At 38.3% G+C, this 72089-nt stretch overlaps 4 protein-coding genes across 4 annotated transcripts in view; 1 reads left to right on the forward strand and 3 right to left on the reverse strand.

Annotated features, from left to right (window-relative positions):
• Window positions 1–3585, reverse strand: part of LOC134302097 (major histocompatibility complex class I-related gene protein-like) — a gene marked incomplete at its 5' end in the record, with an annotated part of 7099 nt that extends 3514 nt beyond the window's left edge. Inside the window, 5 exon segments of the mRNA XM_062987131.1 lie at window positions 66–167; window positions 372–650; window positions 855–1127; window positions 1267–1528; window positions 3562–3585. Of these exon segments, the coding sequence (XP_062843201.1) occupies window positions 66–167; window positions 372–650; window positions 855–1127; window positions 1267–1528; window positions 3562–3585 (940 nt within the window).
• An 11069-nt stretch (window positions 3586–14654) lies between these two features.
• LOC134302154 (BOLA class I histocompatibility antigen, alpha chain BL3-6-like) lies at window positions 14655–25520 on the reverse strand. The gene is made up of 6 exons (XM_062987200.1): window positions 25508–25520; window positions 23276–23509; window positions 21198–21542; window positions 17385–17663; window positions 16026–16145; window positions 14655–14736 (listed from the first exon to the last, which is right to left on the reverse strand). Exons 1-6 carry the CDS (start codon window positions 25518–25520, stop codon window positions 14672–14674), a joined length of 1056 nt encoding a protein of 351 aa, XP_062843270.1. The 3' UTR covers window positions 14655–14671.
• Window positions 25521–40300: 14780 nt separating this feature from the next.
• LOC134302155 (uncharacterized) lies at window positions 40301–45732 on the forward strand. The gene is made up of 6 exons (XM_062987201.1): window positions 40301–40304; window positions 40431–40796; window positions 40889–40957; window positions 41043–41156; window positions 41617–41645; window positions 44502–45732. The coding sequence occupies exons 1-6, from the start codon at window positions 40301–40303 to the stop codon at window positions 44634–44636; spliced, it is 717 nt and encodes a 238-aa protein (XP_062843271.1). The 3' UTR covers window positions 44637–45732.
• A 19396-nt stretch (window positions 45733–65128) lies between these two features.
• ptpdc1a (protein tyrosine phosphatase domain containing 1a) overlaps window positions 65129–72089 on the reverse strand; it is a 10668-nt gene continuing 3707 nt past the window's right edge. The window contains exons 4-8 of the mRNA XM_062986733.1: window positions 71735–71872; window positions 68821–69914; window positions 67122–67307; window positions 65502–65612; window positions 65129–65349 (exon numbers count right to left, since the gene is read on the reverse strand). Of these exons, the coding sequence (XP_062842803.1) occupies window positions 65239–65349; window positions 65502–65612; window positions 67122–67307; window positions 68821–69914; window positions 71735–71872 (1640 nt within the window). The 3' untranslated portion in view covers window positions 65129–65238. The remainder of the gene's footprint in view (window positions 65350–65501; window positions 65613–67121; window positions 67308–68820; window positions 69915–71734; window positions 71873–72089) is intronic.

Consider the following 72089-nt stretch of genomic DNA (forward strand, 5'->3'; position numbering starts at 1 on the left):
TTATTATAAGAACTGTAAACTGTAGATGATTTATTGCTAAGATTTATGATCTATTGCTATTGTACCAGACTTCTTCATCCAGATCAGAACTCCAACAGCAATGAGGGCAACAAGAGCAACAGAAGCCACGGCAGCAACAATGATTAGAAACAATCCTCCTTCTGGATCTAAAACAAAAAAGTAAAAATTGAAATGTAGTACAGAAACATTTAATTTTTTACTTAAATTATCATGCTGATTGTATGATTTGTAATAATAATAAAAAAAAAAAACATTGAATTGAATTTGAGCAAAAGTGAAATCGCTTTTTTACTAGTGGTTTTGGACTTTTGGCCCAGCATTAAGTTTCTATTGGAAAGTAATTATTTTACCTGACACTTTAAGCACCAAGTCCTTCTCCAGGCTGCAGTGCTGAATCACACAGTTGTAGTTGTGTTCCTTCAGCTCCTCAGGTGAGACTCTCAGAATGATTCTCTTTTGGAAGCTTCCATCCTGGTTGGGCAATGTCTCTGTGAGCTCCACGTCCTCATGCTGTTCCTCTCCATCCTTCTGCCAGGACATCATCACTTCTCTGGGAAAGAAACCTGTAGCATGACACACCAGCTCTGGAGAAGGAAAATGCTTGTGGAACACTGAGACCTCAGGACGAACTGCAAAGACAAACAGAGACAGAAATGACTTTTAATTTATAATAATTTAGACTTACATAAACAACACTGGATGGATGGATGGATGGATGGATGGATGGATGAGAGCGACAGACAGGAACAATGATGATGACAAAGTGAGGAAATGAGCAGCAGGTTTTCAGTGATGAATGTTGTTACAGTAACAGAGAAGATCAAACACTTTACCTTTCCTCCTCAGAGTTTCTCTGCCATACAATATAAACTTTTTTAACTCGTCGATACAGATGTTCTCCAGGCAATGCATCTCGTCCTGAGTATTGCGTTCAACAAACCAGGTGAGTTTACTAATAACAGGTTTAGCATTAGTAGTAGTCCAGATTTTAGTCCCCAGATCCAGACTGGTGTAATCTTCTCCATCATAACCGTACTGACTGTATCTTCTAGAGGTACCGTCCCCATCAAGTTCACAGCCAATCATCTTCTGCAGGGTGTGAACTCCTGCACAAACACACAGACACACACTTTTCAAATACTTATCCATATAGAAGTTTTCAATAATTCCTTCATCCTGGTCAGGATCTCTTTTTCTTTTTGTCATACTGAGCAAACACTTTTATTTACCAGTAAATTTCATTACCTTTATTGTGACCAAGATGCTCCATTACTGTAAGCAGATCATGTTTTATATCCTCATGTTTATTTTGTATACGCTGTGTTCTCCTCTTCCAGTAATCAGGATTATCATCTTTAAACTTTTTCATCCACTCTGTCTTTGGGAGCAGAGTCTTATTATTACTGTCATAGTACATAATCTGCTCTCCATCCACCAGACCAACCAAAGTAAACTCTGGTAAATTGATTCCTCTGGCTGCAATGTTGAGGTATTGTAGAGAGCTGGTCTCTGTAAAAAAAATCCGCAATTTAAAACATTTTATTAAAAAGGTTTTTAATAAATTATCAGACTGTGCAGCATGACAAACTTGATCAACTGCAATATATACAAACACCTATAAGGGACATGAAGTAAAGTCATATTATTTGTATGGCACTTTTTACAGTGGACATGGTCTTGAAGCAACTTTACAGAATCCAGGACCAAAGACAAGAAAAAAAAACCCTGTTGACCACCCAAGGCCAACATAGGCAAATAAAAATTCCTTAAATTACAAGGAAGGCACCTTGAGAGGATAATTCTGCAACTGTTTTTTCTGTTCTAAGACCCACCCTTAATTCACATTTCTTATGTATGCGTCAGGTATGTGTACAAACCCAGAGAGCATGTGCTACAGTTCTAAGACATCTGGGGCGGCACGGTGGCTAAGTGGGTAGCACTGTCGCCTCACAGCAAGAAGGTCCTGGATTCGATCCCCAGGTGGGGCGGTCCAAGTCCTTTCTGTGTGGAGTTTGCATGTTCTCCCCGTGTCCGCGTGGGTTTCCTCCGGGTGCTCCGGTTTCCTCCCACAGTCCAAAGATGTGCAAGTGAGGTGAATTGGAGACACTGAATTGTCCATGACTGTGTTTGATAAAACCTTGTGAACTGAAGAAACTTGTGTCCTGTCATGAATGTAACCAAAGTGTAAAACATGACGTTAAAATCCTAATAAACAAACAAACTAAGACATCTGCACTTAGACCTCTGCAGAAATGCACTATTTAGGTCAGGATCACAGTGGGTCTGGTTCCACTGAGAACACTTTTCTTATATGCAGCAATACCCTGGACAACCCTGGCTTCAGCCATTCCAAAGATTTAGCCAATCATGTCTGTATAGGCCGGCTGAGTAATAGACCACTGCGACAGTATGACAGAGCCATTAAACTCTGCACATGTGCAGTGAAATAAAACAGAATCACTATGTTTTGTCTAGCATATAGCTATTAATAAAGTGTTCGCTAGTGACTGTATAAAATCTACATTAGGAATGTTAGACTGGTTCTGCTCACTGTTTTTATCTGTTCTACATTTCTGCCATGTTCACTTTTGTTCACTGTTTTTTATTAAGCAAAGAACGTGTGACTTGTTGATATTAAACTTAGTGATGTTATATATTTGATGGGTTGCTAAATGCTTGTCAGTTATGAGTTGACCATCAACTAATGGCGGTCGGTTATCGGTTAAAAGAATGGCAATATTGTGGCATGGCCTCCTAATTACTTGTTAGTTATTGTAATTTACTACAGCAGGTGACTTCTCTATGTCTATATAAACAGGGGAACTTTAACTGCATTCTTAGAACTTGGCTGCATGTTTTCCAATCGGTAAGTCTAAGTTCACTCCAGATATCAAAAAGTCGATAATTGATCTGTACAAACAATTATTCACAACTTTTAAGTATAACGACATGAAACAGTGGTCTATTTGCCAAGGTTGAAACAAAAATCCAAACTGTCACCTGATGCCCATGGCTACGTAAAGATGTCTTGTGTGTTTTGGGTTCTGCTCATTACCGTAGCTATCCTATCCAACAGAACCAGTTTTATGAAATAATGTGCTTCGATTAGTCCAATGTCCATTGTTTCTCAACACAAAGGGATTAAGATTCTGTTTTTGTTAGGACACAAAGGTATATACAATTTGGAAATTTTTCACTGTTAAGCATTATGTAATTGGGCTGTTTTTTTTTTTCAGTCAAGAAATCATGTTCTGTGTATTGCGCCTTTTGAAAAACAAAATACTTCTGGGGGACAGCTTGTTTTTGATAGTTAAGTTTGGAAAGTAAAGGAAATAACACAAACACTGACCTTTACCTATAAAACCACCAGCTATGGGAAAACATGTTAGCTGACATGCTAGCACGCTGTGCCACACCATCCCATTGGTTTGAATGGCAAGATGCTAAATGCCAAATGCGAAACCCGATGGAATCGCTGACTGAGTAGCGCGTTCGAATAACCTGCCTTATAAGTCATTGACTTATTAGAATCCTCTCTACTGAGGCAGCTGCCTATGTAGACAGTAAGACAGCAAGGCAGCTCACTAGGTTTTCGAACACACCCTATAAATATATATATCCCATACGCAGCACATGTCTGTTTAGAACTGAAAGAATAGCCCATTCTTGGTAGCAGGCTGAAACATGATTGGACAAAGCTACCACAAATTGTTCGACTCACCGACAAAGCTAAAATGGTTTGAGGAGCACAACAACGAGTTTGAGGTGTTGACTTGGCCTCCAAATTCCCCAGATCTCAATCCAATCAAGCATCTGTTGGATGTGCTGGACAAACAACTCTGATCCATGAAGACCACACCTTACAACTTACAGGAGTTAAAGGATCTGCTGCTAACATCATGGTGAAGTCTATGCCTCGATGGGTCAGGGCTGTTTTGGCAGCAAGGGGGATCAACACAATATTAGGAAGGTGGTCATGTTATGCGGGTCATTCTTGGGATTGGGTGCCTTTTGGACCTTAAAACTTTTTGAAAATGAAACACTGTTTTATACTGTGATATACTTTTCCAAACTAATATTGGTCAAGCTATATTACACATGAACCTCATATACACTGTGCCTGTTACGTATTAGGTTGTAACAGGGTGGACCATAAGAGGGTAGACATGCTGACATAAAATTAGCCATTAGCTAGCAAGTGAGCAAAACCATGCTAGCATAAAAGTGAATTCAGACAAATAATTCTCAGCTTTTTAGAGTGATAATTTTAAAATGATCAAATCGTATTACTTCTTCTCATATATCCCATAACAAGGTGGACATGTTATGGTTGACCATATATGACTTTTAGGATAAAATGTGGAAAAACACAACATTAAAATGAGGAGTTAGCCACTCATCTTCCACAGTTGTTTTCCCTCCAAAAAGATCATGTGAGCTCCAGGAAATGATGTCAGTATGTAAAACAGCTCTTCATTTTAAGAGACAGTAGTAAGAAATAACAGGGTGGACGGCAACTTGAGGGACCTGTGAAAAACCCTTATAATCAGCAATCAAATGAAACTCATAAAGAAAAAAATCCAAGGTTAAGCAAACCTTTTAAACAGTATTAAAAGACTGAGATATTTTCATAATTAAATCTCATATATCCATCACTAAATCAGAATGTACAGCACTGGGGACATGGGAAAACCTCTGCTATCTAAGAAATAAAAACAGTATGCAGGGGCGGCTCATTCCTTAGGGCGATCGGGTGACGCAGCACCAAAGGGCGAAAGGGAGGAAATTTGACAGATGACTTAAGATGTTAATTATTTTAGCTTTAATTTACCCATTAAATGGGTCACCTTGGCCATCATCACAACAATTGCCCCCACTGAGAGATTTGGCAGGAGCTGCCACTGACAGTATGTATACAGTCATTTTATTTTGAGGGGTAGAAAACATTGTGTTTAGTATTTGAAACTGTTAATCATTTCAGTAAGATGTTTAGAAAATTGTATTGTTTAAAATGTACTTGATAAATACAATGATCAGTACTGGGGTGGGGACACAAAAGGTACCGAATTAGGAATGGCCCATGCCTCATCGGTGTATGTTGTACTGTTTTGGTGATAAAAGCTTTTTCCAAGCATATTATTTTCGCTCAAAGTTTATTAAAGTAAGCATTTGACGTCACGGTTGACAATCAGTGGTCTGTATGCAATGTTAGGACACACTAATTTACATTTTCGTTTTGTTTTTAACACGCTTTTTAGTGCTGCAGCCATTTTAGCCTCGCAAAATTCTGCAGCGTAATGCCCACAATGTCTAAAATGCAGTTATGTGAAAACTCCTAATCGAAATAGAGATTTATGTAATTAGAATGTAGTATGTAGAATGTGACTCTGCAAATTACGAATCTAGCGACGTTACTTTTTACACACGACGTCTAGGGCTGGGCGATATATCGAGATTTTATCAAATATCGATATATTTTCATACGCGATATAAGATAAGACAATATCGCTTATATCGATATAGATGTTGCGTTCCAATTAGATGCGACAGTTTATGGCAAGCTGTTTTAGCTTTTAATCCTCTTTTTCTTGATATCAGGAATTCAATTTTTGATATCAAGAATTGAATTCTTACTAGTAAAAATTTAATTCTTACTAGTAAGAATTGAATTATTACATGTTCTAATGGCGTGTAGATTTAAAGGCGGGGCTAACTTGGGTTGTGCTGTTAAAGAGACAACATCAGGAACCACATGTACTGCAAGCACTTGTAAACAAAATAGTAAAGGTTGTACATTACAGATTTTGCAGCATACTCGAGCATTTACATTAAAAAATAAACATGTTTAAAAACTGCAGTCTGAAAATACATCTAAGCCTTAAATCTATGCTCTATCACGTAATCTACATATCAGTATTAAACCACATTTTTTTTGTAACGCAGACGTGTTAATAATGTATGGAATGACGTGTATGAAAGCTGTAAAATGTAACATCACTTCATTACTGCATCCCAACTCTCTCACATCTACACTTTACAAAGTCAACTACACTAATGAACAACTTTCTAATGGAGTTTCTCTGGTCCAACTTAAAATGTGCAACAGTCTAGGTCCAGTAGATGGCACTTGGAAACCAAAGACTGAACGGTCTACTAAATAAATACACATTTGTTTGATTCATCTATTAATAAATAATAATAATATAAAAAACAGATCTTAGATTTTTTTTAAAGTCAATTATTGATAATTACATTTGATTTCCAATCACTTGCAATGCCTGTTTAAGTCAAAGCTCCTGATTCTCAGTGTTTTACATGACAGTGATTTATATACAGTGTAAGAGACGAAAATCACTGTCAGATGTGTGTAATGCCAGGTCTATGGTCAGTGTAATGGGAGTATGGTTGCCAGACACCTATGTAAGGTATCTCACAGATGGTAACAACAAATGCGCTTCAATAACCAAAACTAAAAAATATTAACTACTTTGGAATTAGCTAAACAACTTAAGCAAACATTAAGAAAACGTATTCAATTTAATACAATCCATTGTCATTTTATTTATCACTGTCATTTATCAAACTCACATTTTATTGCAGACTTGGCAACCCTGAATATTTGGATATTTAAACAGACTCATTTGAATAAAATTTTAACTAGTAAAAATTTAATTCTTACTATTAAAAAATGTATTTTCTGATATCAAAAATGTAATTCTTGATATCAAGAATTAAGTTTTTACTAGTAAGAATTCAATTCTTGATATCAAAAATTTAATTTTAACTAGTAAGAATTTAATTCTTGATATCAAAAATGTAATTCCTGATATCAAGAAAAGGAGGATTAAAAGCTAAAACGGCTTGCCATAACAGTTCGTCTTTCTCTTCTCCCAGTTTGTCTCTGTACATTAGTGATGGGTCGGTCGCGAACGATCCGGCTCTAAGAGCCGGCTCTTTAAAGTGAACGTGAACGACGGGATCCGGCTCCTGATTGGGAGCCGATTCGTTTGTTTCCGTTTTTTTTTCTTTTCTGTCAAAACCGCACGTGATTGGTCAAGATACGTGGTGGCGTTTGTGTGTTTACACTGAGCGGGGGTTTACAGACACACAGAGAGACAGCGTGCACACGAACAGGAGGGAGAGAGAGAGGGAGAGAACTCAGCGCTGTACACAAATCAAATCAAATCACTTTATTGTCACGTCACATTAACACAGGTGTGAAAGTTGAGTGAAATGCTTAGGTGCTCAGTCCCTCTATAACAAAAGAGAAACAGGATCTTTTCTGAATGCTAATCTTCACTAAATACAAATACTGTCACCTGGATGCTGATTTTTCTTTTTGTTTTGCACATTTTCATTAATATATTGTTGAGTGATGCTTCGTTGATGTTCTGTTGTTTCACTCTAGATGCTTGTTCATTTTGTTTTGTTTATTAGGATTTTAACGTCACGTTTTACACTTTGGTTACATTCATGACAGGAACATTCACCTCAGTTGCATGTCTTTGGACTGTGGGAGGAAACCGGAGCACCCGGAGGAAACTCATGTGGACACGGGAAAGACATGCAAACTCCACACAGAAAGGACCCGGGCTCTTCACCTGGGGATCGAACCCAGGACCTTCTTGCCGTGAGGCGACAGTGCCAACCACTTAGCCACCACTTAGTCCCACTCTAGATGCAAATTTACAAATAATATACACAATCAGACCTTTTGGTCTAATTGAGATGGGTCTTTGTTTTTGTATTTTATAATTTATTGTTGTAGCACTCTGTTTCATGTTGAGTATATAAATAAAGCAATTTAAATAATAAACATTTGATACAATGTTTTTTTACATTAGTAATTCATTTTACATGTAATTTGGTAATAAATTAATTTAAGCAACAAAAAAATCTAAGGAGCCACTGGGAGCCGAAAGAGCCGGCTCTTTTTAGTGAGCCGAGCCAAAAGAACCGGCTCTCTAAAAGGAGCCGAAATTCCCATCACTCTGCACATGTTCACCTGCCCCGCCTCTCTCCCTCACTGAACATAACTCGCCCCTCCCCACCGCCAATTCTTTCTGCCCTAAGAACACATTTCTGGACATCCCCTGAAAAAAAAATAACGCGTGGCCACGACTTAGTAACCCGTTCCCACGCCTTAATAACGCGTGGCCACGACTTAGTAACGCGTTCCCACGCCTTAATAACGCGTGGCCACGACTTAGTAACGCGTTCCCACGCCTTAATAACGCGTGGCCACGACTTACTTAACGCGTTCCCACGCCTTAATAACGCGTGGCCACGACTTAGTAACGCGTTCCCACGCCTTAATAACGCGTGGCCACGACTTAGTAAGGAGTGGGAATGAGATCGTGGCCACGACAGGTTGAAACAGTTGAATATTGTTTACTCTGTTTACTTTCTTGACTATCGTGTCAATAAACAGAATGGATGATTAAAGCATTGTACTTGCTTACTTTATATTTATTACATCTACAACAGTAGCGAACATTAACGTGTGTGTGTGTGTGTGTGTGTGTGTGTGTGTGTGTGTGTATATAAACATTACTATGACAACCCGCATACATCTGTGTGTGCGTAACAGTTCCGTACTGAAACATAAAACCATCACACGTTCCATACATTAACACATGTTGTTAGCCATAGATTGATTGTTTTGGAGCCTTGATGTAATATGCAGTCTCCCTCCTGGGTGTAACAGATGATCTCACCATATTCAACTGTTTCCCCTAACAACATGTGTTAATGTACGGAGCCCCTAAGGTGACATCCTCTGAAAAAAAAATAACGCGTGGCCACGACTTAGTAACGCGTTCCCACGCCTTATTAACGCGTGGCCACGACTTACTTAACGCGTTCCCACGCCTTACTAACGCGTGGCCACGACTTAGTAACGCGTGGCCACGACTTACTTAACGCGTTCCCACGCCTTAGTAACGCGTGGCCACGACTTACTTAACGCGTTCCCACGCCTTAATAACGCGTGGCCACGACTTACTTAACGCGTTCCCACGCCTTAATAACGCGTGGCCACGACTTAGTAAGGAGTGGGAATGAGATCGTGGCCACGACTTAAAAAGGTTGAAACAGTTGAATATTGTTTACTCTGTTTACTTTCTTGACTATCGTGTCAATAAACAGAATGGATGATTAAAGCATTGTACTTGCTTACTTTATATTTATTACATCTACAACAGTAGCGAACATTAACGTGTGTATAAACATTACTATGACAACTCGCATACGTCTGTGTGTGCGTAACAGTTCCGTACTGAAACATAAAACCATCACACGTTCCATACATTAACACATGTTGTTAGGGGAAACAGTTGAATATGGTGAGATCATCTGTTACACCCAGGAGGGAGACTGCATATTACATCAAGGCTCCAAAACAAACAATCTACGGCTAACAACATGTGTGAATGTATAGAACGTGTGATGGTTTTATGTTTCAGTACGGAACTGTTACGCACACACAGACGTATGCGAGTTGTCATAGTAATGTTTATACACACGTTAATGTTCGCTACTGTTGTAGATGTAATAAATATAAAGTAAGCAAGTACAATGCTTTAATCATCCATTCTGTTTATTGACACGATAGTCAAGAAAGTAAACAGAGTAAACAATATTCAACTGTTTCAACCTTTTTAAGTCGTGGCCACGATCTCATTCCCACTCCTTACTAAGTCGTGGCCACGCGTTATTAAGGCGTGGGAACGCGTTAAGTAAGTCGTGGCCACGCGTTACTAAGGCGTGGGAACGCGTTAAGTAAGTCGTGGCCACGCGTTACTAAGTCGTGGCCACGCGTTAGTAAGGCGTGGGAACGCGTTAAGTAAGTCGTGGCCACGCGTTAATAAGGCGTGGGAACGCGTTACTAAGTCGTGGCCACGCGTTATTTTTTTTTCAGAGGATGTCACCTTAGGGGCTCCGTATTAATGTATGGAACGTGTGATGGTTTATGTTTCAGTACGGAACTGTTACGTTATTAAGGCGTGGGAACGCGTTACTAAGTCGTGGCCACGCGTTATTAAGGCGTGGGAACGCGTTAAGTAAGTCGTGGCCACGCGTTATTAAGGCGTGGGAACGCGTTACTAAGTCGTGGCCACGCGTTATTAAGGCGTGGGAACGCGTTATTAAGTCGTGGCCACGCGTTAAGTAAGTCGTGGCCACGCGTTATTAAGGCGTGGGAACGCGTTACTAAGTCGTGGCCACGCGTTATTAAGGCGTGGGAACGCGTTACTAAGTCGTGGCCACGCGTTATTTTTTTTTTCAGGGGATGTCACCTTAGGGGCTCCGTATTTCTGTGAGTAAAACTCCCATGATAGCATGGAGACGGTGGAGGAGCTGGTTAGTAAAAAGAATAATAATGGCTCAATTATTTGGAGATGGTTCGGATTCAGTGGTGGAGAAGTGTCAGATGAGCAGCAGAATAACGTATTCTGTAGAGAATGCCGAAAACAAGTCCAGACAAAAGGTTCCAGCTCCGTGTACCTTTGGTCATTCGTTTTTCACTTCAAATCCGAAAGTTAAAAATCAAGAAAACGAGTCGTTATTTGTTTCGAACACCAATATTAGAAAAAGGAAATAAACAAACACAAGCGCATGCACGCGCTGACATGCACGTGTTTACTTCATATATATAAACAGTGTAAATCATGCACAAGTTTTATAAACAGTAATAATAACGTCTCCTGTCGTTAATAATAATCTCCTGTTGTTCTGACTCTTGTGTTTGTATATGTGATGTGCATATATTTGCTCTGTCTGTAAAAAACAAACATTATGGGGAGTGATTTCTGTACTAGATGTTGTACGTGGTCGTGTTAGTTTACACTGGATGATCGCCCGACGTCGGACACGTCATTTATTTATTTATCTTTTATTATAATATTTCTTGTTCTTGGCCAATAAACAACCAAACATTAATAAAATTGCATGAACTGACTCTGCAGTAAACAAGGAGCAAACAGCAATTAAACAACAAATAAAGCTGTTAAATAATAATAAAGTGCATGAAGCAGAACAATGATTAAAATGCATTAAATGTTGTAATAGTTAGACAGTAACATGAACGATTAGTTCACATTACACGACAGGTGAGACGTTAGAAAACAAACTTTTTCTTAGAATAGTTTTTTTTTTTTTTTAAGGAAAAATAGTTCTTGTGTAAAACTTCCCCAGCATGAATGTTAATAAAAGTGCCTGTAAAAAATTTGGAACATGTAGCTTTGTCTTTTTGTTATTACCTTATGGGATACTTTTGATCCATATCGCCCAGCCCTAACGACGTCACATATTCTACATTCAGTCAAAATTTTAATGTAGATGCTCCTGTTCCTGTTCTTACTAGTATCGTAAATTTGTATATATACATACATTATATATATATATATATATATATATATATATATATATATATATATATATATATATGTGTGTGTGTGTGTGTGTGTGTGTGTGTGTGTGTGTATATATATAGTTTAAATGTAATTTGCGTTTATATTTTATATGCGTTTATACTTAAACTGTGAATATAAGTAAATATAAGAAAAGTATAAATTCATGTTATATTTAAACAATAGTTTATACCTAATAGCAATGCAGTATAATAATTGAGTAATTAAGTAATATTATAATAAATAAGTATAATAATAATAAACCTAATGTTTGCAACATGAAAAACATGCATGAATATTTACTATAATATATACTTGAGCTTACCAGCCGATGGCAAGAAAACAACAAGAATGAGGAGTAGCAGAACTGCCATCTTCTTTGTGGTCGGTTTCTCGTAGATCTTAAGAGGACGTAGTAAAAATAACTTTTTGTAATTAATGATTGAGTTATTGATAATTCTTTGATAGGACAAAAATGAACTACGCAGTCACATTTGCTGTGGGTGTTGGCGTGACTTAGGTTTCACTATAGTTTAGTTTCTGTTTTACTTTGAGTAAACTTGAGCTCTGCAGATCTCTGAAAACTATTTTATAAATTAGTGCACGTTTTTGCATTTAGATTTGTCATGAAATTATAGGTTTAAATAAAATGGACTGACAATGAATGCATCAGACATGTAAACTTAGAACATTACCTGTAGCTATTTACATATTTTTATGTAAGTTTATTTCATTTTGTAAAATGCAGTAAAAACCTCAGCAGTTTTAGTGGCTTACAGATGGCATTTGTATTATGTATATAGCTAAATTTTACTCTAAATCAGAGCTTCATAAGTTAAAAATACTAATTACTCAATCACTTATTACATATCTTACATTCATCATAGATTTTAATGTGAGATTAAGGTGCAAAAAGGCTCAAATTACAGACAATGTGAAATTATATGCTTGTGGACTCTTCTTCAGCTTGTTCCACAGGTTTTCAACAGGTTTTAGGTCAGGGGACTGCGATGATCATGAGATATCTTGATTCTTTAGTCAGTAAACCATTTATGTGCTGATTTTGAGGTGTGCTTTGGAACATTGTCCTGCTAGAAGATCCAACCCCCCAGTTTAAGCTCCCTGGCTAAGGCAGTCAGGTTTGGTTTTATTGTCTGCTGGCACTTAAATGAGTCCATGATACTATGTATCCGAAAAAGTTGTCCAGGGCCTTTAGAAGAAAAACACTGGCTTAATATGTCAGATCCACCACCATTCTTCTAGAGTTTGTTGTGAAAAAGCTCTGTTTTGGTCACATTTGACATAAAGCTCATGGTCCCACTGAAAGTTCCAGTAATGGCTTGCAAACTGTAGGCCCTTGAGTTTGTCGGTCCTTGACAGCAGGGTTGTCGATAGCATCTGACTGTAGTATGATTGTTTAATTAAGCCCCAGTGAAACAGAAAGTCATAACTGACCAATTTATGTTCATTATCGCTCAGGTAAACTTTAAAACACAAAAGATAGGTAGGAACACAGTACGCTTTTGTAAGATTTTACTCATAAAATACCTTGTCATTGTACTTTTAACTAGCTGTTATTGTTAAACATATCATGCTAGCTGAAATAATCTGTGCTAACTGTAGTTTGTTTGTTTATTAGGGTTTTAACGTCATGTTTTACACTCTTTGGTTACATTCATGACAGGAACGGTAGTTAATCGATACACATGGTTCATCAGTTCACAAGGTTATATCAAACACAGTCATGGACAATTTTGTATCTCCAATTCACCTCGCTTGCACGTCTTTGGACTGTGGGAGGAAACCGGATCACCCAGAGTAAACCCACGCAGACATTGGGAGAACGTGCAAACTCCACACAGAAAGGACCCAGACCGCCCCACCTGGGGATCGAACTCAGAACCTTGTTGCTGTGAGGAGACAGTGCTACCCACTTAGCCACCGTGCTAGCTGTAGTCAATTTGCAACAAGCGTACATGTTATTTTCTGCCAAAAGTTAAATCCAAGAGCAGAATTATTGAGATTCTGTGATAGTCCTGATCAGCATGTGTTAACTTGTTGTTATGGTTTTTGCTGCTTTCCAGTTTAGTAGTAAACTACTGTACATTAGGCACTCCTGTTCTCCCCGTCTCTGTGTGGGTTTCCACTGATAGCTCCGGTTTCCTCCCACAGTCCAAAGACATGCAAGTGAGGTGAATTTTCTATGAATGTATTTGATATAACCTTGTGAACTGATTAATCTTGTGTAATGAGTAACTACCGTTCCTGTCATGAATGTAACCAAAGTGTGATATGATGTTAAAATCCCAAATAAAATATACTAGAGGGCACGTTCAACAATTCAATCACTTAAAATACGCTAGAGGGCGCTACAGGACTAACATTTCAATGTGTTGTGTCACGTCAATTCATATTGTGAATGAGTGTATGGGTGTGTGTAGCCTAATGTAGTTTATCCTTGATGCTTGTCTTCCACGAGTCCTGGGTGAAGGATCAAGTGGAGCGAGACTAGTGGCTCGGAGGTTGTGTGGTACAGAGCGGGCTGGTCCATTTTTGGCTTTGTAGGCGAGCATCAGTGTTTTAAACTGAATGCGGGCAGCTACAGGAAGCCAGAGAAGAGAACGCAGCAGTGGGGTGATGTGGCAGTGTTTGGGCTGGTTAAAAACCAGACGGGCAGCTGCATTTTGAATGAGCTGCAAGGGTTTAATAGTGGACATGGGAGCTCCTGCCAGCAGGGAGTTGCTGTAGTCCAACCGTGAGATTACAAGTGACTGCACAAGAATCTGGGTGGCTTCCATGGAGAGAAATGGCCAAATCTTCCTGGTGTTGTAGAGAAGAAACCTAAACTATGATGTTTAGGTTTTAGCCTGTAAAATAATTACATTAAAAAGAATATATGGATGATTATATAGATTATTTGCAACTGTTTGGGGAAGGTCTTTTCCTGTTTACACATTACTGTCCCCTTGTGCACAAAGCAATGTCCATAAAGACACGGGATGACTGCTTTAACGTGAAAACGTTAACAGCCCTGACCTCAATCCTATTGAACACCCTTAGGGTGAATTCAAACATCGACTGAGAGTAAGGCCTTCTCACAGATTCAGTGCCTGAACTAACAAGGGTAAATGGGGAATTCCCACAGACATGGGACATAAGACAACATTATTAATTAGATCTTTATTTGTTCACACACATATATACAATATATACAATAAAAATCTATCTGAAAAATAGCCTAATCACACTACAGTTTCATTTTCATCATTTCTATTATTAGTCTCTACTCCACTCGCTACAGGTGTCCCTAAAAGGAAAGAAATGAAAAAGAAACTAATTAGCTTGAGCTGTACATTAATAATTTAGATACAACTTAGTACAATTAATTAATTCAAACCAAAAAGACAAAAAAAAAATCAAGTTTAACTTCACTAACCATTTTTAGATGTGCAAATACACACTTAACTTGATTTTTTTTTTTTTTTTTTAAATAAAAGATGGAATTTGTCCAACTGTTGCATCATCACACTGATGTGTAGTTACTAAAAATACACATTTAGTGTCTGAAACACTGAAGTTCATGAGGTTATACAGGAACAGATGAAACCACTACACACTAATCTCCCAAATCCACGGTAGTCAAAATATTTAAAGACTGCACCTTTAAACTGATGTTTTACTGCAAACTACGTCATAAACCATTTAAAAAATAATGCAAGTCAGACAGTCAAAAGTACAAGCAGAATTCACAAACAAATTCCAAAAAAAGTTGGGACAGTAGGAAATAAATTTACATAAAACAGAGTGCAACTTCATTGTTTTTGTATATACAGTATGTACAACCCCAAATCAGAAAAACGTTTCTTACATTTACTTTGACATTTGTTTAACTGCAAACAGTATGAACCTGAGATATTTCATGTTTTGTCTAGTCAACTTCATTTCATTTGTTAATATACAGTAGACCTATGACTTACGAATTTAATTGGTTCCGAAGGGCTGTTCTTAAGTCAAAATGTTTGTGGATACTGCTTTTGCACCAAATCATGATTACAATCACATGTTGACATCACCTGTGTGACATCACATTATTATTTACTTTATTGACGTTATTACTAGCTCTAAATGACCCCCATCACATTTTTTTTTTAAATGTGTTACAGGCCTGAAATGCAGGAATGGGTGTATAATAAACGAATGAAATGAAGTTGAACAGAAGGGGAGCATAATAAAGCCTTGGGTTTGTACTGTTTGTAATGAAATAAGCCGGTTTATGTAAGAAACACTGCATTTTTTTCCACTTTCCATATTTTTTCAGTTTTGGGGTTGTACATACAAGTGTGTACTCTGGAACAGGATTAAGGACCGTAAGAAAACAGATAAAGATAAAGTAAGTTTTTGTAAGAACTGTGAACTGTAGATGATCTACTGCAGAATGAAACTTTACAAAACAATCTTTCTGTAGATTATTACTGTCCAGTCTGATTCATTAATTCATCTCTTCAAAATGGAATAAACTAATTCGATCACTTATAGGGTACACAAGTATCAATCAGTTCAAATGATTTTTTTATATATTTATTTAAATATACTTACTTAAATATCTCCTTTTACAACTCTTTGGAATACAGAAAATAACAACAGCAATAACAACAGCAGTAACAACAGCAATAGGAACGGCTACATCTGCAACACCTTTACCAGTTGATTCTTTATCTGCAAAAGAACAAGAATTTCAGATACAAGAGTTCAGAATCTGATATATAACTTTGTCAAATTAAGTGATTGGTGAGTGTATGTTTACATTTTGACAGCAGACACTTTTATCCAAAGTGACTTACAATTGTTTAAATACAATGCAAGCAAGTAAGGCTTAAGGGCCTTGCTCAGGGCCCCAACCTTTATAAGCCACACCTACAGTGGCTATAAAAAATGTTGTAATGGAAGGTTTAGTAAATAAAATTCAGAAATTTAATGTGACCTATAAATTCGATTAAAAAACACACTGAACTTTTTTTAGAGGGAAAACAAAAAACTAAACAAAAAACTAAAATAAATATACACACCCTTAAACTACTACAGTGGTACCTTGTAACTCAACGTCCCCTGAACTCAAAATCTTTAAAATTCAATGCCAATTATCGAGAAATTAGTACCCTTAAACTTAACGTTTCCCTTATGCTTAACGTGTTTCACTTTAAATATTTTTTATATATATATATAATTTCAAATTAACAATGAACAACCGCTTTGTTCAGCGCTTGGCTTGAGCGGTGTGGTAAGACGTCATCAAAGTGCGCACATGTGACGAATCTGCATTTGTGTGGAGTAACCATTAAATTAAGTCTGAAACCGTCCACATGTATCTGTGTTTATCTGTGTTTTCCTTCTTGTTTCACCTTTGTGTTATAGTTCGAGCGGCTAAGAAATGGTGAGGGACAGCTTTTCCGTGAGAGTCTAAAACTCTTATCGTTATAAAAAGCTTAATGTGGCTTAATGTATTAAAAGAATGACACAGGAACACTAAACTTCTCTTAATTATTACTGCTCATAAGTTCTCTCCACTAATAAAATTTCTCACTGGTTGTTTTAGTACAATAAGTCATGTTAAGCTTTGTGCTCCGCCACACTTCATAGAAAATAACGGCACAGCCAGCACAAAAGCTATTTTGCCGCTTCTAATGTGAATTATGTGAACGATAAAGTTTTAATGTATTTTTATAGATTTTTTTTTTCACTGTTTTTAACCATATTTCAGTGTTTTTATATTATATTTGTGTTAAAAACAACAGTGGTTGTGTTTAATCACATACTATTCATACAGCTTAAAGTATAACTGCGAAAAACAGCACATAGTGTATGATAAGAATTCATCCTTCTTTTGGATCCATAGTACAGGACGTCAATACTCTATTCTCTGACCCATCATTTTCTCTACAAAAGTATTTCTCTTACCTGACAGTGGCAGCACCAAGTCTTTCTCCAGGCTGCTGTGCTGAACCACGCAGGTGTAATTGTGTTTCTGTATCTCCTCAGGTGAGACTCTCAGAATGCTTGTCCTCTGGAAATATCCTTCCGAGCTGGTAACTGGCTTGCTGATGTTCACATCCTTGTGCACGTCCTCGCCGTCCTTCTGCCAGGTAATATTTATTTCTTTGGGAAGAAAACCTGTAGCATTGCACATCATCTCTGTAGATGAGGAGTTTTCACGAAAACAGAACACTTTAGGACGAACTGCAGAGACAGAGAGGAAGAGAAGAAGACAGGAGAATATACAAGTCTTTTAGAATATCGTTCGTATCATTTATTAACATACCAGAAATTGTGCTAAGAATGTTCTGTTATATAAACCCAGTTTGGGCTGCAAAGAAAAAAAGACGACAGTGGCGTATCACCCAGCACAAACCTCATTATCCTGAACAGACATCATCCACCACAGACTTGATTGAATAAAACACCTCTTAACATCCAGCACAGGTCTCTTTGTTAAGCATAGATCTAATCATCTAGTACACTTTTTTATCTAAGATTTATCTAAGACCTATCTATGTATCTAAGACCTCATTATCTAGCACAGGTCTCAGCAGTCATAATCCAATTCCAATGTATTTATTTAGCTTCAAGGTGATCATTCATCTCCAATGATTTTGGATCCATAGTACAGGATCTCTATTCTCTGACACATCATTTTCTCTACAAAAGTATTTCTCTTACCCAACACTAGCAGCACTAAGTCTTTCTCCAGGCTGCTGTGCTGAACCACACAGGTGTAATTGTGTTTCTGTATCTCCTCAGGTGAGACTCTCAGAATGCTTTTCCTCTGGAAATATCCTTCCAAGCTGGTAACTGGCTCGCTGATCTTCACATCCTTATGTACATCCTCTCCGTCCTTCTGCCAGGTAATATTTATTTCTTTGGGAAGAAAACCTGTAGCATTGCACACCATCTCTGTAGATGAGGAGTTCTCACGAAAACAGAACACTGCAGAGACAAAGAGGAAGGGAAGAAGACAGGAGAATAAAACAGTGTTGTACCAGCATTGCCATTTTTAACACATATATTAGCAAGGGTTTTGAACTTAACATAAACATCCTGAAAGGTTGACTTGTGAAACCACAATACACTTTTCCACTTTACATTAGTCCATTTTAGGTAAACTCAAGCCAAGAGTTTCTGGGCTCAGCACAATTTCTGGGCATTGTTGATGTATGGCTTATGCTGTGCAAAATAAAGTCTTAACTGGCATTTGAGAATGCAGCAACAAAATGTCTTTAAAGTAAATGGTTTCAGTTAAAGTATTCCAAATGCATGCCAGTTCTTGATGCAATGACATCTCAGGGTCAAGAGACAGGGCATTCAGTAGTGAATTACCCTTTATGCACAAAGATTCCTCTAAATACCTGAATCCTTTGATAATATTATGCACTGTAGATTATCAAATAACTAATAACAATATCCTTGCAGCTGCTTGTTCATTGATTACAATCTTATACTGCTGGTTTATTTTATTTTATTCCATGAATGCACTTTGTATACCCAAACATGATTTCACTACCTGTTTTTTTTTACTTTTTATTTTCAAATGATAGAATAATGATATATCTACAAACAACATGAAGTTGATAAAGTAAAACAGTAAATTTCTTCCTTTTGTACTGTTTTATTAAAAGACACCTTAAATTAAATCTACATATCACTGCTTTCTGTTGTAACTGAGCTTGTGTGACTGAATAATAAAAGCCACACTGCTAGCACTTGCAGTCCTTGAATCCCAGAGGTTTAAATCCAGGGCTGGGCCTACAAATACAAAAGCCGTTTGAAGCTGAACATGAACCTAGCCATTGAAGCTGAACATGAACCTAGCCATTGGGGAGCTACATAAAAGTGCAACCTTAGTGCTGGTCCCAAGGCCAGATAAATAGGAGGGTTGTGTCAATTAAGGCATCTGACGTAAAAAAAACATGCCAAATCAAATACGCAGATAAATTATCTGTTGTGGTGAAGCCTAAATATGGGAACAGCCAAAAGAAAACATTCACTTCTTACTGTTTTATGAATATTTTATACATAGTTTACAAAATTTTGGAATAAGCAAACTGTAAAAGCAACTGTAAAATGCAACAGGAGTGCATAGGAGTGTAAAATGTGTAAATATAAAAACAATTGAATGTGACACCTGCAATACACTCAAAAAAAAGTGGGGACAAAGACCTAATAAGACCATACATATACTATAATATTATACAAGTAACACTGATCTGAAAAAATCCACAATTAGCAGTTTAACTGGTAACACGTGAGGTCATCAAGATTGAGTAGAAGAGAAGCATCCACCAAAGGCTTAGTCTTTGCGAGCAAGGGTGGGTCATGGTTCAACCACTTTGAGCCAATCCTCATGAGAGAATTGTCACTCAGTTCAAAGATAACGTTTCTCAGCACAAAATTGCAAAGACTTTTTACCACAATTGTAAAAAATTTTAGTGGAAACATTGGTACATAAAGGCCAAGTGAGTAAAAAGTTGCTAAATGTGTGTGACCACCAAGCCCTCAGTCAGTATTGTTTGAGAAACTATGATGTTACCATGATAGACATGTTACCATGATGTTACTTGATACAGTTGGACACTGCATTAGGAAATGCAAAATTAAGCTCTATTATGTTAATGGGGAAGCCATATATAATTTTGCCCAGAAACTCTACCTTCCAAAGTCATCCAAGATCGACATCAAAAACAGTGCGTTCTGTGGCGAGAGAGATTCACGTTTCAGCTTCTTTTTAGGCAGAATGGACATCGGATTCTTTGAGCCAAACTTGAAAAAGACCATTCTGACTGCTACCAACAAAAAACAGCATTTGTTAGGGGAAGCTCAGGTGGCGCAGCAGTAAAAACACACGCTGGAACCAGAGCTGGGATCTCGAATACATCGTATCGAATCTCAGCTCTGCCTTGCCGGCTGAGGCTGAGCGGCCACATGAACAACGATTGGCCTGTTGTTCATATGGGCGGGACTAAGCCGGATAGGGTCTCTCTCTCATGACTGGTGCAATTATGACCTCTGCTGGCTGATTGATGGCGCCTGCACAGGGTGTGTCCCTCTGTACACGCAGCTAGGCTGCACTGCATTTCTCAAAGTGTAGGTGATAAGATGCATACGGCATGCTGCCCACGTGTCGGAGGGGGCGTGGGTTAGCTTCGTTCTCCTCAATCAGAGCAGGGATCGGCATTGGTGAAGAGGAAGCATGATGCAATGGGGCAATTGGACATGCTAAAAAGGGAGAAAATGCATAAAAAAACAGCATTTGTTATAGCAAGGGGGTGCATCAGTGCCCACAGCATGGGTGAACTGCATATACATGAAGTTGCCATCAAGACAGTGTCTTTTTTTTCCCAGAAACTCCATATCTATTTTACCAGGACAATGCCATGTCTCATTCTGCACGAGTTACAACAGTGTGGCTTTGTACACATATAGTGTGATGTAACTCAGTGGTAAACATGCCTCTGTCTCAGCTTTTTTTGAATGTGTTGCAGACATTAATTTCTAAATTGGTCTATATTTTACAAATAGAATTAAGTGTATCATTAAAAACGCAAAGCTTTCAGTTTTGAATGTCATTTTTAGAAATTGGGTGTGTAAATGAATGTTATTGATAGTGTAAATGTGAATGGTGTTTAAAAAAGTGTCAAAGTAAATGAGTGAACATGTAAACAAATGTGTTGTTAAAGTAGATTATAGAAAAGTGAGGACATGTGCAGCATACTTTACCTTTCCTCTCCAGAGACTCTCTTCTGATCTTTATATATTGCTTTAGGGACTCAATACACTGATTCTCCAGGTATTCTATCCTCTCATAATTGTACCCTTCTAGCTCCCACTTGTGTTTGGTGATATTAGCTTTAGCGTTTGCTGCAATCCAGGTTTTAGTTGTGGGATTCAGCCTGAGGAAATCTTCTCCATTGTAATGGTACCACTCAAATCCACTCGTAGTGCCATTATCATAAAGCTTACAGCCAAACGTCCTCTGCATTGTATGAGACCCTGCAGAAACACACACACACAGAGTGTTTAAATCAGTCACAGTGGTGACTCGGTGCTCAAAGTATCTCAATACTGATTGAAAATGTCTCACTATTGCCAACTGCCACTGCTGGGACCTTAACCATGCAAGGCCCCTAATTTTTGCTTCCTTGGATTGTATTTTGTTTTAAAAAAACATCTTAGAAAAAAAAATCTACCGAATGTATAAATGTAAAAAAGTAATTGAACTTGAACTATCTTTGTTGATATAAAAAACACAAGATTAAAATAACTTGTCGACACAGTGTTGTTTTTTTCCCTCTTATGCGTTGCTGTGCTACCTGTGACTAGCAGTTTTTTTTTACCACACTATTGATAAGTTGTTTGGCAATGATTGTACATTATGTGTATGCAGTGGCGGCTCCTGCCAAATCTCTCAGGGGGGGCAATTGTTGCGATGATGGCCAAGGTGACCCGTTCAATGGGTAAATTAAAGCTTAAATAATTAACATCTTAAGTCATCTGTCAGTTTGCCCTCACAAATAACTTTGAACATGGAGAGAGAGCAGCTTTACCATTAATCATAAAATTAAAGAAGTAAAGCCTTCACACTAACAATTTAATTCAGTCTTCATCAGATAGCGTTTTATTTTAGGTGCAGCAGATCCAGAATAAAGATTGGCATCTGGGCTGATGTGCAATGAATAAAGAAGTACAATTAAACAATTGGGGAGATACAATAAGTGCAATCACAATTCACAATTTAAAACTTACTGTAATTTACTTGTAACTTATATGATTTCCCCCCCTTTGTAGATACTTGCTTGATGTTTAAATTTGGTCTGGGTGGCCCTAATTCTTAAGTTGCTTATTTATCCTGATTATTACGACTTAATGGCATTTCCCTTAATGACACGATGGAGTTGCCCCGAACTGAGGTAACAGTAGTCATGGTGACGAGATCGCTACACCAGGTTAAGTGCGAGCCCTCCTAGAACCCATTGTAGGCAGTGCCTACAGTTTAAAAAAAGTACCTTAATATGAGAGTCTATCAGAGCAATCCGGGCGATTTTCAATCAGACTGAAATCGCCCAAAAGGGGCGGTACTGTACGGAACACAACTCGACTTGATTAGACTACAGTATTCAGAGGCAAGACAGACTGTCCAGAACAGTCACAGCTAGTTTAACACTGGTTGAACGTGATAGAAAAATTTCTTCCCTTTCGCCCTTTGGTTGTGCGTCGCCCAATTGCCCTAAGGAACAAGCCTTCCATGTGTGTATGTAATGCATGCTAGATATTGTAGTGATCAATTATGGATGGTTAAAAATGTCAAAACAATACATAATGTCAAAAGCTAAGAAATTCAAAATTGCACTACAAAATGTTATGTGATTGGGATTTAAATCACAACGTTATGGTGAGCTGTGTACAACCACAAAGCCAACATTTGACAACAAAGCATCTGTCAAAAGATGCTTTGATATGCGTGGCTCGCATGTTTGTGGTTGGAGTTTATTTTTCACATCACTGTTAAACCCACATCTCCATCTATCAAGAGAATTTACAAATAATAGATTCTTCTTTTTCCTGTTTTCGTTTTTGAGTGTTTTTGTGGGAAGGAACTCCATAAGCCTGCTAAAAGCCCTGACATTAATGCCTATGGTATTAATTGAAACATTTTTTGAGTCTTTTACTTTTGAGTTCTTTTAAATCAGTTCCTAACTTTACAGAAGCTCTTTTAACTAAGGTGGTACAGATTCTTACAGACTGGGTGCAAAAAATCCCTTTTGAATGCAACCCAGGAGCTTTGTGTTCAACCTTACCTTCAGTGTAACTTTTAAGATCAGCACTGTCACCATCCATCTTTTGTGTCTCTCTGTCCCAGTAGCTTGGATAATCTCTGACAATGTTCTTTATCCACCATGTTTTTGGGATTAGTGTCTTGTTGTCACTGTCATAGTGCACAAATGGCTCTCCATCTACCAGACCATCAGCAGTGCACTTAAAGGTATTTGGTCCTTTGACTGCTGTGTAGTTGTACATCAGAGAGTGGGTTTCTGTAAATAAAATAAAAATAAAAACACAGCTAAAGGGCCTACTTCAAATCATAATTCATTTGCTTTTTATAAAGTAAAGAAAATCATCTGACTGATATTTTGTTTTAAAACATCTCCAACACACATTTGGACACTGGAAAAAGTTCTTTTTTCATTACAATTTGTACATGATTGCATATACCTAATTTATGATAAGCATGATGTTAGTAGTAAATTGACAAACATGTTTGTCATGCAAACACACAAGTACACATAAAAAAGTAGAAGCTTTTTTTGATGGTTGACGAAACACATGTAGGAGTCTGGCAGGCCTACAAATCTAGCATAAAAAGCAGGAGTCTAAAGTCACTGTGGTTTTCACACGTAACGATTGATCAGCGATATGGGGTCACACATACACTATATTGCACTAAATCATTGAATTCAGGTGTTCCAATCACTTCCATGGCCACAGGTGTATAAAACCAAGCACTTAGACATGCAGACTGCTTCTACAAACATCAGTGAAAGAATGGGTCGCTCTCAGGAGCTCAGTGAATTCCAGCGTGGTACCATAATAGGATGCCACCTGTGCAACTAGTCCAGAAATTTCCTCACTACTAAATATTCCACAGTCGACTGTCAGTGCTATTATAACAAAGTGGAACTATTTGAAACGACAGCAACTCAGCCACGAAGTGGTAGGCCACAAAAAATTACAGAGCGGGGTCAGCGGATGCTGAGGCGCATCGTGCACAGAGGTCGCCAACTTTCTGCAAAGTCAATCGCTACAGACCTCCAAACTTCATGTGGCCTTCAGATTAGCTCAAGAACAGAGTGTAGAGAGCTTCATGGAATGGGTTTCCATGGCCGAGCAGCTGCATCCAAGCCTTACATCACCAAGCGCAATGCAAAGTGTCGGATGCAGTGGTGTAAAGCACGCCGCCACTGCTCTAGAGTCCAGACGTGTTCTCTGGAGTGACGAATCATGCTAACTGGCAATCCGATGGACGAGTCTGGGTTTGGTGGTTGTCAGGAGAACGGTTCTTGTCTGATTGCATTGTGCCAAGTGTAAAGTTTGGTGGAGGGGGATTATGGTGTGGGGTTGTTTTTCAGGAGTTGGGCTCGGCCCCTTAGAAAGGAACTCTTAATGCTTCAGCATATCAAGAGATTTTGGACAATTTCATGCTCCCAACTTTGTGGGTACAGTTTGGGGATGGTCCATTCCTGTTTCAAAGCAAGGTCCATAAAGACATGGATGGATGAGCGAGTTTAGTGTGGAAGAACTTGACTGGCCTGCACAGAGTCCTGACCTCAACCTGATAGAACACATTTGGAATGAATTAGAGCGGAGACTGCAAGCCAGGCCTTCTCGTCCAACATCAGTGTCTGACCTCACAAATGCGCTTCTGGAAAAACACACTCCTAAACCTTGTTGAAAGCCTTCCCAGAAGAGTTTAAGCTGTTATATATTAATATATTAAACCCTATGGATTAAGAATGAGATTCACTTAAGTTCATATGCGTGTGAAGGCAGACGAGCGAATACTTTTGGCAATATAGTGTATCTATCCCTAGGAGGAAGTATAATACCATGTTCAAACATGCAACAACAAAAAAGAAGCGACAGATCCAAGTTGTTTGTGTGCTGAAATGCAGCGTAAAAGCAATGAGGAAAATAATCTGGTTGAAGGAGTGGATTGGGCTACCCGACCAGCATGAAATGTCTGTTCTGTAGAAAGTGTTGGAGGTAAATAAATATTTTTTGCAGTTAAATGTTGACATTATGGTGTGTGCCCTTGTATCCTGATATAAACTTTATTATGCCCCTGTCCTACACATGTAAACTCCTCCCTGGGTCACATCACACCATGTAAAAACCAAACCAAGCGGATGAGCAGGATTTTTTGGAAGGGGTGCATTTACTACCCTCTGAACGTTGAATGGGACACGCCCCCACATCTACGCCTGTGGAAATAATGTCAACATAGTACGAACACAGATTCTGATTTTGTTAACCTCGCTTAACCATTGTCCGTGGCCGTATGTCAGAAGACACTCTACTGTACACGAAGTGCACTAAACAGCCTGTGTGTTCTCTTTTGCGCAGTGCGCACTTCAAGGAAGTATGTAGGATCTTAGACATGGTAATGTTTTACTTGGATTGGTTTTGCTTTCGGTATGTTTACAGAAATTTGCACAGGTATTAGCAACTAGAGGACTTTATTGTAAAGTAAAAACAAAAAACGTGTGTGACATATAGTTGATATAGTATTTTATATTTATATAGTATTTTTTTTTTTTTTACTTTCCGCGCTGACTACGACGGTGCAATCTAATTTAAGTGTAAGTAACGTTTTAAACAAGCTGTCTTCATTGCAGGATTGCGTTCACAAAGATATGTTTAATGTGCATGGAGTATTTTTGCAAATTTGTAAATACAACATCATAATTGATGCACTGCATAGTTACCTAATACTTTTCTCTGCACGAAACGTTCGGGCAAACAAAACAAAACTATAAATCAGTATTTTTAAGCTGTAGTAATTTGTGTTTCAGATGTTTTACAAGTCATTCGCTTTATTAGAATGAAAGTGTCTTTTGTTCTCATCACAGCGTGATGTTGCCTGCCTGAAACCCTCGGCTGCAAGCGGACCAAAGACTGGTACCCCTGTACCCCTGACCACAACTGGGTCAAATTAACAAAACTAACAGACACACGAACTCGTGTCAAACTATTAACATAATGCTACCTGACGAAACGCAAATGATCGTGGTATACAAGTTGAAACACGGGAACAAATAACTAAAGTATTTTCCCCACCAGCTATTTGCTGTATGTTGTGTTTTTATTATTAACGTTTTTGTTATCTGATATATACCCCCGTTTGTTTACAATAAGACTACAAGATAATCGATTAAGTCAACGTCACTGCAGTGTTTTACTATTATGAAACCGAAAGTAACTAGCACTGGATGAAAAGGTGCCGTGTACCCAGCTAACAAACAAAATTACGTTATGAAAACCATAATTTTTGCAACCATAATTTAACGTTCTGGCAACGTTGTCTTGGAATGTTCTAAGAACATTTAAAATAAGGTCCTCTGAACGTTCCCTTAATGTTCCATTTTGGTTGTATTAATGTTTTATTAGAACATTCCTTCAACGTTATTTTGTCCAGTTTTCTTGATGTTCTCAGAACGTCTTTTTAAAGTTATGAAAACGTTCATAATAACGTTACACATTGAACAGAATATTTATATGAGTGAATATAAATTGGTAAATTTTTAATAGTGACCGAATACACCAAAACACAAACACAGGGAATAAGAGTCTCACTACGCATGCTCCGATTCATTTGCACAAAGTGCGTAAGGTGCGTCCTTACTTTACGTACGTATAGTTTACACTATTATTTCCATAAAATTGACCCTATTTCTGTATCTCGGTGATTCTTCAATTGGGGGAACTTTTACGTCCCTAGGTTATAAATTTGTCTTAAAAATATTTTATACAAAACAAATATTTTAGGTATTAAAAAGATCATTCATTGCATCACTAAAAAAAATTACATACCAAAATTATGATTTCCATTTTTAATGACGATTTAAACATCAATATTTTGCTACTTTGGCCTTGTCCCCAACCCAGACTTTAAAACTTCTCTGCTCTAATAAAATGCTAAAAAGTGATCAATTCATTATAAAAATCACAATATGAGTTTTATAATAACTTAAAAATAAACAAAATGTATTTTTTTTTTTCATATTTGTACAACCTATGCATATTTTTGAGCAATATATTATTACCGCAACAGTGTATGGTTTCTGTAGGGAATCATTTGAAGGTAACACTTGTTTATGTTGTAACCATGGAAAAAAGAAATTTACACATTATTTATATGTATTTAAAGTGCATCTTGTACTAGCTGTTGACTAGCTTTAGCAAATCCATGGCCTAGCTAGTTTTTAAAAAAAGTAAAAATTGTCATTACCGCAACACATCATTACCAACACATAATGACATTTTGCTATGCCACTTCGCAAATAAATATGAAATTCTATATAAGCTCAATTGTAGCCATCATTAAGTCTTTGCTCTAAAGCATGCAAGCATTATCTTGACATAATTAAAACTAAATTATTACTAATTTTATTTTTCAAAAGTTAAGATGGTAAAAAATGCCCACTATTGAAGAATCACCCATCTGCAAAGCAAAGTATTCAAAACTTACAGTCTTCCAGTGTCTACCAATGCACTGATGTCTGTTAGGATTTTAACAACATGACGGTACCACAACAAAGCACAGCAGAGCAGGAGGGGAGGAGCGAGGTGAGCATGTAATATGTGAGAGAAGCATTTACATTTACGACATTCAGCAGACGCCTTTATCCAAAGCGACTTACAGTACTATATCAGTATACAATCTGAGCAATTGAGGGTTAAGGGCCTTACTCAAGGGCCCAATAATGGCAACCTGGCAGTGGTGTGGTTTGAACCAGTGACCTTCTGCTTACTAGTCCAGTACCTTAACCTCTAGGCTACCACTGTCCCTACCACTGAGAAGCGAGTCTGTATACACATGGTCTTTACTTTCTGACGAAGCGTACTGAATGTAGCGGAGAAAAAGTAAAACTAAAGTATCGATCCCATAACACTAGTATCGATCCGATACCAATACCAACGTTGGTATCGATAATATCGATATTTGGATCGATCCGCCCACCACTACCTTGCAGATTAAACTGTAAAGTTAAGAGTTTACTCAGGTTAAACGCCATTTCAAAGATGGTTAAGTATCTAACCATCTTTACACACCGTCTGTAGCACAAATACATTCTGCATTTGTTCAGATAAGGGTGTCAGCACTGCAGGATCCATCCAAATACATATCTGAAATAAATTATGGCGCTTAGGTGACGCAGCAGTCTATTAAGATCTATAACCCACCACGGTTTTTGACTGTTAAGAAGTTTGACTGATTTTTTTTATCTAGAGCCGAGTACTCAAAGTGTAAAGATGGCCTAAACCAACATTCAGTCATGGGGGAGTGGGGTCACATGGAGCCTAGCATTGCTCCTTGTACACAATACAGCTCAGTTGGAGAACCCAACTCTGGCAGGTGATACATGGTGGAGGGGTGGTGTGGTGATCTGACTCTCCTTGATCATTCACAACTGGGAATCAAAACAACTTGATAAATAGAGGGAAAATCCAGAAAAAAAGATTAACAAAGTTTTAAAAACTCAAACAGATTAAGATTAACAAAGTTTTAAAAACTCAGTGAAAAAGGCTGTTATAAATTATTTAAATAATTTACATGTAACGTATTTATCCTTTAACAATTTAAAAACTCAAACAGATTAAGATTAACAAATGTAAACACTCAAACAGTGAAAAAGGCTGTTATAAATTATTTAAATAATTTACATGAAACGTATTTACCCTTTAAACAATTTAAAAACTCAAACAGATTAAGATTAACAAAGTTTTAAAAACTCAAACAGTGAAAAAGGCTGTTATAAATTATTTAAATAATTTACATGTAACGTATTTACCCTTTAACAATTTAAAAACTCAAACAGATTAAGATTAACAAATGTAAACACTCAAACAGTGAAAAAGGTTGTTATAAATTATTTAAATAATTTACATGTAACGTATTTACCCTTTAAACAATTTAAAAACTCAAACAGATTAAGATTAACAAATGTAAACACTCAAACAGTGAAAAAGGCTGTTATAAATTATTTAAATAATTTACATGTAACGTATTTACCCTTTAAACAATTTAAAAACTCAAACAGATTAAGATTAACAAAGTTTTAAAAACTCAAACAGTGAAAAAGTTTGTTATAAATTATTTAAATAATTTACATGTAACGTATTTACCCTTCAACAATTTAAAAACTCAAACAGATTAAGATTAACAAATGTAAACACTCAAACAGTGAAAAAGGCCGTTATAAATTATTTAAATAATTTACATGTAATGTATTTACCCTTTGAACAATTTAAATTTGTACATATATTTTTTTTACATAAATGAAATGTTACTCAAGTAAAACACTGTTTCCATGGTGTCTTTCCTCCTTGATCTTCCCTCCTGTATATATATATATATATATATATATATATATATATATATATATATATATATATATATATATATATATTATCTGAGATTGTCCTACATCATACCAATAGTCAATTGGAGGTCATAGGAGAATGGTGTGGAAGAAAATTCTGAAGAAAAAATGTCAGGCTCAAGTGCAGTTTGTGTTGCAAAAATACAGTGATCCAAAGTATAAAAGCATGTCCACCTCAAAAAAAGTTGTTAAAAAAATCAAGGATCGGGAGTGGCCTAGTCACTGTTCTGAGTGGAACCCCACACAGGCAATTATGTTTAAAATTCCATGTAAAAGTCTGATCATTACTTATATGAACTGGTTGCAATTGTTGATGTTAAAATTGGCTCCACCTGTTGTTTTTGACACTTTATGTTTATAAAACGTGATGATAAATCGAATATTGTAGTAGTCTCGATGAGGCAAAGGTATTTCCACAAACAACAAAATAAGTCAGAAGTGGTTGGCAGTTCATCAGGGCAGTTGTTGTGATCAATACATAAAATGTGAAAACAAGTTTCTCAGTCTGATATTCCAAAAACAAAAAATATATTTAAAAAAGCATGCCATATTTACTCATATTTTATTACATTTTCACATATAAACAACAGTTTATAACTAAAATCATTAGGGGAAATATTTACTAAAAGTGACAACTGTTCAAAATTTAAATTATTTATTAAGAAAATATCTGGGGAAACAACTAAAAACTGTGAACAATTTGACATTGCTTAAACAAAATGCCTGTGGTTTATTTATAGTTGTATTACAGATTTTTAGTAGATTTATGCATTTAATTCTTCGCAGTAATAAAGCTCTAATCTAATCAACTTGACTGACCCGATGTCCCCATTTTCTAGGGACAGTCACCAATCGTAGGAACCTCTTCCTGACTAGAACTGTCCCTTCAAATGTCACTGTTTTTGCTGTGCATTCAAAACACCCCCTAATGTAAATTAACTACTTTACACACCCGCCTCATTACAAATATGCATAGAAATGTATAATTTTTATATAATATAATATATACACACATTATATACTAAGGCTCACACAAAAAATAAAAAAATAAGACTACTTACCATAAGTTGTAAGTAGGTATAAGACAACTGACATTCCGTGTAAGCAGGGGCGTATTTCATTGGGAGGGTTGTAAAATGTGTTCCACAATAATTCCTGCTCAAATCATCTTTGTGATTTTTTTTTTAGCAGTGTGATGTCTCCTGGTTGTTTGGTCAATATTATTATTATTTTTAAATAATGTTGTCTATTTTTGTATTGGCATTAATTTACCCATAAAATAACATGATAAACTGTAGCTGTTGTTGCTTTGCCCCCTAGTTTGTGCTGGGTGCTCCTCACCAAATCACTGCTACTGGTTCTTGGAGGCGCACCTCCAGCATAAACGCTTAGCTCTCGGCCACAGAGTGAGAGCTGTAAGAAAGACTTGCAGATAAAAAGGTAGTGTCTAGATAATCCTGGTATTAATGCATTGTGAAAATAAAAACTTCAGATAGCCCCACAATGATGTGTGTGAGTGTAAGTTTGACGTGGTCCTCAAGTCATCAGAATCTTCCTTATTCCTTATCCACTGGAATCTGTGACTGCAGAAGCCGCTGTTGCACATTTTCTACACGTGTGTTGTCAAGTAAAGGCATGAAGAGCAGCGTTCACATAAACTACGTAAATACTGGAGTTGGGATAACTCCCTGTTTAGAGTTTAATTGCTGCTTATTGTTGCTTTAATGTTGGTCAATCAAATGCATATACTATTTAAATAACAATTTTAAACATTTTACTGTAAGAAACCATGGTTGTGTTCAATATAACCTTGTGCATCGATGAAGCTTGTGTAATGAGTAACTACCATTCCTGTCATGAATGTAACCAAAGTGTAAAACGTTAAAATCCTAATAAACGAACTAACTAATTAACTGTAAGAAAACATAAACAATAATTATTTGAGTACCCATTTGCAATCATTAGAACACGTGACCCTACTGTACCTTCACAATAACACAGTCAAAAACCAGACAAAAATATGTTCAGGTGTTAAATCATTCTGTCACGTTTATTTGTACACAGGCTTTCATGTCTGGGATCAGCAGAAAGCCAAAAGCACATTGGACACCATTTCTGACAGGCCCCTCTATGTGTTTTGTCAGCCATAAAGCAAAGCTTCTACATTTAAACTTGTGTGACAGCTAGATTGATAGCTAGCTAGATAGATAGATAGATAGATAGCTAGATAGATAGATAGATAGATAGATAGATAGATAGATAGATAGATAGATAGATAGATAGATAGATAGATAGATAGATAGATAGATAGATAGATAGATAGATAGATAGATAGATAAAGAAAAAATCAAAACATACCAGCGGATGTCGGCGCAAATAAAGAGGGAAAAATCACTTCCAGTGTAAGAATTAGTTTTGCAAAGTCATACATTGCAAAGAATTCTTTCTTTACTTTCTTTGCTTCCGTAGCTGAGGCTGTCAAAGGCTTGACTGTAGACTACTTCCTCATTCAAATCCATTTCCTGGCAATTCTAACCAATCAGAATTTAGGAATGCCATCCCGTCATGAGTTCCTAAGGACAATGAAAAGGTGCAGGTTTTCAAGCCTCCAGATTTAGCTTAGTACAACTCAATTAAGTACCAAAGCAGCCTAGTATACTTGTGTTTATCGTATTTTCTCCCTTATTTAAAAACTGATTATGTTACCTTTTGTAGTAATAACTGCAACCAAACACTCCTGATACCAGGAGATTGTTGTAACTTATGCCTAGTTCACACTACACGATTTATGCCCTGATTTTCGCTCGCCGACTGGTCGGCATTAGATTTGCGGGCTCAGGAGCAACTCGGCATTTGCTTGGCAATCAAAACTCAGCTCACAATCTATGTGTGAACTACTCAACAACTCGATCTGAGCAGCTCGCCAAGCGCTTGAAGTGAGATTTCTAGCATGTCAGATATCTGGATCCGAGTTGCCCGACTAGCAATGAGTGCTATGTCGAACAGCCAATTCGCAGGGGAGAAGTTGTAAAAAGGTGGGACAGAGGCATAATATAGTTTATATCAGAATACATCAGCACACACACACGTTTTACAGTATTTCTGACGTTGTTGTTCTCTACAAAACGTAACACCAATGTTGCATTGCAAAAAAATATTTATTAACCTCCAACTCGCTATAGAACAATCCATGCTGTTCACATTGCCAAATTTTTCCTCTTTGATTTTACGCTGCACATCAGCGCATTTGTTTTCGTGACAGAACGTAGTTTGGGAGACCAGAGAAGCTCGCCTGCGATTCCAGTTGGCGATAGATGGTGTAGTGTGAAACCCCCTATCGTCGATCAGTCCAGTAGTGTGAACTTATACACACTGACTTGAAAGACTCCCGATTACAAGAGATCCAGTCGTGTAGTGTGAACTGTACAGTGACCTGACGACTTGGAAATCCATGTCATGTGAACTTGGCATTAGCCCCACTGCTGTTTGATTTGAATAGTTGTCTTGCAGTATAACCAAATTTTACTTGAGCTTTAGATCACAGAATGATTCTTCTTTAGGATTTTTTGTTAGCATCATTCATAAGTCTGTTCATTATGGTATCATACTTCGGCCCTAAAGCAGCATTCCCACACTATTACACTGCCACCATGTATTAATGCGTTCGCATAATGGGACACATGCCTTTCAAAAATGTCCACATTCAACTGGTAGGTCCACAGAACATCAACCCAAAAGGCTTGGGGTTATCAAGCCTTTTTTTCCATTTTGGCAAATCTGAGACTATAGCCTTTATGTTTGCTAGCAGTGTTTTTTTGTCTTACAGCTTTTTTATGCATACATTTTTTGTCCAGTCTCTCTGTAATGGTGAAATCATAAACACTGAACTTCAGAATCAGAGTCAGAATCAGACTTTATTGGCCAAGTGTGCTCACACAAAGAAGGAATTTGACTTTGGTTATACAGATGCTAGCAGGGCACGAAAAATACAATAAGGACAGTCTTATATACACACACACATTCACACAATCATACTTGTAAACAATGAGCATGTGTAATTCACAATATGGGTTAAAGGTGCAATATACTGTAGAAGTTCTGTGCAGTATAAAAACTATAGAAAAAATAGGAAAATATATAAATACGAAATTTAAAAAATGAATGTGAAAGACCAGCGTATGCAGTCATGTGAGTCATTATTAAGTTAAATAGGTCATTTGTAGATGTACAAGTGACACAAAGATTAACAGTTCTGTTGTGTTTAATTGTTCATGAGCAAAATGGAGTGTGGAAAAAAAAACTTGGCCTGATGGAAGGCGCCGAAACAGGTTATGGCCAGGGTGAGATGGGTCAGTGAGTATTTTCCCTGCACGTTCCTGGTCCTGGAGGCATGTAGATCCAGCAGTGTGGGCAGCTTTACACCAATGGTCCTCTCTGCAGACCTGAAGATGCGCTGCAGCCTTTTGGTGTCGTGTTCGGTGGCTGGTGATGACAGACTCTGTGATGGCTGTGTAGAACTGCACCATCAGCCTTTGGGATAGGTTGAACTTCCTCAGTTGGTACAGGACGTACACCCTCTGCTGAGCCCTCTTGATGATGGAGTTGATGTTGCTGTCCCACTTCAGGTCTTTGGAGATCGTTGTACCCAGGAACTTGTAGGACTCCACAGCCATCACAGTTCTGTCTAAGATGGTGAGTGCTGGCAAAGTTGGGGGGCTCCTCCGGAAGTCCACGGTCATCTCCACTGTTTTTGCTGTGTTCAGCTCCAGGTTGTTCTGACTGCTCCAGAGGACAACATGGTCAACCACCCGTCTATAAGCAAACTCATCACTGTCACTGATGAGACCAATGACTGTAGTGTCATCTGCAAACTTCAGGTTATTTTGTGACATTGTACTTTCTTGGATTTACTGGCATATGCTTAATGTTTCTATTCACTTTGTCACAAAGTCTGTCGCTGCACCAGGAAATGCCCCCACCCCCCAGAATTAACTTTGGATTCTTTTGTTAACAGAGATGTGTTTCCACCAGCTAGACCACAAACCACAGGTACCTTGTCCTTCTCTGAAATGGACTTCATAGCATGCTGATAGTTTCCAACCACAAAGCTGATGCACAACTTTTCACAAATACACCATATCAAACTAATAATTATAGCAAAACAAACCCAAATCTGATTCCTGCTGATTGTATTTGATTTAACTTACCTTGCCTAATCACTTTTAGTTAATCTTAAGTGATGACAGCAGTTTGTTTAAGGACAGTTTATTAAGGGCCTTGTTGTCCATCGATCTACACTATACTGCCAAAAGTATTCGCTCGTCTGCCTTCACACGCATATGAACTTGAGTGACGTCCCATTCTTAATCCATAGGGTTTAATATGATGTCAACTCTGCTGGGAAGGCTTTCCACAAAGTTTAGGAGTGTGTTTATGGGACTTTTTGACCATTCTTCCAGAAGCACATTTGTGAGGTCAGACAGTGATATTGGACTAGAAGGCCTGGCTCACAGTCTCCGCTCTAATTTATCCCAAAGGTGTTCTATCGGGTTGAGCTCAGGATTCTGTGCAGGCCAGTCAAGTTCTTCCACACCAATTTTTATGGACCTTGCTTTGTGCACTGGTGCGCAGTTATGTTGAAACATGAAGGGACTATCCCAAAACTGTTCCCACAAAGTTGGGAGCATGAAATTGTCCAAAATCTCTTGGTATGCTGAAGCATTAAGAGTTCCTTTCACTGGAACTAAGTGGCCGAGTCCAACTCCTGCAAAACAATCCCACACCATAATCCCCCCCTCCACCAAACTTTACACTTGGCACAATGCAGTCAGACAAGTACCGTTCTCCTGGCAACCACCAAACCCAGACTCGTCCATCGGATTGCCAGATGGAGAAGCGTGATTCGTCACTCCAGAGAACACGTCTAGGTGTTTGGTTTTATACACCTGTGGCCATGGAAGTGATTGGAACACCTGAATTCAATGATTTGGATGGGTGAGTGAATCCTTTTGGCGATATAGTGTATATACAGATTAGTTAGTTACCATGTTGTGTTGCTTGTTAATTAAAAGTTCACTGTTCTCATAAATTGCGTTTGTAGTGTGAGGGGTTGATTGTAGGTTTGTGTGTGGAAAACCCCTACCCATGCTGTTTCCATTTGACCATGGGCTTTTTTCCATGCTTGCTGGGCTTAAATATTGTTTTCACTTTTTCTACTGTAACTTCAGTAGTTATTTTAGAGCTTTGTAAATCTTACCCCTGATGGGGTAAGATTCAGTCACAGCAATACCATAGCATCATCAAGTACAAACATCATTATTAGAAAATTAAAACACATAAAAACACTCTAGAAAAGCAAAACAAAATACAAATGTGGCAATATTTTATATATCGGGTGTGTGTGTGCTTGTGTTGTGTGCTGGTGGGTCACTCATTTTCACTCATATTTTGGCAAGCAGATATTGATTAATGCAAAAAAGTACATTGAGATCTTAGAGCAACATATGCTGCCCTCAAGACGTCATCTTTTCCAGGGACGTCCATGCATTTTTCAACAAGACAATGCCAAACCACATGCTGCACACATTACAAAGGCATGGCTGCAGAAGAAGATGGTACGGCTACTGGACTGGCCTGCCTGCAGGCCCACTACAATCAATCGGCTGCTCAGTATGTGCCCTAGGTTGTATCTCCCATTAGATCCCTAGAAAGCAGTGGCTCAGGGTTAATAGGGTATCAGTAAAATCTGGAGGATTGAGTATTTCACTGTTGTATCCCTGGTGCACAACCGCTGGAGTTCCGAGGTTCTGTGCATTCCCTTGTTGGGCTCTGATGTGGATGGGGAGCACAGGTGATGAAGATGTAAACCTATCATTATGGCAAATAAGCACAACCCAAAACAAAAATTTATGGACTACATTTATGACTCAGACCTGACTCCAAGGTCCTTATTCTTTTTTTTATTTATTTATATTTTTTCCCCTCTTTTTTCCCCCAATGTTTATCCCTCAGTCTAGTCATGTCCAATTACCCTGAATGCGTCCTCTATACTGATTCGACCCTTCACCGCTGACTGAGGACGCCTCTCAACTGACATGCGCACAGTCAGTACAGACTGCATTTTTCACCTGCACGAGTCGAGTTCATACACTTGACGGGTACTGTGAATGGAGGGCCACACCCCCATCGGCATTATTCCTCAGCCCTGTGCAGGCGCCATCAGTCAGCCAGCAGGGGCCGCCGTCGCACCAGTTATGAGGACCTATGATCCGACTTTTTACCCTCTAACCCTGAACAACAGGGATTTTGGGATTCAACTTGGGATTTTGCCAAGTAATTTTAATTGGGAATTTTAATTTGAACTCAAGCAATTAAAATCTGCATGCAATTTTATGGTTTATGGTCATAAATAAGGAATGACAAAGCATACTACTTACTAAATAGTAACCTTTGGTTGCTGCAACTATCTTGTTACAACACTTGTTACAACTATCAAAAACTGGCCTAAGTTTATATTAATGGAAGCCACAAGATCTGAGACAACCCTGACTAAACTATCAGGCTTTACAATCGAAAGAGGTATCATGGGTATAGCTAGAACAGTATAGGATGCCAGAAAACTCTGCACTGGACAGATACTAGAATTAGTTAGATGCTTTAAATGTCAGAGATCTGGCCAAGGACAAAAAAAGTCACTAAATGCAGAAAATGTGGGAGCTCACACTCAGCAGCAGACAAAACTTGGCCCACATGATAAAAAAGAAAATACAGAAGATCAAATGTACAGTGACAAATAGGATCCACCCTAATTTGTGGCAATACAGGTTTGGTAAGAAAATTCTGAGAACCATAACTAGGACTTTACCCAAGAATAACTGCTACACTATTGCAAAAGACCGGACAAAGACCATAAAAACTCATAACCTCAGACCATTGCTCTAACTAGTTGTATCAGCAAAACACTGGAGACATTGATCAATTCCCACCTAACCTGGTACTTGGAGACTAACAACATCATAAGTGACGCCCAAAGTGTTTTCAGTAAGGCAGGAGAACAGTTGGCATTCTTATAAACTTTTGTTTAAGATGCTTTTTGAGCATTCTGTGAATGTTTATATTAATTTTAATGTTGTCTTCAACCTGGGGAAAGCTTACAATACCACCTATAGGTTCAGTACCAAGTAGGCCTTAAAGGCCACTTGCTGTGCTTCATAGCCAACTGCCTGATGGTCAGACATTTCCAAGTCAAGGGTTATCAACTGCCTATCAAATGTATACATTCAGGAAAGAGGTGTTCCACAGGGGTGTATCCTCTCTGTGATATCTTTCTTTATTAAACAGTATATCAAAAGAAATTCTTCCAAACACCCTCTGTAGCCGACATGTCAATAATCTGTATATCGGCTGCCAGGGGAGGTGCTTAAGCTCTGTTTGTGCCTCAGCATCAGCTCTCTGTAAACCATATCCATCAAAGGTGACTTACTTAATGACTTTAAAATATCAAAAGACTCAACGAAATGTATCAGTGTTTGCCAAAAATGAGTCTTACATCCCAACCTAGAAATACATCTAGATGGCAACCCCATACAGTGACGGAATCAACCAATTCCTTGGCCTTACCATAGACTAAAAGCTTTTTTCATCCTTATTAAAAAGTGAATGTACCAAAGAGTACTGACTAGCATCAAGTCAGGTGCAGACTTCCCCTTCCTAATGCAAAGCTATATTGGGGATGCACAGTCTATGGATATGCCAGGAAAATGTATCTGAATAGCCTGAATCCAATGCATAATGCATCACCAAGCTTGGCATTAGGGGCATCCCTGGTACAAAGTCTATATATAGAAGTCAAAGAATGCTCACTAGAACAAAGACGGCTGAAGTTGACTCCCTAGGAGACAACTCACTCAATCCAAGCTACTATGCACCCCATTTTATACAACAATAAGGTAAACTGCACTCTACCTTTCAGCTCCCACATCAAACCTCACCCGGATGCTCTAAACATAGACCTGAATATTATAGCCCAGGCATGGCCTAGTACCTTATCTTACCTTACCTTGGACTCTTGCAAGACCTACTGTCATTCTGAACATCAATTTTGGCAAGAAACTATTTACTCACCCAAATACATACCCACAGAAATTCCTTGCCATTAGAGAGAGGTTCCGTTCCTATCAGATCATCTACACAGAAGGATCCAAAACTACTGGCCAAGAGTCAGCAGACATAGTCGCTGACAGATATGCAAAGCCTAGACCTAAGACTACCAACAACTGATGTTATACTCCTAATAATTGCATATTTATTAACACCTAGCAGGCAGAATATGCCCAGATGTCAAGGTCTGGAAGAAAAAAAAAGGCTGAAAAATACTTGAAATGTCACATTGGACACACTTGACCTACCCACTCTCACTTGACTAGGGGGGAAGAAACTCTACTTTGTGATTCCTGTCACATTCCAGTCACCATTAAACACAGTAACTGAATGCCCTAAGTTCCAAAGAGAGAAACAACGAAAATCAACGAAACAGTAATAAAAGAACCCCCTCTAACCTATCTTGTCATGTATGGAACTTAAGTGTAAACATGGTATTAAAGGGCCGCTCAGGTGGTGCAGCGGTAAAAACACACGCTGTTCACCAGAGCTGAGATCTCGAATACATCGTATCGAATCTCGGCTCTGCCTGCTGGCTGAGGCTCGGCGGCCACATGAACAACGATTGGCCTGTTGTTCAGATGGGGGTGGGGTTATGCTGGATGGAGACTCTCTTTTAGACTGGTGCGATTACGACCTCCGCTGGCTGGTTGGTGGCACCTGCACGGAGATGGGAAAGGAGTGCGGTAGAGGGTGTGGCTCTCTGTACACACCACTGTACTGCACTGCACTCGTCAAGTGTAGGTGATAAGACGTTCGATTGCTGGGCACGTGTCGGGGGGGGATGCGTGGAGCAGCCTCGTCCTCCCCAATCAGGAGCAGGGACCAGCATTAGTGAGAGGATGATTGACGGGCAGAAATTGGATGCGCTAAAGTGGGAGAAAAAGGGGGAAAAAAAAACAATAAATAAGTATAAATAAATAAACAGTGGGTAAATTGTTCCTAATAATTTAGCTAGCTAGATCATATCAGGAAATCCAGTTTTTAAATTGCAGATGTATAACGACCTCAACTCACACAACAGGTAATTGTTTATTTTTACCAACCAGTTTATTCTGCTTAGCATAAGCAGTGGTCTGGCACAACCTGTAAACTTATGCACATCAAGATGACACATTATCCATTGTACCTACACATTCACTCACATGCACCTAGGCACAATTTAATGCAGCCGATTCATCTTCATGTTTTTGTAAGGAGAAAACCGCAGTAATTAAATGTTGCTGTGCAGCACCTACTTTACCAGCTGCACCCGTGTGTAGTCCATGAACATTTTTTGGCTGGAAAGTTGGCAAAGCTGGTAAAGTGGATACCATACAGCAAAATTAAAACCTCCTGTATCTTACGTCAGTTGCATTGAACCGTTTCATGTAACTGTGGGCAAAATACAGACCACACCCTTTTCACCCAGAGATTCAGAACACATACATTTCCTCTTTGTCTCGCATTTGTTACGCAACAGCAATGACTCACACTGTGATCATATATGTGTTTTTCTGTACAATGGGTAAGTGTTAGAATTGATATTTCTTATTAATGTGTAAATATGAGTAGTAATGGGACACACTATTGTAGATCACTGTAAAAAAAAAAAAGGATGAGATGAATGAGATGTGTATTTAATGGGTTGCAGGTTTGCTCTCTGAGACTCTGTGGTCTTTACCTTTGGAGGCAGAACCTGGAGAAAATGTTACAATTTGGTGCCAACATGATCTGACCCGTGCAGGTTACATCTTCTGGTATAAACAGTACTTTGTAACTGCTTCGATGACTACTTCACTACCAGTTCTTGTTGGGTGCAAGCATTTTAAGTTGTCCGACCCATCATCAGAGTGCTATTTCTTTAATGGACATAAGCGAATGGACATGTCTGTGCACATGACCACAACATGTCTTACAATTATCACAGTAGATCCTGCTGATTCAGCTTTTTATTACTGCAGCTTTATAAAGATGAACCACATGAAGTTTAGTACCTCAACCTATTTACAAGTGAAAGGTACATTTCTGAGAAGACAATGCAATTAGTGTTTAGATTTAGTGTTAACATGCAACAAAATAATTGTTTTTTTATTTTTTTTTATTTTTTAGAGGGAAATGAAACACACTTTAGAAACCTGAGTAAAGCACATGATGTACCATGTTTCAGTTCACCAGAAGGTAAAGAGATTTAGTAAACGTCATGTTAGTACTTAAATATTAAATGATTTTAATGGTAAAATCTTCTGTTACGTGTCATTTCCAGATTATATCTCTCATGCTGTTTGTTTTTTGCTGGTCGGGGGATTTGGTGGAGTGGTCGTAGTTCTTCTCGGTATCCTGATCTTCATTACACTAAAGCATGAAAAAAAAGACACAGGTAAAATCCTGGGTTTTGTAGTGAAATAGAATCAGTCCACAGGGGCAAATATTTACCTTCAAGTAAAGGCTTTACACCGATCAGCCATAACAATAAAACCACCTCCTTGTGTCTACACTCACTGTCCATATTATCAGCTCCACTTACCATATAGAAGCACTTTGTAGTTCTACAATTACTGACAGTAGTCCATCTGTTTCTCTACATACCTTTTTAGCCTGCTTTCATGCTGTTCTTCATTGGTCAGGACCCTCCCAGTACCACTACAGAGTAGACATTATTGGGGTGGTGGGTCATTCTCAGCACTGCAATAACACTGACTTGGTGGTGGTGTGTTAGTGTGTGTTAGTCCACTGTGGTGGTACTCCAAAATTACACGAGAGCAGCCGAAAGATAAAAAAATATATAATGGATTAATTAATAATAATAAATTGGGTTTTTTTCTGTTGTTTTACGTCAGGTGCTCACATGGCTAAAGAAGATACAGAGGTAAACTTTAAGTTGTTAACGACTTGATGCAGAATTTTGTAATATTAGCAACACTCCAGTTTTTTGGTACTGAACTGAACAGAAAAAAATAATGTTGAGTAAGCATTTTATGATTTTCTGATTAGATACACCTGTAAATACAGCTATTTGCAATACAGCTGTTTGTATAAGCTACACCTACATTATAGATGCCATTTGTGGGTATGCAATTACTGACTGTAGCCCATCTGTTTGTACACTGCCACCCCCTCTACTTAATGCATCAGTGTAAAAGGAGGTGGATGATGGAACATTCTCATCACTGCAAAGAATCGTAATGGAAATGTTCTGAGTGTATAACATGTGTTCTGGTGTATCAGATACAGCAGTAAATGTGATAAACACACATAAAAGACAAACCCTTATCATGTGTCTAAACCGATCAACTACATGCAGTGCTTAGTCCTTACAACGTTATGTGTTCCTAATAAAGAGGCCAGTATGTTTATAAAGAATGAAAAAATCCCAACAACACTGCTGCGCCTGCTATACTCTAAACAACACACACTACCATATCATTACCATGTATGGTATTTGCTGACATCTAGGGGTTTTGTATTGAATTTCTGGCCAATCAAGTTTTCCTGATTTTCAAGATCTTGCTTTGAGTAGTTCCACTTGTGTCTAGTTCACACTACACGATTTTTGCCCTGATTTTCGCTCATCGACTGGTCGCCGCTAGATGTGGCAGATCCGAAGAGCGATACATATTGCCAAAAGTATTCGCTCATCTGCCTTTACACGCATATGAACTTGAGTGAAATCCCATTTTTAATCCATAGGGTTTAATATGATGTCTGCCCACCCTTTGCAGCTATAACAGCTTCAACTCTTCTGGGAAGGCTTTTTACATGGTTTAGGAGTGTGTTTATGGGAATTTTTGACCATTCTTCCAGAAGCGCATTTGTGAGGTCAGACACTGACGTTGGACGAGAAGCCCTGGCTCGCAGTCTCCGCTTTAATTCATCCCAAACGTTCTATCAGGTTGAGGTCAGGACTCTGCAGGCCAGTCAAGTTCTTCCACACCAAACTGGCTCATCCATCCATGTTTATGGACCTTGCTTTGTGCACTGGTGCGTAGTCATGTTGCAACAGGAGGGGGCCATCCCAAAACTGTTCCCACAAAGTTGGGAGCATGAAATTGTCCAAAATCTCTTGGTATGCTGAAGCCCAACTCCTGAAAAACAACCCCACACCATAATCCCCCCTCCACCAAACTTTACACTCGGCACAATGCAGTCAGACAAGTAACGTTCTCCTGGCAAGCGCCAAACCAAGACTCGTCCATCGGATTGCCAGACGGAGAAGCGTGATTCGTCACTCCAGAGAACACGTCTCCACTGCTCTAGAGTCCAGTAGCGGTATGCTTTACACCACTGCATCCGACGCTTTGCATTGTGCTTGGTGATGTAAGGCTTGGATGCAGCTGCTCGGCCATGGAAACCCATTCCATGAAGCTCCCTACACACTGTTCTTGAGCTAATCTGAAGGCCACATGAAGTCTGGAGGTCTGTAGTGAACGACTCTGCAGAAAGTTGGTCACCTCTGCGCACTATGCACCTCAGCATCCGCTGACCCCGCTCTGTCATTTTACGTGGCTACCACTTTGTGGCTGAGTTGCTGTCGTTTCCGAATCGCGTCCACTTTTATAATGCCACTGACAGTCGACTGTGGAATATTTAGTAGTGAGGAAATTTCACGACTGGACTTGTTGCACAGGTGGCATCCTATCACGGTACCATGCTGGAATTCACTGAGCTCCTGAGAGCGACCCATTCTTTCACTAATGTTTGTAGAAGCAGTCTGCACACCTAGGTGCTTGGTTTTATACACCTGTGGCCATGGAAGTGATTGGAACACCTGAATTCAATGATTTGGGTGGGTGACTGAATACTTTTGGCGATATAGTGTATCTAGCTTGTCAAATATCTGGATCTGAGTCGCCCAACTGGCAATGAGTGCTATGTCGAACAGCCAGTGAGAACGCAAGATACAGTGTGAGGGGAAACACAGGGGAGGAGTGTAAAAAGGTGGGACGGGCATAATATAGTTTATATCAGAATACATCGGCACACACACAAAAGTTTTACAGTATTTCTGACCTTATCATTCTCTACAAAACATAACACCCAACACTGCATTGCAAAAAATATTTATTAACCTCCAACTCACTATAGAAAAATCCATGCTGTTCGCGTTGCCAAATCCACTCAGATTCATTTATTTTTTCTCCTTGATTTTACGCTGCACATCAGCACACAAACTTTGATCGCTCGCTGCTTGTTGACGTGCATTTTTGGACGTGGTATCATTAAACCTCTCGTCACTTCTCACGTTTGTTTTCATGACAAACTTGGTGATAGATGTAGTGTGAAACCCCCTATCGCCTATCAGTCGTGTAGTGTGAAAGCCACACCAACTTGAAAGACTCCCAATTACAAGAGATCCAGTCGTGTAGTGTGAAATGTACAGCGACCTGATGACTTGGAATGTCGTGTAGTGTGAACTTGGCATTACCTGTCATTTCTTTATGACATTTGGGACAGTGAAAATTGAAGGCTAGGTGATTTTATCAGTGATAATTTTTCCAGGTGTGCCCTAACTATTTTTGTGTATATATATATAAGCTTTGAATTTAATGACAATTTTTTCAGTTAAAAACAAATACTGTAGATTTACAGAATGTCATTTAACCTTGATAGCTGTATTCATCACACCAACTGTGCTTTAAGTAAATCACACCTTATTACACATTAACTATGCTAGCTAAGTCATATATTGTTTATAATTGTTGTTGGATGTTCTGTGTGGTTACAGGATCAGGAACATGGTTCTGTAAATTATGCTGCTTCACAGTTCGACAACAAGAAAAACAAGAGGCCACAGAAACATGAAAAACCTGCAGATCCATATGATGTATATTCTTGTGTTATATATCACAAGTTAGCTTAGTGGGGTTCCTATATGTCACAGGGGGGACCAGGCTACAACCAAGTTTCTCAGAAAAGTAAAAACTTAACATCAGCAAATGATGTTGTCTTTATAACAATGGACTTGACAGGTGCAGGGTGCAGGAATCAGCGAATACACAGATACATGGCTTGACATGTTTGAAATGACACACTATTCTACTTACTTGGGATGTAACAATACACTCTACCCACGATGCAATACGATTTTTTCCCGACTTTTTTTAAACAAAATGAAATTGAAGACAAATTATGACAAAGTTTCCTTTTATTATTTAATTAAAAAATATATATATATTTTTTTGTTTATCCAAATAATAAATGTCCTTTTATTTCTGAGGTAGGTACAAACTATGCAAAACAATGCTGCACATCTCCTTTTTTGTGTTAAAAAAAAAAATAATAATAATAAAATGAAATTTTAAAACAAATCCCACATTAAATAAATAAATGAATAATACAAATAAAGAAAGTATCCTCACATAAATACATTTGGCTGGAAAATCCCATATAACTCTGTGTAGTGAGGTCAACCAGGCTAGGTAAATAGGGCCAGTGCCCTCTGCGGTTTAAAGTGAATATCGATTAATTTTACATGAATTACCGATTCGAATCGTGGCACATGTGCACCGGTTTTTAACTGCCTTGTGGTGCATCGTTACATCCCTACTACTTACACTAGACCTGCCCAAATCCAGTATGTAGTATACAGTATGCTGTTTTCAGTAGTGACAAGCATTTTGTTTAATTTGACCGTTTAGGTCATATAAAAATCTGTATATGCACACAGGATGTTCAGAATGCACTCAAGGTCCAGTGGATGCAATGCAATGTCTGTGGTTATAAAAAATAAGTGCAGTAATTTATTATATTATTGCCTTTACATTGGGTATTTTTAGTCATGTACATATTTGTAATAGCTATTGTTTTGTTTATAAAAGTCTGTAGATCATTGTCCCATTAAATCTGTGTATTCTCCAATTTTCCTCATGATTATAATACACCAAGGAAATTAGGTCTCTGTTCTTACGTTACATTGGTACCTTAGCAAAATAGAAAATTATTTATGACCACTTTTATACAAGCTCAGTTTAACAAAAATGGAAATTACAAATGAAAATATGTTATATTTTGCTCATAAAAATATATTTGTATATTTAAATAAATGTACTTAAATAAATTAACTTTAATTAAATGTTAAAAAAATGTTAAATGTTTAAAAAACATGCCCACGCATTTATTGTAAATGTCCTGTATGGTGGGTAACTGGGTGCTGGTGATGCGTTGGGCGGTTTTAACCACCCGCTGAAGAGCTTTCCGGTCAGCTGCGGAGCAATTGCCGTACCACACAAGGATGCAGTTTGTAAGAATGCTCTCAATGGTACAGCGATAAAAGTCCTCAAGTATTCTGGGACACAAGTTAGCTTTTTTGAGTCTCGTAGATATGCAGGCCAAACCAGTTTTCCTTCATGCTGGAACAGGAAAGTGCCTTCCCTAAACTGTTGCTGCAAAGTTGAAAGCATATCATTTTCTTTATAGCCTGTTAGCAATTGTTGTGGCTGAAACATGAATTCAATAATTAGAAGGATTCCAGGCTCGTGTACCCCTGGTCACAAAAACAATTATTGAAAAACTTGAAAACAGGACATTTATTTATTTATTTATTTATGTGTGTGTGTGTGTGTGTGTGTGTGTGTATGTGTGTGTGTGTTTACATGCATAGAATAGTAGGTTTACCATTTATCAAAATCTTATTCTTCATTTTGCACACTATATAGTATATAGGGACACGTCGCTGTTCCCTGCTGGTGCGCGGTGTACTCCTGATACATGAACTTAAATGTGCTTAAATGTTTGTAAATGTGCACTTTGTGATGTTCCTAAACCATTTCATACTTTTTATATTTCCATTGCATTTTACTTTATGGTAACTGTAAGAACTACCAGCATGCCATGAATTGACCAGTTTGATTTGAGGGATCTCCAGTGGCCTGTACAGAGCCCCTGACCTGAACACCATTGGAATGAATTGATTGCAAGGCAGACCTCGCAATGTTCATGCTCTTCTGCCACAAACACATTCTAATATACAGTTAGCATTTCCAGGTAACAATTCTGGTAAAATTATGAGGTTAAAAAGACCTAATGATGATGTGCTTTTAAACAGGTGATGTCAACGTGATTTGGTACAAAAGCAGCATCCATGAAAAGCTGAGGAGCATCCAGAAAGCTGAGAATCACCAGTTTGTCAACAAGTGCGTGCAAACATTATTAAAATGTTTAAAAGCAATGTTTCTTAAAGAAAAATTGGAAAGGATTTGCATATTTCTCCCTCTACAGTGCATAAAACGGTTTAAGGAATCTGGAGGGCATGGGCTCAAGCTTAAGCTGAACATCTGTGATCTCTGATCCTTAAGACGGCACTGCACCAAGAACCGCCACTCAACAATAGCTGATATAACCACATGGTCAAGGGATTACTTTGACAAACCTTGGTTATACACTACAATACAGAGTTACATGCACAAATGCCACTTAAACTTTACTGTGCAAAAAGATGCATTATGTTAACCATGTCTAGAAGCGGCATCAAGTTATTTGGGCTCAGAGGCATCTAGGATGGACCATCACACAGTGGAAACGTGTATTGTGGTCTGACGAAAAAAACAAAAATAGATGCTGTGTGCTCAGGACCAAAGACTAAGAAGACCATCCAAACTGTTCTCAGCAACAAGTCCAAAATCCATGCTATGGGTTTGTGTCAGTGCCCTTGGCAAAGGTAATTTACACTTCTGTGATGGCAGAATTATTGCAGAAAAGTACATTTTTGTTTTAGAGCAACATATGATGACATCTTTTTTTCAGTAAGACAATGCAAAACCAAATGCTGCACATATTACAGAAACATGGCTTGCAGAAGAAGAGGTACTTTGCCCGTTCAAGGTATGTTTTACATAATTTTGTGTCACTGTCTGCATTTGCACAGACGTCTGAAATTATAATTCAAAGGTTGTATTTTATTTTAAAGAGTCCAAAAAGGCATTCGGAAATGTCTATCACTGCAACTGTTGGCGGTAATGGTGCACTGTAATTAGTGGCATTGACTAGTCATAATTGATTCAATTATTGTGTAGGATGTTGCAGTGAAATACAGTATATACAGTACTATTAAAGATTTAGGAATCTCCATTTTCTTAGAAATACTGCCTGATTTGGGATCATTTGTCATACAAATAATGCTTATATTGGTTATGTTTAAATTTTCTATTTGTTAAGGCATAAATATTAATAAGTCACTAATCATAATGTTCTGTTTTTATTTAAGTATTTTGTTAAAGCCATGTACTGCCTGAGTCAAGACCACTTATTTTAAAAAATTTTACATTTACATTTTCGTCATTTAGCAGACGCTCTTATCCAGAGTGACTTACAGAAGTGCTTCCATAGTAAACATTTCATTTCTCAAGTATTAGTAAACAACAATCGAAGAACACAAATCTGCTGAAACCTGTTAGAACCAAAGCTTTTTTTTTTTGGAAATGGAAAAAAAATGTTAGTAAATCAGTACAAGTCAGCTTAAGTGCTTAGTAAAGGGTATTAAATCCTTTTTTTTTTAAAGACAGCAAGAGACTGTTCGGACAGACAGAGGAAGTTCATTCCACCACTTGGGTGCCAGTACAGAGAAGAGCCTTGATGCTTGTCTTCCTTTAGTGCTGGGTGGTGGCTCAAGTCGAGCGAGACTAGTGGCTCGGAGGTTGGTGGTACAGAGCGGGGTTTGATTAGACCACGAAGGTAGCTTGGGGCTGGTCCATTTTTGGCTTTGTAGGCGAGCATCAGTGTTTTAAACTGAATGCGTGCAGTTACAGGAAGCCAGTGAAGAGAACGCAGCAGTGGGGTGATGTGGCAGTGTTTGGGTTGGTTAAAAACCAGACGGGCAGCTGCATTTTGAATGAGCTGCAAGGGTTTAATAGTGGACATGGGCGCTCCTGCCAGGAGGGAGTTACAGTAGTCTAACCGTGAGATTACAAGTGACTGCACAAGAATCTGGGTAGCTTCCCTGGAGAGAAATGGCTGAATCTTCCTGATGTTGTACAGGAGGAACCGGCATGATCTTGTCATGTGGGCTATGTAAGGAGAGAAGGTCAGCTGGTTATCCAGGACAATACCAAGGCTTCTTACCTTATCAGATGGTCTGATCTGGGAGTCATCAAGAGAGATGACTAGGTCCTGGGTTGGAGATTGATCTCTGGGAATGAGCAACATCTCTGTCTTGCTGGGATTAAGTTTCAGATGATGAGCTGACATCCATTGTGAGATATCTTGCAGACATGCTGAGATGCGAGCTGAGACTTGTGTGTCTGAAGGAGGAAATGACAGAACGAGCTGAGTGTCATCTGCATAGGAGTGGTAGGAGAAGCCATGGGAGGCTATGACCTTACCCAGAGAGCGGGTGTAGATAGAGAAAAGAAGTGGGCCAAGTACAGAGCCCTGAGGAACACCGGTTGAGAGAGTCCATGGGGGAGATATGGATCCCCTCCATGACACTTGGTAGGAGCGCCATTGCCATGCTGAACCTGTTACTCCAAGGTTGCAGAGAGTGGACAAGAGAATGCTGTGATTCACTGTGTCGAAGGCTGCAGAGGTCAAGAAAAATAAGGACTGATGACAGTTTGGCTGCTTTGGCTAAAAGCAAAACGATTGGCCGGTTGTTCATATGGGTGGGGCTAAGCCGAATGGGGTCTCTCTCTCTCTCGCGACTGGTGCAATTACGACACCTGCACAGAGATGAGAAAAGAGTGCTCTTAGGGTGTGTCCCTCCGTACACGCAGCTGTACTCGTCAAAGTGCAGGTGATAAGATGCATACGGCATGCTGCCCACGTGTCGGAGGGGGCGTGGGTTAGCTTTGTTCTCCTCAATCAGAGCAGAGATCGACATTGGTGGAGAGGAAGCATGATGCAATGGGGCAGTTGGACGTGCTAAAAGGGAGAAAAAGGGGAGAAAATGCATAAAGAAAATATATATTTAAAAAAAGTAATATGACAGGTCACAGTAATATGAATTTCTGTGATTTCCAGCACCCTGATATTTATATTTTAGTGTTTTCTGACATAATTGACACATACTATTTAACTAACCATGACTGACTTAAAGATAAAACTATGAAAAACACTAGAAGAAGAAAGTTAATGTAAACTTGAATAGATTAAATTTCACCAAAAGAAAATGCAGCTCTGAAATGCAGGCATGCGGATCCGGGCCAGAGAGCAAATGGTTCTAAATAACAGTGAGCAGATCCAGGATGGAGTTCATCCAGACTAAATTTAAAATTTGACTACAAGAATGATGACATTAATGAGAACAAGACACATCCATACAGAGACCCACCTCAGACTCACAGGGTGTGAAGGATCTACTGCTAGTGTCTGAGCTGTTTTAAGTGCATGACAGGGGCCTTCAAAATATTGGTGGTTTTGATGTTATGGCTGATCAGTGTAATTTGTAAGAAATATTTTCAAGCATTTGAGAATGGACATATCTTTATTATACAACAAACAAGCATGCATTTTCAAAAAGGTACAAATAGTTTATTATATAGTCCAAAATATTTGAATGAAATGTGAATCTTAGCCTCTCAGGGAAGGCAATAGGTTGTATAGTTATCTTCCAGACAGGATAAAATCACTATCCCACAACTATACAATCTACTACCTCACACTGTGTAAGCATAATAATCGTTTAATAGGTAAATATACAGTCATCCATAGGCAACAAGTAAATTCTGTAGTAAATAAAAATGTTGTTTATATCCTAAATCTTATTACTGCAGTTATACAATTACAAAATTGCTGGACACTTAGGTAGCACAGTGGTAAAGTACTCTAGCTGTGTGCTGTTGCTGTTATACAGGGTCTGAATCTCAGAGGTGCTATCTGCCGGTTGGTTGAAAAGACATTACATAACATATAATTGCATAACATTATAATATGATATTACAAAATTGCATTACCCTGCCTTAAAAAACCCTAACACTATTGTAATATAAAAGAATCTGAATCTCGATAGTTAGCTAGCTACTGTTCCAGCATCATTTCTTAGACTGACTAAAATAAAATCATAAAATAAAATAAAGATGATTGCTGATTGGCTGATGCCTTGTCACCTTGAGAAAGACAGTAGGTTGTATAGTTATCTCCCAGTGTAGGTGTGACCCTAAAACTACACAACCTACTACCTCATCTCACGGTGCAACCTTTTTGTCTGCAGGCTTGTAATTTTTACAGGATCAAAATGGACCAGTTTAACCATGTATCCTTTTTTAAACTAGTGTCCAACATTTGTCATCTTGCCCATTTATGCATCTGGACTGCCTGAAAAAGAACAAAGACAAATCAGTCCAACAGTCCAGAAAGACAGAATGATTAAACATACTATTTAAAATTCGCTTTGTTTTTCAAAAATTTACTCTTGTAAACAATATGCTTTTACTGCCAGATACATGCCAGTTTGTGCCTAATTGGATAGATGATAAGAGATGTACAATGACATTTGGATCCCTGATTAGATGGATGGATTGATCCCAAAGGAAATTAAAACCTCAGTAGCTTCTAACATACATTCAAAGTAATACTACACACTATAATGATTCATAGTATACAAACAAGTACCTGCATAATAACAAAAACACACTATAACAACAGGTCCTGTGGGTACATATCGGGATATAATTATCTAATTTAGATTATATAAACTACTAAATGCGCTGATACATGATTCAGTACAATGCAGTATTAAGACCTGGCCTCTGTAATTTCATGGCATACCTGTGTAAAATGAACATACAATTTCCACTGTAAGGCTACACAAGCTAATAACAGGTAACAGACAGTAGCTTGTGATACATACGATATAGTCCAGATAATACAAGGAAACTGAGGTATGTCATTAGATAACGTTTCCATGGTCTAATCAAACAGTGATGCAGCGAAGTGGAGGAGCTTACTGCATCCCTCCCAGCAAAACAAAGCCATGCTGTCATCGTGGCTCCATCTTGGCTGCTCTTTAACCTTTCAGTTTGAAATGCTGGTTTTTAGATTCATTGGTTTAGATAAAGTGAAAGTCCTAATGTGTGATTTTATGTGAGTCTGTTGCCTTCCATTTAATCCAATTATCTAATGCTTTAAGAAATAGGAGTTACTGAGAAATGTAACTGGATGGAATGCATAGCACGTCATTCTTACAACTTTACATATTTGATTTTGTAACGGGGCGGGTCTCGCCTCACTACTGAAGCATGGGGTAAAGCCCTGCACCTATGAGGATTGAAAATGAACCCAAGTGCAGGATGCTTGACCAAGGTAGAACAAGTAAATAAGGAGACCACTATAAAGGAAACATAGTGACATATTAAAGTTTATAGAAAATGGACAGTGAAAAACTGAGAACTGGTTGTGACAGTATGACTGGCTGTCTGCAACAAAATGTCAAGTGCGGCACTCGGACCCCAGGTGGAATCCGCTCAGAAAAAGGCCGGCACGCCACCTCTGGGGCAGCTTACTTAGCCAGAAAAAGCACCAAAATAGCATAGACACCATGCGAGTTCCCAGAAAGTAATAAAAGTGTTCTGGCCTCATACACCAGCAGAAAACCCGAACCAAACCAAACCAGGAATCATAGTTCCAGTTCCAGAGAAAAGGCAGGTTTCCTAATAGAGGAGCTGGCAAATATGTGAGTAAAAAAAACACAATATATAGAAACACTCCAACCTAGAGCAAATTAGGGCTCACAAGGCACAGGTGACTTGCCAGTTAAGAGGAAATGACACGTCAATCATGTGCGCCTCCTTATCAGCTGAGCCTGATACAGATTTGGAAGTTAGAATTTGTGAAGTTAAGGATTCTGAGGCGTATCTGAAAGCAGCGTTGTTTTAGTCATGGCGTTCATGCTGGTTTCAACTTGGACGAATTGCAATAAGTGTAGTATGCTCTATTACTAACAGATCTAGTCAAAAGCTGTACTGTCTTTTAACTGTTTTCTGACATTTCAAAGTGAGACACCATACATTACATAGTACCCCCATTCTGATGACTGACTTTTTTAAATTGCTATTATTTCTTTCTTTTCTTTTCTTATTCCAGCACAAATTTCAAGGTCATTTGGCGTACCTGTACCACGGTTTAAGAGCCACTGAACTAAGTAATAACAAATTGCATGATACTTGCATTGCAAGTCTTGACACTTAAATGTAGCATTAAAATAATATGTGCACGGTGGCTCAGTGGGTAGCGCTGTCGCTCAGGTGGGGCGGTCCGGGTCCTTTCTGTGTGGAGTCCGAAAACGTGCAAGTGAGGTGAATCAGAGAAACAAAATTGTCCATGACTGTGTTTGACATTACACTTGTGAACTGATGAATCTTTTGTAACGAGTAACTACAGTGTCTGTCATGAATGTAACCAAAGTGTGTAAAACATGACGTTAAAATCCTAATAAATAAATAAATAAAATAGTATGCGGCAGTATACATGTCTTCCTAATTCACAAATTATCTGGAAAGTCAAATAATAAATAGAATATAACTAAACTGTATATATAGTAAGTACACTATATGGAAACAGTTATCACGGTTATCACTGAGGAACTGAAGACAGAATTGTGGCACATGTACATGTATCTATCTATGTATGTGGGTGAGCATGTGTGTGTGCATATCTATGTGCACTCGTGCACTTTTGTACATCAATCTGCACATTTTCTTATATTTGCACTGTAGTTTCACTTTATAATTTATATTTTACAGCTGTTACTTCTATATCAGTATCAATCTATACCAGCCTTACGATGTAAACAGAAATAACTAGAGATGGGACGATCGGGGTGTGTGTGTGTGTGTGTGCGCCTTTAGAAGAGACGCTTTGTTCACAGTATCGCTATAAGTGATTCATTGATTCACGAGTCATTTTTCGCGAAGCGTAAGTTTCTCTTCTCAGTTATCTCTCCGTGTTTACTGTTATTAATTAAATGTCGTGGTTTTAAATAAACACCAACTACTACAGAACATTTTGTGACTCTCTTACATTAAAAAGCTTCATTAAAAAGCTTAATTAAACTGTTATTACCACAGATCTGTAACTGAGTCAGACTCGTTCCGTCTAAGGAGCTAAAAGTTCAGCAGATGATCCTGAACTAACGAATTTGGTAATGAATAAACTTTTGCCTCTGATTGGCTCTGTAACGTTTTCTGTTCTCATCTACATCACAAGTAAGAACCGCTTACGATTTACCAAAGTGAACCAGGAGTTTATATAACGTGCTGATAGAATCGACTCAGATGTGACCGGGTTGAATTATCTTTTTAAAGTAAATATTACAATCAGCAAAATTACATCGTATGTATGATGCACAACGTTAATGATGTTATTTTAGGTCATGAAGAGCTTTCACGATGGTTTCTGTACGATGGTTGATGAATGGTGATGTGATGGTTGGCGCGTCGTAGCTCAAAGTCTGGATCAATCCACTGAGCTGTTAACTTAACGTGATCTTTTATATATCACACGATCGGATCGGCTACTTTTAGGAAATATCGCCGATAGCATATTTTGATTAAAAATCGGCCGATACCGATTCATAGCCGATCGATCGTCCCATCTCTAGAAATAACACCTCCATATGTACCCTCAGGTCCTGTTGTTGTGGTGTGTTGTCTGAGTGTTGTTGTGGTTATACAGATACTTGTTTGTATAATGTGAATCTCTGTTGTGTGTACTAATACTTTTGATTTATGTAACTTGCTACTGAGGCCTTAATTTACTTCGGGATTTATAAAGTATCTATCTATCTATTAATAAAATATGGAAAAATAAGGAGTCTATACAATAATTACACTACAATAATAACTGTGCATGCAGGATGTTCCTTTCACTTCTAGGACTTACGTCTTGGTTCTTGCAAACAGAAATAAGATATAAACATAATGATTACACTAAAACTTAAAAATTCAATCGAATTCTGGTGTTTTATGTAGGTGGCCTGCCTAAAATTTACAATAAGGGGGGAACCCTGATATAGTATGGAGCAATTTATGCAGGACAGCTTTCACATTTCAATACAAACATTCATCAATTTAACTTAAAATTTGTTCTACAGCACAAGCATACTGTACATTATGTTTTTAAATGTACTTTTTTCAATAGAAAAAGGCATTGATTTGCAATGATGAATTGTGGCGAGCTTTGGTCGGTCATTCTTGAGGCCAATCTGGCGGGCTAAACCTCTTTTACTGCATGGCTGCATCCTAAACCGCAGCCTGGCGCACTTTATAGCATGTAGGATCCGACACACATCAGTAAGATCAGTAGAATGCGGTTTGCGACACAGCCTTATTTAAATTTCCCTCCTCGCTTGTTTGAGGGCAGAGGCCGGTTTTCCTAAGGCAAGTCCACACATACAGCAATATAAATAAGTAACCCGTTTCCACTGCTGTACATAGTAAAATACATTAATAAATTGGTGTTAAATTGAGAGGTTTATGGTAAAATATTAATACACGCTAAACTTGAGTAAACTAGCTTGGCAAATTCCATCAGCACTAGCTAGTAGCGGTACCTAAAACTCCAGCTACGTCCCAAACCGCACGCTGCCGTACTCAATAGTATGTAAACTAGTAACCTATACACAATAGTATTTGAAAAACGATTAAGTGCATAGAATGCGATTTGGGACGCAGCCCGCTCAGTCGCTCAAGTAAGCGTGGAGGCTGGTTACTAACCCTAAAAAGCACAATAGCTGATAATTCTATTAAAACTTAATATAGAAATGTATATATAACATGACATAGTTTTTTTATTATTATTATAAATAGCCCATTATATCCAGTGAAACAGTTCTTACGGATGAGGCGGTTTCCTTCTACCAGTGTTCCTCAGCCTCAATGCAGCAGGCTAACAGAATGCTAGCGCACTACAGTTCTACCCACGTTAGGTGAATATAAGCGATCTGATTGGCTACAGCACGAACCTTGACCCGGAATCGTGACGCTTTGGTATGACTTCATATTTTACGTTATACTTTAACAATGCTGCATGTGTCGAGTTTGGTACGTTCTCCCTTTGTCTACTCTCACCTCAAAAGCAAGCCAAATCTGCTCCAAATTACCTGGTATAAGTGAACCGTATATATAACCATGTAACAAACTATTAATAACCATATATATATATTTACATTTACATTTTCGGCATTTAGGAGATGCTTTTCATCCAGAGCGACTTACAGAACTGTGACACTATACAATCTAAGCAATTAAGGACCTTGCTTAAGGGCCCAACAGTGACAACCTGGCAGTGGTGGGGCTTGAACCAGCAACCTTTTGATTACTCATCCAGTACCGTAACCGATAGGCTGCAACAATATACATGAATCAGATATAACATTGAAACCACCTCCTTGTTTCTACACTCACTGTCCATTTTATCAGCTCAACTTACCATATACAGTAGAAGCACTTTGTAGTTCTACAATTACTGACTGTAGTCCATCTCTTTCTCTACATGCTTTGTTCACCCCCTTTCATCCTGTTCTTTAATGGTCAGGACTCTCCTAGGACCACTACAGAGCAGGTATTACTTGGGTGGTGGATCATTCTCAGCACTGCGGTGACACTGACATGGTGGTGGTGTGTTAGTGTGTGTTGTGCTGGTATGAGTGGATCAGACACAGGAGACGATCGCTCATCAATTGCTGCTGTTTGAGTCGGTCATCTTCTAGACCTTCATCAGTGGTCACAGGACGCTACCTACTTGGCTGGATATTTTTAATTGGTGGACTATTCTCAGTCCAGCAGTGACAGTGAAGTGTTTAAAAACTCCAGCAGCATTGCTGTGTCTTATCCACTCATACCAGCACAACACACACTAACACACCACCACCATGTCCGTGTCACTGCAGTGCTGAGAATGATCCACCACCCAAATAATACCTGCTCTGTAGAGGTCCTGTGGGGGTCCCGACCATTGAAGAACAGCATGCAAGGGGGGGTAACAAAGCATGCAGAGAAACAGATGGACTACTGTCAGTAATTGTAGAACTACAAAGTGCTTCTATATGGTCAGTGGAGCTGATAAAATGGACAATGTGTGGAGAAACAAGGAGGTGGTTTTAATGTTATGGCTGATCGGTGTACATACACGCATATGCAAAGAAATCAGTGTGTCGTAATGGCGCTGTATATCAGTATAGCATGCTTTGCATCCATTTATCCTGCTTTTTCAATTAGCAAAACAGGATGCTGTTTTAACCGTTAATTTACAAAATAGTTACTTCAAAAACTTAAGAATAAATTGGTGTACTGTGGTGTAGGTTTGATGTGAGCCATAAAGCATACAGAATCATGTCCGACAGACTTCTGTCTGTCAAATATTTATTCACATTTTGATATGTTGGATTGCTAGCAGAAGCTGTGTAGCTGTGTGGGCTAGGGTTATGGTTAGGGTTAGGTACAGCCAAAATAAAATCCTTCAGAGCAATACAATGCTGAACTATCAAGAAATAACAGTTTTTGGAAAAGCTTTTTACAGTATTTTAAGTGGGTCTAGGTGTCAATTTAGTCAAAATAGTATTATATTTACTCAGGTACTGACTAGGGTGACCATATTTTGGTTTTCAAAAAAAAGGTGGCACCAGGGCATGAGGAATGCATTAATAACAGAGCAACTATGTTAATGAACTTAAATGAATAAACAGCTACTTTTTAACAAGACAACTAACTCATGCATTTATGGTCAGATAATCTTTCAATTCAGCGTTTAGCCCTAAACTAGGGTTGCCAACTTTCAGAACTGGAAATAAGGAACACCCTGAGCTGGCAGGTTGGCGGAAGGCATAGGGTGGGGGTTGCTTTGGCGGGTGTTTACACCTATAAAAATATTACGGGTCTTACACCGTCATAGGAACATTATCAAAATGTTTAATATAGGCTGTTTAACAAATAATTTTTTTGCTCTTTATAATAATGAATCAGAACCATATTTTAGGCAAAACAACATGCATGAAGAACATCATGTTACATTTTTTCTCAATAGTGCAAACTATTGCAAATTTCACTTTAAAAATAAAATAAAACAGACCTGGTATTATAAAGAAATGCTGAACATTTCTCACACTTTTTCATAAATACTTGGGTTTTTTTTTTGTCTTGTTTAGTTTATGTATTACATTGGGCACTGTTTGAAATAAACTCAACTGTGTGGCATCTTTTGCTGGCATGTTACTTTTTTGTACTATATTTTGTTAGAATTTCATATCACATGTACACTTGTCAATTTTCTTCCACAAAGTAATTTTGATTAACCAAACTAGATTTTTTCTTAGGGTAATTTTGCTGTAGTTCAGCTTCTTCCAGTGTGGAAGTCTCAGTCTAATCTGCAGCATTTCTCTCCCATTGATAAAAATACGGAATAAAGCGCGTTCCGTATCGGTTCAATACGGAACACCATTTTACGGGATGGTTGGCAACCCTACCCTAAACATCAATAATAAATGAAATAGTTCATCAGTAGAGTTATTTCGACAGAATTCGTTGACAATAACCTCTATCTTAGTATGCACATTTAGAAATGTACTGTACAAACATTCATCAATTTAATTTAAAATTAGTTCTACAGCACAATCATACTGTAAATTATGTTTTTAAATGTACTTCGAAATAGGTAAAAGGCATTGATGTGCAATCGTGAGTTGTGGCGCGCTTCGGACGGACATACAGGAGGCCAATCTGGCGGGCTAAACTCCTTTTACTCCATGGCTGGCTACGTCCGAAACCGCAGCCTAGCACACTTTATAGCATGTAGGATCTGACGCACGTCAGTTAGATCAGTAGAATGCGGTTTGCGACACAACCTTACTCAAATTTCCCTCCTCGCTTGTTTGAGGGCAGATGGCGGTTTTCCAAAAGCAAGTCCACACATACAGCAATTATAAAGAAGTAACCCGTTTCCACTGCTGTACATATTAAATTAATAAGCTGGTATTAAATTGTGTAGTATATGGTAAAATATTAATACACACTAAACTTGAGTAAACTAGCTTGGCAAATTCCATCATCACTAGGTAGTAGCGGTACATAAAACTCCAGCTACATCCCAAACCGCACGCTGCCGTACTAAATAGTATGTGAATTAACAAGACAACTGCACATTTAGAAATGTTTACGCCGTTTCAGAATAAGGAACAAGGCAGACGCACAGTCCATTGATCTGTAGCTGTTGTGATGCTTCGTGGTGTGAAATGCAAAAACTCCCACTGCAGCAGTAACAACATCTTCTGTTTTACCCGAACTTAACCTGACAAACTCCTACCTACTCTTTTGCTGTGGTTTTGTGTTTTGCTGAACTGGCACCTTTATTGAACACTGACATGTACACTATATTGCCAAAAGTATTCACTCGTCTGCCTTCACACGCATATGAACTTGATTGACATCCCATTCTTAATACATAGGGTTTAATAAGATGTCGGCCCACGCTTTGCAGCTATAACAGCTTCAACTCTTCTGGGAAGGCTTTCCACAAGGTTTAGGAGTGTGTTTATGGGAATTTTTGACCATTCTTCCAGAAGCACATTTGTGAGGTCAGACACTGATTTAAGGCTTGGATGCAGCCATGGAAACCCATTCCACGAAGCTCTCTACGGCCACATGAAGTTTGGAGCTCTGTATCGATCGACTCTGCAGAAAGTTGGCGACCTCTGCGCACTATGCGCCTCAGCATCCGCTGACCCCGCTCTGTCATTTTACGTGGCTACCACTTCGTGGCTGAGTTGCTGTCGTTCCCAATCGCTTCCACTTTGTTATAATAGCACTGACGGTCGACTGTGGAATATTTAGTAGTGAGGAAATTTCACGACTGGACTTGTTGCACAGGTGGCATCCTATCACGGTACCACACTGGAATTCACTGAGCTCCTGAGAGCGACTCATTCTTTCACAAATGCTTGTAGAAGCAGTCTGCACGCCTAGGTGCTTGGGTTTATACACCCGTGGCCATGGAAGTGATCGGAACACCTGAATTCAATGATTTGGATGGGTGAGTGAATACTTTTGGCAATATAGTGTTTGTGTCAGCTTTTCAGGTCATGCATTCTGCTTTCCAAGGATCCCGACCGAGACAAAAAAATGGATTTTTCAGTAATTCTACTGTGAATTTTCATTTGCGCTTGGGCATTTTTAAGAGAAGTGTGAGATGGCGGGATCTAAAAAGAAAGGTAAAATCAAAGCAAAACAAAAGTCGAATCCCCAGCATTTTTGGTGATTTAGAAATCCCAATTTGTATGTCCAAAAAAGAGGACATGTCCAGGAAAAAGAGGACGTATGGTGACACTAGTTCTGATGTTTAACCGGAAGGCCTGGCTCACAATAGTTCATTAGCTTGAAGGTGCTTATTGACTCATTAAATCATACCTTTACAGACACCATTTTATGCTGAAAGTCAAAACCAGAAGTCTTACCATGGACCAGAGGTCTTACCATTGTCTTAAAATCGGACTTATTGAGAAGGTGAAATGCTATCAAGACCTTCAATACAATTCGCTCCACTATCAGTGCTTGTTTATGAAGACTGCTTGTCTTGATTATTATGCAATCAGTGTCAAATGATGAGTGGGGTCCCATATAATATTGGTTATGCAGGGCTCTAGAGTGCGACCAATTTGGTCGCACATGCGACCTAATTTCTCAATGGTGCGACTAAAAAAAATCTCAGGTCGCACCGGTGCGACCAGGCGTCCGAGGGAAAAAAAAAAACAACAGACACACATTAGGCCAATAACATGGTCTAAACCAATCAGAGATAGCGAAGGGCGGGACAATATTGTAGCGGTGATATGTGAGCGACATTCAGCTCAGCCAATCAGAATGCAGCACCAGGTTTATACACGTGCGTTCGGACGTTCTGCTGTTAGTTTAGTTTTGTATATGAGACTCGCCGGATGTTCCAGAATGGAAGTTCGGGTTCTGGAGCTCGGCGGTGTAAAGTGTTGTAACGCTCACTTAAGTCCTGACTAAACAGTTAAAGTGACTCGACCCTGTCGTGTGCCTTTATTCCCACACCTCCACCACCACACAGCAAAAGACCCGCAGCATCCCCACCGGACAGCGGCTAGGTGAGCCGACCCTCTACAGTAGCAAGTGGCTAATGCTAGCGGTAAAGTGCGGCGATAGTGAAAGTAAAAACACGACAATATTTTCGTTAAGTAAAATATAAAAATAACTAAAAGACTATAATATATTACAATACATGTAGTCAAAATACACAGTGAGTGCACCGCAAGCGATTTTGGGAATCTGTGTAAAAGATTCAGTAAAGCCGATAATATAATGCACTGCATTTAAGATTACACTCTAACACACACACAAACATATACATATAATTTTAAATATACACACACATATAAATAGATATACACACATACATACACATTTACTCTATTATTTTTATAAGTGTGCTATAATTAGTCTGTAATACTATAATTAACTGTAAAGAAGACAGTGGCCGGCAATAGTGTATTTGTGACTGGTTCTAATACATTTCGAATTGAAAGGCTGAAAAAGCCCAATGCATCTATAAAACACATTACATGCCTCGATAAATGCACTGCCCAAGTGTCCCCTCTCCCCACTGCCCTTCATTGTCAGGCAGCAGCAAACAGATCATCAGACGAGGCCATGTTGACCAGATTGTTAGTTATTTCCAAGTCAATATTGCCTGTATGGACAGTGATTTAAAAAAAAAAAAAAAAAAAAAAAGTGAACCTGTAAAACTGCGGTGTTAAATGCGATGCGGTCGAAAATTTGGGTGCACCTAACTTTTGTGCTGGTGCACCTAAGAAAAAAAGTTAGGTGCACCAGTGCAACCAGTGCAAAACGTTAGTCTAGAGCCCTGCTATGTAGTGATTAGTGGCTCTATACAGCGATTTGCTGCAAACTATAATCAGTATGTCTGTATAGTGCGAATCAAGACAAAACCCTTAGTTGCTTTCATAAACATTTATTATTTCTGCATGAGGATTAAGGGTAAAAAGTGCCTTTAAATCCACAGTAGTCGATCCATTGGACATCTGAATTGAGATGCATTTTCACTTGTAAATTTCAACATGCATTCAGTAAGAAAATAAGTTAAAAGTTTAAGTTCTAGTTAGCTACAGTGCTTCCCGTCAAGACACAATGTCGGCTTTGTACAAAAGAGCAGCTTGGTCACAAATAATGCCACTGAAACGAGGCAGAGGGCATTTAAAAAGAGCTTACACATGAACAGGGCAGTTCTGTAACAATATTCAGTTTCAAACATCATTTCAGAAATCAGTATCGTCAAAAAGCAATGCTAAAAATGTTAGATAGATTTGCATTGTGAAAAAAATACAGTTAAAAAATATACACAGTGCCATGAAAAAATATTTGCTCCCCTGTGATTTTCTATATTTTTGCTTGATAGCTAAACTAAGTGGTTTCAGATTCTACCAGGAGAACATGAGAAAATATAAAACAGTTTTAACATGTGACAATTGTATTTATTGATGTAGTAAACACATATTACCTCCTGTTTCCACCAGAACTGTCCGTCGGGAGCTCCACAGGGTCAATATACACGGCCGGGCTGCTATAGCCAAACCTTTGGTCACTCGTGCCAATGCCAAACGTCGGTTTCAATGGTGCAAGGAGCGCAAATCTTGGGCTGTGGACAATGTGAAACATGTATTGTTCTCTGATGAGTCCACCTTTACTGTTTTCCCCACATCCGGGAGAGTTACGGTGTGGAGAAGCCCCAAAGAAGCGTACCACCCAGACTGTTGCATGCCCAGAGTGAAGCATGGGGGTGGATCAGTGATGGTTTGGGCTGCCATATCATGGCATTCCCTTGGCCCAATACTTGTGCTAGATGGGCGCGTCACTGCCAAGGACTACCGAACCATTCTGGAGGACCATGTGCATCCAATGGTTCAAACATTGTATCCTGAAGGCGGTGCCGTGTATCAGGATGACAATGCACCAATACACACAGCAAGACTGGTGAAAGATTGGTTTGATGAACATGAAAGTGAAGTTGAACATCTCCCATGGCCTGCACAGTCACCAGATCTAAATATTATTGAGCCACTTTGGGGTGTTTTGGAGAAGCGAGTCAGGAAACGTTTTCCTCCACCAGCATCACGTAGTGACCTGGCCACTATCCTGCAAGAAGAATGGCTTAAAATCCCTCTGACCACTGTGCAGGACTTGTATATGTCATTTCCAAGACGAATTGACGCTGTATTGGCCGCAAAAGGAGGCCCTACACCATACTAATAAATTATTGTGGTCTAAAACCAGGTGTTTCAGTTTCATTGTCCAACCCCTGTACTTTCCACTTTTGTAGGCTCTCCATGAGAGGAGACTAGGGGTACCAGTTTTCTCTAACTGGAAATAATAGGTCTCAATGAGGTATTAGTACTACATAGTGTCCTAATAATCCAATTACCACTTAAATTTGGTTAATTCAGTGATTACGAGGGTAAAACCTTATTTCACACAGTACCAGTTGGTGCTGAATATTTTTTTTTCCTTTTTATTAAATACTGTATAATATATTTAATCAGAATGTTTTGTCTTTTATTGTATGTATTTGAATATCTGGAAAAGTAAGTGACAGTGCAAAATTTGAAGAAATTAAAGGGATACATTTTAATGGCACTGTATATTAAATAGTGTAATCAAATTTATCTAAAACTAATAGAGCAAACCTGGCATCGGTCTTTGTTTTCTAATTTTCATACCAACTATTAGCGTTGCTGTACATGTCATGATAAAGATTTTAGAAAATACATAAATATGTAGCACAGTAAAAGTATTTGGTATAAAGTTACTCTTGTAATTTCCTGGTAACAAACAATACCAGGACTTATTTGTGGACATATCAGGAGTAAATTATTAATCATAAACAATGCAGATAAAGATACAGCTTAATAAATAAGTAGTGGTTTGTAGTTTCGAGTTTAAGAATAAATAAAGGACAACATAATGTTCTAGTCTAGCACATTATATACAACTATAAACAAATATGGCAGGGCTTTTTAAAGACAAAGTCTGTACTGTGCATTAAAAATATTAAAATGTTACATTAATTAAATTAATAACAATAATGACACACACAGCACCGTATGATCATCAAACCTGCAGACTTAAACCAACACTTAGGCTGCAATCATACTCAACACATAGGTAAACCAGTAACACCAGTGCAGTGTGAGTATGAGTGAGAATGTGGCCGTCTGACCATAAGCTTGTTATCATCTAATTTCAAAGCCAAGTGCATTATTGTGGAGTTGCATCTCCTTGCAGCCCTAACAGCCTCCACTCTTCTGGACCCCAAAGTCAAAAGCAATATCACTTATTTTTGTTATTGACTTTATACACCAGTTAGCAATGTGTGTGGCAAAAACGTCGAACCGTACAGGCAGTACAAATAACTCTTAACATGAACAAAACTTAACGTGACTTATTGTGCTAAAACAATGACCTAGGAGTTCAATTATTAGAGAGGACTTATGAGCAGTAATAATGAAAAGAGGTTTAGTGTGCTCGCTCAGGTGGCGCAGCGGTAAAAACACATGCTGGAACACCAGAGCTGGGATCCTGAATACATCGTATCGAGTCTCAGCTCTGCCTGCCGACTGGGCTGAGCAGCCACATGAACAACGGTTGGCCTGTTGTTTAGATAGGGGTGGGATATTAAAGCCGGATAGGGACTCTCTCATAACTAATGCAAATACAACCTCTGCTGGCTGATTGATGGCGCCTGCAGAGACGGGGAAAAGAGTGCTGTCAGGGTGTGTCTCTCCATACACAGTGCTGATCCCTATTGCAAGTCGGAGGGGGCGTGGGTTAGCTAAGTTCTCCTCAATCAGAGCGGGTATCGGCATTGGTGGAAAGAAAGTGTAATGCAATCGGGCAATTGGTCACGCTAAAAGGGAGGAAAAGGGGAGAAAATGCATAAACAAATATATACTGTATATATATATATATATATATATATATATATATATATACAGTATATATATATATATATATATATATATATATAAAAAAAGAGATTTAGTGTTTCTATGTCGTTCTTTTAATACATTAAACCACGTTAGCTGATTCTCACAATTGCTCAGCACCCCAAGCTTTAACACAAGTTTAAAAGTGAAACAGTAAGGACAATACAGCTAGACATAGGTACACGTGGAGCTTTCAGAGTGGATTTGATGGTTATTCCACACAAATGCAGATTTGTCTCATATTTGCACTTTGCTTCTCATGTGAATGCGCCTGTAAAGACTTGTGAAATTTTTGTAAAACTGCTCTGCAAAACAAAAAAACAAATAATAATAATAAACTAAAAAATAAAATAAATTAATAAAAAAATTAATACAATAAAAAATCATGACGCATAGAAGAAATTCTGCTTTAAATGCAGCCTGAACTTGCATTGCATTAAGCATATTTTGGAACACACTGACATTAGCGTGGTGCATATCTAGCCAAGATTACCAGGTCATTTATTTTTGGTGGCATGGAGACTTAATTGTGTAACTCTTCCAGCGCTTTCCTTCTCATATCGTTCAGAACCAGGCTTAGAATTTCCACCAGAGATTTATAGATTTGCTGGCCGTTCACTGAATCACTGGTAACCTGGGAGAGATGGACAACACAGTTAGTGCAATAATCCTAAACCCAGGTCAAATTACACACTGAGAGAATGGCATTACCACTGCAGTCCTTTATTGCTTGTTACTCCCATGCCCTCTCAAACAGGCGTGAATGCCAGTCGTACATGAACTCACCCTCGTGAATGCTTTGATTGTACGGTGAAGAACAGCCGCTTCAAGCTCGTCGGGGAATTTCATTAAATGTGCAGCACAGTCCAGAACACACAGCAGGGTTTGTTTGTTGCCCTAAAGAACATACAGAGGCAGATATGTAGAGAATGTAAAAGCCTCTTCATTCATGACTTCTACAGAGCTAGTGAAATAAAATATGAATAAAACTAAAATTATTATTAATATCATTATTACTATATTATTATTATTATTATTATTATTATTATTATTATTATTTGTTACATTATTACTATCATTAATATTATTATTGTTATTGCTTACATGATTAATATTATTATTATATAAATATTGCTGTTATTATTATTATTATCATCTTTATCAATATTGTTATTATTATTATTATGCTTACAATATTGCCATTATTATTATTATTATTATTATATAACTATTACTGTTATTATCATCATCTTTATCAGTATTATTATTATTATTCATGCTTACATTATTACTATTATTATTATTTAACTATTGCTGTTATTATTATTATCATCTTTATCAGTAGTTATTATTATTATTCATGCCTACATTATTACTATCATTATTATTATTGTTGTTATATAAATATTACTGTTATTATTATTATATACAGTAACTATTACTGTTATTATTAACATAATCTTTATTAATATTATTATTACTGTTAATGCTTACATTATTACTATCATTATTATTATATAACTATTACTGTTATCATTATCATCGTCGTTATAAATATTGTTATTATTATTATTATTACTATTCATGCTTACGTTATTACTATTATTATTATTATTATATAACTATTGCTGTTATTATTATTGTTATTATTCATGCCTACATTATTACTATTATTATTATCATTATTATTATTATTAATGCTTACATTATTACTATCATTATTATTGTTGTATAACTATTACTGTTATTATTAACATAATCTTTTTTAGTATTGCTATTATTCATGCTTACATTATTACTACTAATATTATCATTATTATTATTATTATAATCATCATCTTTATTATTATTTTTATAATTATTATTATTATTGTTATTATCCAGGCTGACATTACTATTATTATCATTATTCATGCTGACATTATTACTATTATTGTTAGTAGTAGTAGTAGTATTATTAATGCTTACATTATTACTATCATTATTGTTGTATAACTTACTGTTATTATTAACATTATCTTTTTTAGTATTGTTATTATTATTAGTGCTTACATTATTACTATCATTATTGTTGTTATTATTATTATTATAAAACTATTATTATTATCATCTTTATCATTATTATTAATTCTTACGTTATTAATATCATTAATATTATTATTGTTATTATTATTATTATATAACTATTATTGTTATTATTAACATCATCTTTATTAGTATTGTTATTATTATTAATGCTTACATTATTACTATTATTATTATTATTATGTTACTATTGATGCATCACGACAAGAAGGCCTGGCTCACAGTTAACATTTCAATTCATTCCAAAGCTGTTTAATGAGAATGATGTCAGGGCTCTGTTCAGGCCATAATTTAGTTTCTGCTTTTTGTTCTTTTTTTTACCTTTTCCAAAACATTGAGAGCTTGCAGGGGCTTGTGGCTATTGCTAGTCAGCTCCTCTACGTCCTCTTTAGTGATGACCGGCTCCTTCAGCTGCTCCAGCCACGACCACATGAGAGAGGAGAGCAGCAGTGGATCACGCTCCAAGTACAATCTCTCCCAGGCTCCTTCTCTGCTGTTCAACTCTGTCTGAAGGACACAGGTAATAAGGACAAGCATAAACACCATGCATTCGTAGTACATATCCTTTAAATTAATTCTTGTTAAATTCAATTCAAACGTATGTATCTTTCTGTTAGAGCTGGCCATGCGCAAAATGTGTTACAAATTACATTTACATTTTTGCCATTTAGCAGACGCTCCTATCCAGAGTGACTTACAAAAGTGCTTCCATAGTGAACATTACCTCATTCTAGTTTAAGTGGACAACAGTCCAAGAAAATAAATCTGCCGAAACCTTGATAGAACCAAAGGTTTTTTTTGTTTTTTTGTTTTTTTTAAAAGCAAGAATTAATAAGAGCGTTAGTAAGTACATTTCATCTTAGGTGTTTAGTAAAGAGATGATAGGGTGGCACGGTGGCTAAGTGGGTAGCACTGTCGCCTCACAGCAAGAAGGTCCCGGGTTCGATCCCCAGGTGGGGCGGTCCGGCTCCTTTCTGTGCGGAGTTTGCATGTTCTTCCCGTGTCCGCGTGGGTTTCCTCCGCAAGCTCCGGTTTCCTCCAACAGTCCAAAGACATGCAAGTGAGGTGAATTGAAGACACTAAATTGTCCATGACTGTGTTTGATATAACCTTGTGAACTGATGAACCTTGTGTAATGAGGTTCCTGTCATGAATGTAACCAAAGTGTGTAAAACATGACGTTAAAATCCAGGTGATAAGCGTCTTTTGAAGGCAGTGAGAGACTCAGATGTTCGGACAGACAAGGGAAGCTCGTTCCACAACTTGGGTGCAAGTACAGAGAAGAGCTCTGATGCTTGTCTTCCTTGAGTTCTGGGTGGAGGATCAAGTCGAGCGAGACTAGTGGCTCGGAATTTGCGTGGTACAGAGCGGGGTTTTATTAGACCTCGAATGTAACTTGGGGTTGGTCCATTTTTGGCTTTGTAGGCGAGCACCAGTGTTGTATTTATTTCTTTTTTTTCCTTTTTCTCCCACTTTCCCACGCATCCAATTTCTGCCCGTCGATTATCCTCTCACTAATGCTGGTCCCTGCTCCTGGTTGGGAAGGACGAGGCTGCTCCACGCCCCCTCGGACACGTGCACAGCATTCGAACATCTTATCACCCACACTTGACGAGTGCAGTGCAGTACAGTACAGCACAGCGCTGTGTACGGAGAGCCACACCCTCTACCGCACTCCTTTCCCATCTCCGTGCAGGCGCCACGAACCAGCCAGCAGAGCTCGTAATCGCACTAGTCTGAGAGAGAGTTCCCATCCGGCTTAACCCCGCCCCTATCTGAACAACAGGCCAATCGTTGTTCATGTGGCCGCTCAGACTCAGCCGGCAAGCAAAGCCGAGATTCGATACGATGTATTCGAGATCTCAGCTCTGTTTGCAGCGTGTGTTTTTACCGCAACCATATTATGTTTATGTTAGTTGTATTGAATTCATTGGCTAACACGCAAGAATTGAATATTTAGAAGGGGTGTCCATATACTTGTCCATATAGTGTAGATGTATGCATATAGATTTTACTCTACCTGCCACGTTGAGATGGCATTCCTGAGATTCTCCCCCACTGCGTCCGTTGCGAGAGCTTTAGCCACTTGCACATGGCGATCCTCGAGCGCGAGCTCAGTCTGGAACATGTGGACATCACCGCTCTCCATAGATATAAACGGTTTATTATTAACCTGGTCTGACTGACCCTCTTGACTCCACTTTTCTGCCGTTTGCCAGTCTGTCGTTGTAGCCGTGCTGCTCTTGGAAAAACCCAATGACCTGGTGCGCTTGATCTCTTTCAAAGGAATGCGCTTTCTGAATAGTGGAGAGCGAGGTGCTCGTTCCGGTTCTTTCCTGCATTTGTTGATGGACGATGAGGATCCAGTTAGAGAGCTCGGTTTGGAGTTGATGCCATTTTCATAAGTCAGTAATGGTCTGGAGGGCTGAAGCTTTGGGGATTCCGGAACTAACCTGTTTTGAGACGTACATCGCTTACCTAAGAGGTTTGAGACGTGGCCCGGGTGCCAGTGCAACCGCTTGGTTCTGGAACCCAAACAGTTCAGGGCAGAATCACTGACGCTCAGCCTGCGTAAATGCTGAGCTTTACTGTCTTCGTTTACAGACCAAACACTCCACAGGGGGTCAAACTGTTCCAGAGGGGGTGTGGAGGACTCCAAGGAGCGAGGTGAATTCACACAGTCGCCCTTCCCCCATATTTCCTTCCCGAGCTGCAGCAAGGCCTGCTGGGATACCGTCTTTTCAACCTCGGCGGTCAGGTCGGGGATCTCGATTACGTTTTTCTCCTCGGTCACCTGCCTGTTCTCCGCGACGTCTAACAAAAGCCTGCAGATCACGTGGACGATCTTTGGCACGTGCTTCATCTGGCGCGCCTCGTACCCATGCAGGAGGTGGCGCTGCCGTGTCAGGTACTGCGAAAGCGTGACGGTGTGTGTTCTTGGCTCTGCGTTCGAGAACACAGAGCGCAGCGGTGCCACGAAGCGGGCGAACTCGCGCACGCACAGCAACTGACCACGTGTCTGGATGGAGCTGGGTCGCTTGGCCCGCACGAACAGGATGGCCTGGTCTGCGCTCATTCGTAGCTTGAAGACCAAGTAGCACGCCAGCAGGACGCCTGAGGGGAATAGAATGCAGACGAATAAATGCTATGACAGCTTTTTCGGTTTACTGATACTGGTATGAAATAGTGGTGCCCGTCTTCACATATAATGGAAAATATGTGGACACCCAACAATGACCATTTTAACCATGGTCAGTAATATCCTTCTCATTGCTATAGCAGCCTCCACTAGATTAAAAGCATGGCTGTATGAGTTTGTGCCTATTTAGTAAAAGATTACTTTTATAAAGTCATGCACTAGTGTTGGAAGAGAAGGCCAAGGGCTCTGTGCAGGCCACTGGACCTAACTTTGTGGACAGGGGCACAATTATTCGGAACGGAGAGAGCCTTCCCTAAAGTGTTTCGATGAGTAAGGCTGATCTTAATAATTTATAAACCTTGAAACACTAAGAATTTCAGACTTACTAAATAATAATGCCCAAGTACTTTTCGCATATAGTTTATATTACATTGAAATGCTATTAATTTGTACACATAGCCATGATTGGCTAATCTCTGGTACAGCTATGAATGAATAACGTCTGTCCGGTGGGAGGGCCGGAGGGGCTCCTCTTTATTGCAGCCTCTGCTGGCTGGTCAACGACACCTGCACAGAGACGGGGAATAATGAAGAGCAGTGCGTGACTCTTCGTACACATTACTGATCCCTGAGTGAACCCACCTTGGCAACTGCACACATGGAAGAGTCAGCAGTGAAGGTGAGATATAACCAGGGTGATTGGATATGACCGGATTGAGAGATATAGTGCTCTATATAGTGCAAATTTTATTCCTGATGCAGTTTGTAAACGTTATTATAAGTTTACAGTATTTTTTCACAATTATGACCAGTGAGTGTACACTATATAGCAAAACCAATGTGGACCCCATCCTGATTGAACAATGTTTTATTTATATATTATTTTTTAAGATATAAAAAATATAAAATATATTTGAAAAATAGTTATTACAAGGCTATGAAAAATACCTTGTTTTAATTATTTATATTTTTTTAGATAAAGAAAAATGAAAAGAAAAAGAAAAATATTTATTGCAAGGCTATGAAATAATACCTTGTTTTATTTATTTATATTGTTTTAAATAAAGAAAAATGAAAAGAAAAATAAAATTATTTATTGCAAGGCTATGAAAAAATACCTTGTTTTATTTATTTATATTTTTTTAGATAAAGAAAAAGAAAAAGAAAAATATTTATTGCAAGGCTATGAAAAAATACCTTGTTTTATTTATTTATATTGTTTTAAATAAAGAAAAATGAAAAGAAAAATAAAATGATTTATTGCAAGGCTATGAAAAAATACCTTGTTTTACTTATTTATATTTTTTTAGATAAAGAAAAATGAAAAGAAAAAGAAAATTATTTATTGCAAGGCTATGAAAAAATACTAAATTAATTTTTTAAATATAAAGAAGATAAAATGAAAAAAAAAATGGCGATTGATTGCACTGCTATGAAAAAATGCCTTGTTTTATGTATTTATTCGTTTTTGTAGATAAAGAGAAAATAAAATAAAAAAGAAAAATGGAAGTATTAATTGCAAGGGTTTATTTTTAGACAGAAAAGATAAAATAAAAAGAAAAAATAAATTAATAATTGCAAGGCTATGAAAAATGCATTTATTTAAAAAAATTATTTATTTATTTTTAACTACTGCTTTGTTCACTGTGGAAAAAATATGTTATTGTACCCAGTGGTTAGTGATAATAAATGGATAAATTTACAAATTTTTATTTATTTTGCAAAATAATACTACAAAAATATCATCATGATCGTTTCATTCTGCCACTGCATACGAGCATTAATTAATACTGACCTGTCCTTCCAAGTCCGGCATGACAGTGGATGGCCATTTTCCCCTCTTGCATGGCGAAAGACATCACCTTCACCATGTCTAGGATTGTTGCAAGTGAAGCTACTCCATAGTCCTTCCATCCAAAGTTGTAAAAATAAACTAGAAAGAAATACATACAGGTGATCACTATTACCTGAAGGTTTAATATGCAAAGATCCTGCAATAAAAAATAAAACATTATATACATACATACATATACACTGATCAGGCATAACATTATGACCACCCTACTAATACTGTGTTGGTCCCACTTTTACTGCCAAAACAGCCCTGCAACTGCGATGCGCTGTGTATTCTGACTCCTTTCTATCAGAGC

Source organism: Trichomycterus rosablanca, chromosome 24 (genome assembly GCF_030014385.1).
Source record: "Trichomycterus rosablanca isolate fTriRos1 chromosome 24, fTriRos1.hap1, whole genome shotgun sequence".
Classification (NCBI taxonomy): Eukaryota; Metazoa; Chordata; class Actinopteri; order Siluriformes; family Trichomycteridae; genus Trichomycterus; species Trichomycterus rosablanca.

What these genes read in the sequence shown, in the direction of transcription:
- LOC134302154 (XM_062987200.1), bottom strand. An exon ending in TCTTAAAAGTTACACTGAAG is followed by an intron (nt 21,543 to 23,275) that starts GTAAGGTTGAAC and finishes ATTTTCAATCAG; the next exon opens with TATTGAGATACTTTGAGCAC. An exon ending in CTTGGTGCTGCCACTGTCAG is followed by an intron (nt 16,146 to 17,384) that starts GTAAGAGAAATA and finishes GTTCTTTTGCAG; the next exon opens with ATAAAGAATCAACTGGTAAA.
- LOC134302155 (XM_062987201.1), top strand. An exon ending in AACCTATTTACAAGTGAAAG is followed by an intron (nt 40,797 to 40,888) that starts GTACATTTCTGA and finishes TTTATTTTTTAG; the next exon opens with AGGGAAATGAAACACACTTT. An exon ending in ATGTTTCAGTTCACCAGAAG is followed by an intron (nt 40,958 to 41,042) that starts GTAAAGAGATTT and finishes TGTCATTTCCAG; the next exon opens with ATTATATCTCTCATGCTGTT.